This window comes from Diplotaxodon limnothrissa, linkage group LG15, assembly GCF_057381915.1.
Source record: "Diplotaxodon limnothrissa isolate DT_005_m linkage group LG15, D_limnothrissa_male_GT1.1, whole genome shotgun sequence".
NCBI lineage: Eukaryota > Metazoa > Chordata > Actinopteri > Cichliformes > Cichlidae > Diplotaxodon > Diplotaxodon limnothrissa.
Genome location: NC_140610.1, coordinates 23,955,197 through 24,016,144, shown reverse-complemented (window position 1 = coordinate 24,016,144; position 60,948 = coordinate 23,955,197). Strand labels below are relative to the sequence as shown.

At 39.9% G+C, this 60,948-nt stretch overlaps 2 protein-coding genes across 2 annotated transcripts in view; both read left to right on the top strand.

The window, feature by feature from the left end:
• Positions 1-1,737: 1,737 nt before the first annotated feature.
• LOC146617575 (connector enhancer of kinase suppressor of ras 3-like) lies at positions 1,738-43,118 on the top strand. Its single transcript, XM_085373008.1, has 13 exons — positions 1,738-1,969; positions 22,622-22,785; positions 28,827-29,029; positions 29,928-30,015; positions 32,632-32,673; positions 34,764-34,883; positions 35,231-35,290; positions 35,449-35,517; positions 36,404-36,553; positions 39,610-39,740; positions 39,836-40,020; positions 41,705-41,791; positions 42,635-43,118. Exons 1-13 carry the CDS (start codon positions 1,918-1,920, stop codon positions 42,937-42,939), a joined length of 1,656 nt encoding a protein of 551 aa, XP_085229134.1. The 5' UTR covers positions 1,738-1,917; the 3' UTR covers positions 42,940-43,118.
• Positions 43,119-55,948: 12,830 nt separating this feature from the next.
• Positions 55,949-60,948, top strand: part of LOC146617574 (interactor protein for cytohesin exchange factors 1-like) — a 7,607-nt gene continuing 2,607 nt past the window's right edge. The window contains exons 1-5 of the mRNA XM_085373010.1: positions 55,949-56,107; positions 57,203-57,276; positions 57,472-57,543; positions 58,232-58,287; positions 59,708-59,796. Of these exons, the coding sequence (XP_085229136.1) occupies positions 55,949-56,107; positions 57,203-57,276; positions 57,472-57,543; positions 58,232-58,287; positions 59,708-59,796 (450 nt within the window). The remainder of the gene's footprint in view (positions 56,108-57,202; positions 57,277-57,471; positions 57,544-58,231; positions 58,288-59,707; positions 59,797-60,948) is intronic.

Sequence of the window (60,948 nt, the reverse complement as noted above, 5' to 3'; positions counted from 1 at the left end):
AATTTCAGGTTCTTCTGGGATTATTCCGGAAAATGGGGGCAGCGTTTTTAAAAGCTTGTTTTCCGAGTTGTGTCCGTAAATGCTGGAAACACTAATAATAATATGTTGAGAAAGTAAAGGCCACACTGATTATGGTTATTACACATGTGTACAGTACATGTACACAGATAACAGGGAAGTCGTCCATGGTGACATTTAATATAAAAACAAACCAATGGCAAACATACAGAGACGGACATTTAGCAGCAGCAGCGTAGAGAACAGTGATGTACATGATTTAGACTAATAATAATAAACGTAAAGCACAGTGGCACACACTATCTAAGTTCCTTACTGATACCGAGCAACTGCATTTACAAACAAATGACCCTGATCCAGTAAAGACAGAAGTTATATCTACCTAATTTACTTTCTTACTTATTTTCTCATCCCATAAACAAATCATAGTCACATTTTCCAGGTCATACTTTAGGAAAATGTTTACAAATGTCAAATTCAGGCATTTTTTCTTTATATGACATAAAGAGAAAATGCCTGAATTTGACATTTGTAAACATTTTCCTAAAGTATGACCTGGAAAATGTGACTATGATTATGTTATGTTATGATGGGGAAAGCACTTTTTAAAAAACTGCAGAGAAAATTCGAAATGTAAGTCTGAGGTCTGTAAAATGACATTTAAAGGAATAAAAGGGCATAATTATATTTTGGAATATGCTTGGGACATTTTCAGTGAAGGTGAAAACTGGGATTAAAAGTGGAAATTGACAAAACCAGCAAATATGATTAGTCTCTTTTTTTCCTGTTAATCTCTGTTTTGTATTGATGAAAATGAAGCCCCTGATAGGGTGCTAAGAACTGCTAAGAATATATGTTTAACTATTTTTTTAGACCACCTGCCATAAAAACAAGAAACAAATAATTTTGAAATCTGTACAAAAAATATGTTTAACACTAAAAACTATATTGTTATTTAGATGCCAAATAAACAGAATTTAAGTTTTTATACTCTGAGAAGTCAGAAAATAATTAAGCATAAAATTAATCCACTAAAACTAATTTTGTATTCAAGCACGCAAGTAACTAAGTGGAATGTAGCATCTTAATAAAAATAATAATAATGATGCGCTTCACGAGCAATTTGGAAATTTAAGGATAACAGCAAAAATTATACTGAAGCATTATAATATAGGAAAGTGTTTGTGGTGGATTAGGCAGTACAGAACATTAAAAATATAAATTGGAAATGGCTAATATTTAGGGCAGCTGTGGCATATACATAACACTAGGGTGGTGGTCTAATAAATTTGTTAAGTACTGTACACATTACAATAAAGCTTGATTATTTTAATTTTTTATCAGCTTTTTGTAATCCTGTTGTTGCTTTGTTGCTTAATTGTACATTTGATATATGTATTTAAACAGAAAAGAAAAGCAAACAAACACAAGAAATAAAAGAATAAAAAATTAGTTTCTTTCAAATGCTGTTAAATGCTTTAACCTTTGAGTATTCAAAAACATTCACATATATATATATATATATATATATATATATAATCTGATCGTTTAATGTTGACATAAATGGCATTCCATACAACACTCCCCCCTTCCCCACAAACGTTAACTACGGCCTCGCATATACTCATGCGATTGGAGGTAAAGGAATAACGGGGCGTGGTCAAAGCAATGGTAACCTGACACCTGCTCCACGCGCTGCTAACCAGCCACCACAGAGCAGCAGGCAGGCAGTCCGTCAGTGAGTGGCGGACTGTTGGGTCGTTGTTTCACTGTGTGTCTCTGTGCTGTAACGGACCTCTTGTGTTCTTTTCTGTGATAAAATCATGTCCCATTAACGGATTCGTCTCGCTGGTTCTGGAGTTAAATTAAACCCTGGTGCTCCCAGCGCTTTGGAGAAAAATGGAAGCAGTGAGCAAGTGGAACCCGCAACAAGTGGTGGAGTGGATGAGAGGTAAGGCTGCTGAAGAGTAGGAACAAACTACATCCAGTGGGTGGGAGTGGTAGTGGGGTGGGGGCACTTTTCGGAGGGAATTAGCGGTTCTTTGGGGGGCAGAGAGGAGAGTTAATGGCTAACTGTAAAGTTCTGCTTTTCCCGGCCTTAACCTACTTGTCATGCAGGAGTTTTCTTGATCTTTATGGATCAGTGTCGGTCCCATAAACTGCAAACAGTAAAATCTACTACTTTTATGTGTGTTTTTTTCTTTTTAAAAATTAATATTTTTAAAGACGTTTCTAGTTTATAGCTAATTGGGAAGCTTGTGTCTTGGAGGAATGTTTGCTTTTAGATTTAAGGAGTTTACAGCATGTATATATTTAGTCAGAGCTAAATTCACATACAACAGGTAAATATAATTTTTCTTAAAATATCTGAAATTGTTTGAATATTTTACTATAATCTAATAATAGGTTTTCTACTATTTCTTCCTTTTATTGATATGTTTTACTTCTGTTTGTGTTGTGTATGATGTAGTAGACCTGTACTACTGGAAGCTTGCAGTCCTGTTTGCAAAGTACCCTTAAATAACAAAAATGGGGAAAAAACTTGATTTTTACACCATGAGCTGATAAAAGTATATGTTACCTTTAAAAAAGCAAAAGTATTGTAGTAGTCAGGTAAACCTAGCTACATGGTTGAATAGTTTATAATGCATGGCTCTCATGTTTGTAGATTTGCCAATATGTAGATGATAGTGGATTGTATATTAATGTATTTCTAATTACATTTTGTTTATATTTATGAAAATAATCATTTTGTAGTATTAAAAGTTGTCTAAGTGCAGCCACAAAGGTGTTCTTAACAACACCCTCATTTACTAAGGGAAGTAGCATTAGCCCCGACAGTGGCGAACAGTGTTAGAAAGTAATATATAGTTGGCTAGATAGCAATAACTTGCCTATGCTGTGTAAATCTGGTGACGTTTAGAGACCATAAGAGAGAAAGACATGGTGCTAAAATAATCCTGAATTGATTGGATATTTGGATTTAGGCTATGGTTACCATGTAAGCCCCTGAGATTGGATATAGAAGCCAACCATATCTGCTCATATTTTACTACATGGCCACATGGCTGGGTTTTCATTTGATACCAAAAAACTAAACACCCTATATAAATAAAATGCACGGTTTATGTAGACGATGGCTTTTTGATATTAACTTATTCTCTTTCTTGTTCTCTAACATTGAAACTTTTAAAAGCCAGTGTGAAGCCAAATCAGTTTTTTTCTCTTTTTGTGGCGTTCATGTTGTTGTTTGAAGTTACTATTTAGTGGGCTACATTTCTAAGCAAAGAGAGGTACCTAAGATTCTCAGGAAGGTCTAACATTTTAATTTATTTAATTTAGTTACTCGTCATATAAACACTGGCAATAAGAAACATTTATTATGTGAAAAGCATTTCTAAAGCACATTTAAGTAAGAATGCAGAAATTCTACTTGAGAATATACTTGAAAACTTGATTATTGTTATTTTGCAATATAATTTTAGTTTGTATTTAAGAATGTGACTGAAAAATGAACACAGTCGAAACACAAATTAAAACAAACAAAAAAATCCCTTAAATCCCAAGTATAGTGCAGGTTAATTTAACTTGAACATTGTTGGCTGACAGACTGTCTGATAAGGAAACACTCTGTGGTGGTTACAGTGTTGTTTACTGACTGTGGGATTTGCACTCCCACATTCACTGAGCCAAGTATTCATATTCATCACTAACAGTGTTGTTAAGCAATAAACAGGCATGACCTGTTAGCACATCTGCCATAAAACGACACTCACACTGTTTTAACCTACCGGGACGTGACTCTTAGCAGATGACTATCATTTTATTGTTTTTATTATTAATTTTATTATATTATTCAATTTTCATCATAAATGCATAAAGTACTTTATTGAAAAGCAGTTTATCGCCATGGTTTTAAAAGGCCAGTATGTAGCTTTCCTGGAAAAAACAGAAAATTCCTGTGTAAAATGACCCATTATAGGAAAATTTAGGAACAAGTTCAGGGAAACTATTTTAATTGTATTTTCGACCTTTTAACCCCTCTGAAGTTGATAAGTTTGATAACCTGGGAGTTATTAATGTATTAATAGTCTGATATCTGAGGTAAACTAAGCAGACTGGGATAATTAGCCAAGTCAGTGAGCCTCTGTTGCCTTACTGTGCATTTTCCTGTATTCCAATCCTACTCTGAAAAACTGTTTATTTAAAAACAAAACAAAAGAAACAACGCAGGACATTTTCCTGCCAGAATGTCTTTATATTCATACCATAAGTGAAAAAAGACTTGCATACCAAGGTGTAATGACATTCTTATCAAACTCTTTAAACCAATATCAAATCTCTGTAAAAGTTGTCCTATGTTTTTATTTTTAATAATAATAATAATAATAATAATAATAATAATAATAATAATAAGAAGAAGATTTGTAATTTTACCTCCCTGGGTCATTGTGGAGCATCTCAGCCTGTGTTTGTATGCGTTTATTACACTGCTGAGAGAAAACCATTCAGTCTAGCTTTGCTTCAGTATGCACACATACAGTCATTCACATGCGCACTGGCCATTTAGCAGTAAAGACAGTGCAGAGCTAAATGCAGTAAAGTGGTGGGCCTCCTGTCATGTGCTGGGTGAAAAGGTCAACGTGATGCTGGAGGTGCTATTAAACCAAATCTGACTATGTGACTTTGTTCTGCGTGAAAATGAATGACAGACACGTGAGCGTCAGTCCCATGGTTTGATGGCAAATGACAGTGAAAAACCTCAGATTTTACATTTGAAAGGCTTCAAAGTGTTTTGTTTTGTTTTGTTTTCTTAGAAAATAATGGAGTTGTTTACTTAACTGTCAAAGTGGTTATCAGGATAATTTTCCTTTATTTTCCAAAGTTAAAAAGACATGAGTTTGTAAAGTGGCAAACAGAAGCTTAGAAATGAGATGTGTTGTTGGCTCTGATCCTGCTGTAGTATTGACAGAGTGGATTGCTGCCGCTGGGTGAAGGCAGTCGGGGTGTGTATTAGGTATCTTTGCTCGACTCATGCGATCCAAGCTAGAGGTTCTTTTCATGGAAAGTACGTTCAGTCATCTTGACTGTAAAATCACAAGCAGGCTTCCAATGAATTTCTCCACCTGACCTCCAACTCAAGCCATTTTTTCAGTCACTCTGGTTTCTTATTCCTCTGCTCTTAGTTTTGCTGTCTTTTTACATAGACTGTATAGAAAAAAGGACAGCTTCCAGGCCTAAAAAGTCAAGTCATTGAGGAAGTCTCTTAAACATGGATCCCTTTCAGTGGCCACCAGGGGGCACATCCAGTTTTTTTTTTTATCAGTGTTTCCCACAGGATTTCATTGCCTTTGTGACTGTAGTAAGGCATGTGTAGACTTGTGTCTAGGTGAATAAATGATACCATATGCATTCTCTGAAAACAAATAACAACCCAATAATCAGTCTAGAGCAGGGCAATATGACCAAAAATATTTATCACGATATACATTTGAAGATTTGTGATAACTGACGATATAATTGACACTAGACAAAATACTTTACAACTCCACAACTTTATTAGTGCAAAAAAAAAAAAACCCATCAATGTATTTTCACTTAAACAAGCAGCTGTTTTTTTTATGTGCATTAAAGTTATATAAAAATGTAACAGTGCAAATTCCTTGCTGACAGTTTAACCAAAAAGGCATTTCCGGTGGAAATTGGCCGACATATCCTCAGCATAACCATGTATAATATCCACAAAACTTAAAAAGAGGTTATACACACACAATACGGTAATATTATGTTGAAGCACAGTACGTATCACTCCGCGAGGCTCCTGCCTACAATAGCCGTAATGCTCTGACAATCCATCAAGCTGTGCGGGTTTGTAGTTTAGCAAAGTCGTACTAAAACATTTGACAGATTTTCGAGCACCATGTACCACATAAAATCGTTTTGAGGTCAGTAAACACAACCAGAATTCATACATAAGGCACACGGGATTATAAGGGGCGCTGACGATTTTCAGAAAAATCAAAGGATTGATTTTAAGTGTGCCGTATTTTCCAAAAAAACACGGTAATAACGACGGCCGGCTAGCACGCTCTACCAAAAATAGTGCTTTGTTGTGTATCTGACGGACGAAAGCTAAACCAGTTCCACACCACTGAAGTTGCAGCATTTTTACAAACCAGTTCTGATTCATCCGTTTCAATCAACGATCTGCTTTCGACGCTATGCTTTTTCCGCCATGTGCATATGAAAACAAAGGCACTGCGCATGCGCGTTTTACCCACATTCTATCGCGATATTTCATTTTCCTATCGTTGCCCAACATTACACCGGTATTACCATGAATGTATGTTATGGCCCAGCCCTAAATCGGTCCATCCTCCTGTAAAATAAAAAAATCTATTACCTAACTTTCCATAGCTAGAAATGTTCCTAATGATTAAAGGTGGGTAAGAATTGTGTCATCAGGTCTCATTTATTTATTGATCATGTTGTCTCAGACAGACAGTTTAGTAGTGGGCAAACAACTTGCCCTTAATTTGAAAGTTGTGTTGCTAAGCAGGTTAAAGGGTCCTTCCCTTCTCGTGTTTCCCGACGAGGAGCCTGCTTGGATTGCTGTTACGGCGGTCCTTGATGTCAGTCCACTGTCTCGAGTATCTTGCTTGAGTGGTCAGTGGTCACAGACGCCATCTCCAACATCTTGGACCGCAGATGGTGGTTATAGTTCTTGTTCTACTCTGGAGATCGCACTCCAACTCCATCTTGTTCAGCAGTTTTCATGGTAGTCGCTGCTCGCCTCTGCAGCATTGAGCTCAGCATAGCGTCAGCAGTTCTCCACCTGCTACAGGTGGGAATGCAAGTGTGGCCCACCAGCTCGTAGTGGAGGTCAGGCACATTTAGGGAAAAAAAATTGGGCTTAAAGACACAATTTTTATCCATCTTTAACCATCAGGAATATTTCTAGTTATTAAATGTTGGGTAGTAGATTTATAGGCTGTGTTTTCATACATTTCATCTGAAATGCTTCTGTTTCATCTTCTAATCAAACCATTGCTTTCATGCTTTCTCTTCTATTTAAATCAACATTAAAATCTTGTAAAACTTGATGAACCTTGCAAGGACGAGAGTACTGCAAGTACAGCCTTAAAGCTCTTAGCTCATCAGTGTTTAGTCTCATGTAAATGTGAGCAGTCCTCCAACACCATGTTCCCTTGTTCTAACTGAAGAAATGTGTGACCTATAAATAAATGCTTACAATAAATACAGTGAGGGTACAATAAGAGTCTACCCCATGTTTCTGTGCAGGCTGATCAAACAGCTGTCACTCACTGGTAAACATACGTCTCAGGGAATTAACTGAACATGTTCAGACAGATCCACATACCGCCCTACTCCCGACAGGTGTAGTTACACATGACAACAGGCTGGTTAGATGGTTGGCACACTCTAAATATGAGGTCAATGACCTCTTTATGGAGAGGTGCGCGGGAAATAAAAGTCAATGAACAACAAGTAGACTGGAGGAAACTACATAGGGAATGGGTAACAGCAAGCTAACGTATTTAACGCAGTTACAGCGTTGTTTGTTTCTTGAATCACTTCTTCTCTTTTTTAAGTCAGTATTGGGCCTTGAATTCAGCATATGGTATTGATCCCCTCGCCCCCAACTGGTTGCAGCAGATGGCTGCTGGAAGTTTCTTCCTGTAAAAATTGACGTTTATTTTTTTTTCCTTCCTGCTCCCTTTGAACTTCATGCCTTGTTTTTTCTTCAGGGGGAATGGGTGGAATCAATATTTTTATTGCTTGTTCTTGAACAAAAACTCCATTATTCTGTTAAACTTCACCGCTCGCATGCTTTAACCAGGCACCAATAGTGCCTGATGAGTTTGGAAATGGAAACACAAGTCAGTATTATATACACTTATATCCTGATTTTGGCCCCAAGATATACTTCCCATCGTATAGTTAGTTGAGTGTAACTTTAAACTAAATAATTTTTCAAGCTAAAATGCCAAACATTGTCTTGTGTCCTTGCTTCTCACACATGATCGTTTCCTTCTTTTCTTTGCCTCCTTTGTTGCTGAATTGAATATATTTGAGTTTCAAGCTAATTTTTATGATTAAAGAAGACTTCTGTTGGTGTTTTCGTGGAATTGAGGAGAATTACCAGTTCATTAAAAAAATCAAAATGATAACATTTGTGTAGATTTCTTTTTTTTTTTGACAGGAGTCAAACATGCTTCACAGAAGTGTTCTTTGTTTGTTTTTTGTTCAACTAACAACCCCAAATACCGTAATTTAGTTTGTAATCCAAAAACACAATGGATCACTTCATGTTTTTGTTTTGGATGCTATAAAGTTACTGAGAGTTTTATTGTCAAAGTAGTTTCCAGCTGGTTATTTTACAAGCACCCAAACTTCTTTGACAAAATTAATGACGTCTTTATGAATGTATGTAACTGATAAGATTTTCCTGTTTGGGCTGTAAAACTGGTTGTAACAAACTCACTGACTTGAACAGTATTTAGTTTCAAGTTTTAAATCCGACTGGTTGGAAATGCAGAGTCTGTAAAATCAGATTGTTAACATGGACATTGACTCTTTGACCCTCCTCTTCCTCTCGATGCTTTTTGGCCAAAATAAACAATTTTATCTCTAAAAATGTCGATCAGCAGAAAGCTGCCAGAAATCAGCATCACTGTGGTTTCAGTTTGAGGAATTTTATCTAACAAAGAGCTTCCTCCCGACTCTTTAAAAAAGCAAAACCCCCAAAAACCATCTAGATTACAGCTGTCACTCGTGAAACCCATTTTAATCAGACTTTAAAAGTGTGGGCCATGAGCAGGAGCTGGAAACATCTGTTATCTGCAATCTGGTCAGATTACATTGATCATTTTCACCACCACATGTCTTTGGTGACTCGGGGAAACTTCTTTGTTGTATTCTTGGATTCAGTTTAAAGAGAGTCGTTTTAAATGGGTCACATGACTTCCAAAGAGCATAATTATTGGTAGTTAGTACAGGAACAGACAGACCAGTGTTGGCCAATGATCATTGAGAAACCAATGCTTTAGTTGAAGGCTAAACTTAAACAGTCTATCGGAATAATAATATTATAAAATAATCAAGAACATTAAAAATGAGACATTAAAGGGGCTCTATGGAGTGTTTCCTAATTAAGGTGATCAGTGTGTTACCTTACTGTGCTGGTGCCTGTTTAGAAAAGCTGGTGATGATTTGACTTTCAGTGAAGGTCACTGTTTCTGAATAGTTATTTGAGTGGACGCTTCAGTCATGTGACCTGAGATATTAATTCATATTTGGATTAATTTATATCATGTTTCTGGACTGCTGATGTTGAGCTACATTAGTAACAGAGGCACTGACACAGCATTTAAAGCTGAAGTGTAACGGGCCAGGGAATGAACTTGATCAAAAACAAATGAAGGGGATTATGTGGCAGAAGACAAGGGACACTGCAGGTTTGTTCCACAAGCTTTGTTGTGTTTACCTGAGCTTCTGTTTGTGCAAACAGCATGTGTCTAAATAAAGATTCAGAAGTGCATAATGATCCAGTATTGTACATCATGATATGGTTAATGCCTGGAAAAAACTTGAAATAAATTGATAATTTCTACTTCACGACCAAATAAAGATTTTTGTTTGAACCTAAATGAGGATTTTGATAATTTTCCCCAATATTGTATTAATGATGTAAGTCAAAGAACAGCATACCTGTCCTAACAATATGTCAGGCAGTTTGAATGGCTACCTGCCTGTCAGTTATGAGCGCACCTGTAAATCAAACAGACTCAAGTGAATTCCCGTTACTGGATTTATAAACCAAAGAACAGTGAGGAGGTTGCTGTTGAGGTTTGTGGTGGCGCTTCAGTCTCTCACACAGCGAGTAGCAGAGAGGCTCTTGAAACCCAAACCAATTCTTCAAGCTTAAATGCAACGCAGTGTCTTTTTAGCTTCTTGTATCCACCCCTGATTTGTTTTATGCAGAGACAAAGCTACAGATTGAGGAACAAGTTGAAACGGAAGCAGACAAAGACAGACTGTAATTTAGTTTCCCACAGACTCTGAATTTGGCAGGTTGCTCACTGAGCTGTGGTAGGTCTAGTTCACTCACAGTTTAATCAATTTTAAAAGTTAACTTCACAGTTTTTGCAACGTCTGCAAGATTGTGATTTGTGACACAAGTAAACTGCTTTAATCACAAATAAATGGATTTTGCATTGACGGGTACTTTTTTAGGATGGCCATTTATCAAATGGCATGTGAAATAAATCCAGGATTACATGGCTGAAAATGAGCTTCTGTAACGTAATCCAGTCGAAAGTGTTTTTGAGGAGCCTGTCACTGACTTTCAACACATCATCAAATTAAAAGAAAACGATCGTCTTCTTGTGTATCCAGACTCACACGAGTGAAGTTTGGCAGGTTTTCACTGTTTAAACTCAGCTGGAATGAATCCAAATAAACAACGTCTCATCCAGTAAGACGAGATAACCGAAACTTTTGTTTTCGATAAGGAGGACGCGACATCCACATCATCATGTTTGTTTAGCGGGGACGACGACCTTTAATCAGTGTAGTCCCGCGTAAAGAGCATAAGACAGTCTGGGCTGGGGGTAAAATTCTTATCAAAGATGCACTTCATTGACAAAATGAAATCTTTAATCTGCTGCGTTTGCTCTGCTTGTGTCTGGCTTTCCATCATATGGTCAGTGTAAAAATCTAATCTGCCTAAGATGTTCACATCTTAGACATTCAAAGTAAGGGTCTCTGATTTTTATTTTATTTTTTTGTTCTTTCCTTTTCCCTGACTTAGCAGTTGAAGTTTCAAAATGTGTTGAACTGGATGCTCATACCATCCATGCTGCTAGCAGAAAGCGGCACTTCAAGGCACTTTGTGTTTTGGTTACAGTGTTTTTCTCACACTTCCGATGAAGCTGATTTGATAAATCAACTTGCATGAAGTAGCTTGTTGTGAATATTGAGAAGGACATGTTGGGTTACGACCTATGATAATTCATCATATCAACCGAAATTCATGGGGAGAATAAAGAAAGAACGACAGCAAAACAGCATCAGTAACCTTTAGAAATTACTTTTAGGATCGGGTGTTCAAAGTTTGAGTGTTCTGCCTGAGAATTTATCTCGTTTATTCAACAGTTTGTCACAATTTTCTTCAGAGTATCATTAAGTCTTAAATTTATCTTACTTTAATCAATCAATTTGATTAAAGTAAGATAAATGAGCAAAAAAGAAAACTGATTGTTCTGCTATCAACAAGTGATTGATGATTCACGTAGCCAAAGATATTGATAACTCTTTTCATTCTTAGGCTACGTCCACACTAATGCGTTTTCGTTTGAAAACGCATCGTTTTCTCTCCGTTTTGACCTCCCGTCCACACTGAGGCTACGTCCACACGTACACGGGTATTTTTGAGAACGGAGATTTTCCGTTTTCGTTTTAAAAAATAATCCCATCCACACGTAAACGCAGAAATGAAGGAAAACGCTGCTAAGAACATGCCAAAGCAACAGGTGGCGATATATTCCTAACAGTGTAGAAATGTTGGCCAATCAAAAGTCTAGAAGCCTCGGTGGGAAATAGTAAACAAGGATGGGGCATAGAAGCAGAACCGAGTCATATGTGTGGAGGCACAGTAACTGTGTGTGTATATGTAAGCATTTAAACACTACAGAGAGTACAAGTAACAGTAACAGTATTGTTGTTGTAGAAATTCACAGTGCGCACAGTGTGCCGCACACCTTTGACGCACACCTTTGACGCTGCATTTTCTCTGTTTACCTCGTCCACATGTAAATGCAAAAACGGAGTTTTCGAAAATATCCACCCTGGCAGGCGTTTTTAGAAATCTCCGTTTTCAGTGACTGAAAACGCCGTTTACGTGTGGATGAAAGGTGCAAACGCATAGAAAAATCTGCGTTTTCAAAAATACCCGGGTACGTGTGGACGTAGCCTGAGACGGCGTTTTCCTCAAGGAAAAATGCAGCATTTTGAAAACGCTCCCGAAAACGCATACATTTCAAAACGCAGATGTCCTGTCGCAGTTTGGACACACGAAAATGCAGACTTTCTAAAACGATGATGTATTTTAGTCATGTGATGCAGTCATGTGACCAAATAAACAAAGGTAGGGGAGGGCATTGCAGCGGTTGCTTGGATTGCTCTCAATTTTGACAGCCCTAAAAAAAGATGAATATCAGTCTGTACATGCTCCAGATAGCTTTTCTTCAAATTCTTTAATTCTCACTTGCTTTTGCGCAGGACTGGAACGTAAGCGTTTTCATCTGTTTCAGTGTGGATGCACGACTCTGAAAAGACTGAAAACGCTAGTGTGGATGCGGAGCGTTTTCAGTTGAAAATGTCATTTTCAAATCTATCCGGGCTAGTGTGGACGGATAGATTGTAGTTTGTGGTGTTATTGGATGTTTGCAGAGAGTGCTGTTCGGTCATGAATAAATGTTACCTTGGTAATAGCACCAGCTCTAACCAGATGGATTTAAATGAGAAGTGCTGATTGTCGAGGAGTGTGATTTTGATCAAAGACTGAACCAGCTGGTGGATGTTTCTTTTTCTTTTTTTCTTCTTTTTTTTCCTCTTAGTTTCTTATCAGTGAAGTTGAGTTCACCCAGGGAAGAGCGGTGAATCACAGGAAGCAGCCGGAATATCTCCATTGAGGCCCTCTTCCTGCCTTTTGTCCATCTGTGAGCAACTTTTGGGTCGCTCAGTAGAGAGAGTGTCTCGAGTCACGTTAGCTATATCAGCAGGTCCAGATATCCAAATACACCGATCACGCAGCGTACTGTTTACTAGACAGGCTGCAAAACCAGAAACTGACCCCCGTAAACTTTACTTACTTTTACTTCAATTCAGCTGTTTAGCTGATATCTCTCACTAATTAAACTGAATTATTGACATTTGTCTGATTGGTTCAAAAACAGTGATACACCACTGGCAGCAGCCCTTTAGAAATTCACCCGTGAACACATTATGTTTTTAAGTGTTTTGAGATGGATTTTGCTCTATTATGAGAGGTCTCAAGTTTTCCACCTTATGTCAGGGTCAGTTGACTAATTCGAAAACTTCGAAGTGCGTTTTCCATGTGGAGTAGTTGGATGGTCAAAACAATTTATCGTATATGAAATGTCTCCTTTTTATGCATTTCACCTTTGATACCAGGCTCACCTTGTAGGTGTGATTCCTTGTTTTTCAGAATCGGTGCACAGAAGTGAGTTTTAACCCTAAATTCTTTATGTGGTTATCTCTGGGACTTCTGAAGCTTTTGACCAACATGTGTGTGTTCTATGAAGTAAAAGTATACATGTATAAAGGTAATGATTTCATTAAATATAATAAATATACTAAAGTTAAAGAGTCTAGGGTGGGGTCAAGTGTAGACTTTTTCTGGATGTGATTGAAATAAGTGCTAAATATAACATAACTATGCCTCATACTCCTGAATGGTTACTGTTAAAACACAATAACTTTACACCACTACTTGTAAATAATAAGATAAATATTAAAGTTTGATATAAATCACTGATACAGTAGGCCTGCTCTGCTTTTCACTCAGTCAACTGCCACAGTTCCCATTTGTTTAGTTTTTGAGGACAGATCTACACGGTGCTCAAGGAAATCCTTTTTCCTCTTGAATGGTGTTTGTTCGACAGAAGGCTGCCTCACACCCCTCAGATGAAGTGTGTGTGTGTGTGTGTGTGTGTGTGTGTGTGTGTGAGTGTGATATAGTGCAGGGTTTGACAGAGGCCTAGTCAAGCTATGAATAGCCTCATTGCTCTTTTACCACTTTTCCTTGCAGCCCTCCACCCTCGTCCTGTTGTTTTTGGGTGGTGGTGTAAAGATTCCTTTTGTTTCACCCAGTTGGGGAGTGTCGGGTCCGGACTCCATCTTTGCGCTTCAACGACTCAACACGTGTCATTTGTTGTAATGAAGAGGTGACTGAGACCTCGACAGGGATAAACCTTCAGTACAGAAAGTTTCTGAGGAGATATCTGACCTTTATCACCCGAGTATCACACAAGCCAACTGGACTTGTGATTTTTGACTGCAAAATTATAAAGTAATTCTCATCTTTCAGGAATCATTTCAGTTTTCTCTCTAGCCCAGAATGGTAGAGCGCATACTAAAATCTAGACACAGTGGAGTTTTTGGTCTATATAGCAGTAGCAGTGACACTCTTAAAACCTTTATTCTCTTCTTTCTGAAACTGTTTGAATTTTGCCTCTAGGACAAATTATAACAGAGTTAGGATTATTTAAAGACTGCTTGTAAAATTGGCTCACCCTGAGACAATGGTTTAAAAAAAAAAATAAGGGCTGAGGGTATTTTCACGTTTAACTGCCCAGTAGGTTGTTTTTACATGTATATTAAAAATGCAAACTGTAAGCCATGAAAACTACTGTTAAATCTACACATTTAACAAATTCAACATGTTATTTGTTCCATTTAAGACCTCAAACGAGACAAATGCTCAATACAGAAAGTTTTGAAAGGGTATAAACTGCATCTATAAGTAGATATTTAAACTTGTTTTAGTAGTTTAAATGGATTTTAATGGAGTTTGTTGTATTAAACATTCCAGTAATCATAATTCAACAACCCAAATTCCCAAATAGATCTTTAGTATTATATAAAAATGCAAAAATTTACCAAGCAACAGTTCTTTTCATTTCTGCTTGAATAAACATAATGGATGTCTTTAGGTTTTCGCTTCAGCGTGTTTTCTTTAAAGGTGGGAGGTATCATGGTGCTCCTCGTTTTGTTTGTTTTCATCTTTTTGATAAATGATTAACTCGGCTGTTGATGAGCAGCTGGAGTTTAACCTGCAGCTTTTTTGATATTCTCTCCCGTGCTTGAGATGGCTAGAATAACCAACTTTATTATGACCAAGTCTTATAAATACTCCTTAACAGTCAAAATTGAGTCATGTCTGACAGAGGATGTTAATCATTGGCCATATAAATCCTGCTTGTGTATTTAAGACCCTTTATTTTTTTTCTTTCATTAACATTTCATTGATTTTAAATGTCACTGAATATTTGGCACTATGGCCACTCGGCGCTACCAAGTTTACCTGATGTTAGCAGCACAACAGCTTTCTTTTCCTGCAGGTTAACGTGCATTTTGTGCTACGGCTGACTGGTTTGCCCTGAGACAGTTTACATAAAGCCACTTGTTTACTCAGTTATGGCGTCATGGGACTGAGGCTGTGTTCTGTCTAACCTTGCTTATTTACAACGCTATGCAGCTACGTACGATCCACACATAGGCACTGCTTTAACGCTTGCTAGCCATGCCTGAGAATTCTGTGTGGAGCATCTTCTCTGTTGTCATAGCAACAACCAGTCTTACAAGACAAGCTGGCCAAACTGCGAGGAGGAGTAGTAGTAGTAGTAGTAGTTTACCTCTGTAAACACCCACAGTTGTTATTTTATCCACAGTCACTTTGTTCATACTCAATCTGCACTGCAGCTAAGGAAGTACAGCAAGAAAGAATCTTTTTAAAAATATATTTAATGATACACATATTGATACTGTAGGAGAATTGATGTGATAATACATCCAAAAATCTCAATACATCTGAACATTACTCGTGAACAAATTACAGTCTGTGCTTTGTAAGGCTTTTTTTTTTTTTTTTTTTTTTTTTTTTTTTTTTTCAGGATGTGGAATCTGGCTGCTAAAGGTTGCTTCAGCCATAAAAATGTTTATTTGTGAGTTTGATTAATAATGAGTGTGTTAATTCCTCAAAGAAGGGAAAATGGATGTAGATGTGTTTTCACCCCTGCATGGCTGGTCAGGCCTGGTGTGAAGTAGGTGTGAACATTGCGTCATCGGGTTTTGGAGAGCTGTGGAAGCAGACACCTCCTGTCAGATGTCAGGATGCTGTGGAGGGGGGTTGAGGTCAGAAGTCTTTCACACTGAACTGTTTAAACAGTTTCTTCATAAATGTAGCCGTCTGCCAATCCAAAATGGCCTCCACAAAGTTGGGGGGGGGGGGGCTTAAAAACATGGCTGTCTTATCCTTCTATTAAACTTAACATGTCTGGAGAGGGTGACAAGGATAGTCAAAGTTTGTTGGATTATTTTGTTTTCATAATCTTGGAGAGCAAAATTAGTCACAAAGCCCTTAGCACTGCTGCCATCTTTTGATTGATAACAGATAAAATTGATTAAGACACATGAAGTAATGACCCATCAAATATTAACCTCCTAGTTTTCATGGATTTGAGGCTATCGTGCAGCTTTGTCATTATGGTAACAATTAAAACTTTCCCACCCTGAGCTGCTGCTTCCTGTTGGCACACAGTTTCCCGGCAGCAGCTGAGAGACAGATATATATACCCATTTCAATTATTTATTTTTACCAGTGAAACCAATATAACATCTCCACATTCACAAATATACATTTCTGACATTCAAAAACAAAACAAAAACAAATCAGCAACCAATATAGCCACCTTTCTTTGCAAGGACACTCAAAAGCCTGCCATCCATGGATTCTGTCAGTGTTTTGATCTGTTCACCATCAACATTGCGTGCAGCAGCAACCACAGCCTCCCAGACACTGTTCAGAGAGGTGTACTGTTTTCCCTCCTTGTAAATCTCACATTTGATGATGGACCACAGGTTCTCAATGGGGTTCAGATCAGGTGAACAAGGCGGCCATGTCATTAGTTTTTCTTCTTTTATACCCTTTCTTGCCAGCCACGCTGTGGAGTACTTGGACGCGTGTGATGGAGCATTGTCCTGCATGAAAATCATGTTTTTCTTGAAGGATGCAGACTTCTTCCTGTACCACTGCTTGAAGAAGGTGTCTTCCAGAAACTGGCAGTAGGACTGGGAGTTGAGCTTGACTCCATCCTCAACCCGAAAAGGCCCCACAAGCTCATCTTTGATGATACCAGCCCAAACCAGTACTCCACCTCCACCTTGCTGGCGTCTGAGTCGGACTGGAGCTCTCTGCCCTTTACCAATCCAGCCACGGGCCCATCCATCTGGCCCATCAAGACTCACTCTCATTTCATCAGTCCATAAAACCTTAGAAAAATCAGTCTTGCGATATTTCTTGGCCCAGTCTTGACGTTTCAGCTTGTGTGTCTTGTTCAGTGGTGGTCGTCTTTCAGCCTTTCTTACCTTGGCCATGTCTCTGAGTATTGCACACCTTGTGCTTTTGGGCACTCCAGTGATGTTGCAGCTCTGAAATATGGCCAAACTGGTGGCAAGTGGCATCTTGGCAGCTGCACGCTTGACTTTTCTCAGTTCATGGGCAGTTATTTTGCGCCTTGGTTTTTCCACACGCTTCTTGCGACCCTGTTGACTATTTTGAATGAAACGCTTGATTGTTCGATGATCACGCTTCAGAAGCTTTGCAATTTTGAGACTGCTGCATCCCTCTGCAAGATATCTCACTATTTTTGACTTTTCTAAGCCTCTCAAGTCCTTCTTTTGACCCATTTTGCCAAAGGAAAGGACGTTGCCTAATAATTATGCACACCTGATATAGGGTGTTGATGTCATTAGACCACACCCCTTCTCATTACAGAGATGCACATCACCTAATATGCTTAATTGGTAGTAGGCTTTCGAGCCTATACAGCTTGGAGTAAGACAACATGCATGAAGAGGATGATGTGGACAAAATACTCATTTGCCTAATAATTCTGCACTCCCTGTATGGTCATCAAAAGAGCAAAATACACTAAACAAAGTGAATGTAGGAATTCAGGAATCATGTCAGAGTTCAGAGTGTCTGTGCACTTTGCTCTCTAGTGGCCTTTCATGTCAAGCCGAATTTATTCTGTCAACAAACACGAAAGTTTCAACGGAAATACTGAGATGGTTCTCTCATTTTAACTGTGCTGTGATGGCAGTGAACTCGGAGCAGGTAAGTTTAAAATCAGAGGTTAAAAACTGAAAGTTAAAAACAGTTTTCTTTTGTTGACAGTATATTTAAAGAACACTTGCAATAACAGCATTTCTGATGATACAGACAAAAATACTAAACACTCAGTAAAACTGTGTTCATTGTATGCAGTATTTATGTCTTATCTTTTTCCGATGAAAAAGGTGAAATAAGACTGCATGGGTAAGCACAAAAGTAGCGTGGACAGTATTTTCCCTGGAAATGTTAAGTACAACATAACTGGCTTCACACTTGTTTTACAATGACTAAAATAACTTGACCTTGAAAATATTTTCTTCCTGGGATGTTCTGCAGTCGATTCTGCAGCATTAAACAAATACTGGAGGCTTCCTCTCAGACATGCCTGGGCTCTTTTTATTGTTGTGTGCACAGGGAACACAAGCTCATGGAGTTGCTATAGCAATCATACCACAATATGATATTTTATATCATTTAAAAATGAATACCGGCATTATCTCAGACGATATGATGCGACACAGGTCTAGCTGACACTGGACGTATCGATGGGCATCGAGGAAATGCCCTTCGATACGTGCACTGTTTCTTCACGTCTTTTGAAAAGGTGTTCCATGGCCTCGGATGGGCTTGGAACTGTGAGTCACTGGCAGTTTGTCTATAAATGTCGGTGAATGAAGCAGCTGATCTGCTCCCAGCGTTGTTGTCCCTCCTCCTTCCTCTCACCTGTTTGGAAATCAATCCTCTGAAACAGGCTATGAATATTTCATCAGTCTGAACCTGAGCTCAGAGTACACTGTGAAACATTCACATTACAAGTCTGTACAAATTAGATGAACTAAAAACATAAGTGCAGATACAGTTGCTTTTTCCCCACCTATGCAGCTGATCATGTTAAAGCAATAATTATCAAACATTTTGTACCAAAGGGGACAACCAAGATGATCTGAATGGACCTCTGTGGTTCAGTTTTATCCCAAGAGATAACCCTACTGTTTCAGACCATATTTGCTCAATAAATGAGGGCTTCTCTCCAGCTCTTCCTAAAGTAAGTGTTTCTTGTGGTGCTATGGACAGAAAAGGTTCACACAGATACCATCTGCTGTGTTTAATTATTCGTGCTGCTTGAGAAGCATCTCACAAACCAAACAACTAAACCGCCAACACAAGGCTCTCAGCAGTGTTACAGTGTGGTAATCCAGCTCGATCCTCGGCGCCTGTCAGAGGTTTGAAACGGCTTTCCGAGAGTTTGGGCCGAGCGCCAAACCCGACAGAGCAATCATCGAGATGAGGAATGATAAAAATGACTCAGCAGCTACAGAAATTAATGAGGTTTTATGTATTGCTGGAACATTGGATCCAGACCTGAATGTTGGACTTGAGTTTTTATTCTTTTATCTACTTTATTTAACTTGTTAATCTCCCATAATTTGAGCAAACTGTCTAAGCCATTGGTTTTCAGACCTGAATCTATCGAACGTTTCCCATCTGAGCAGGATGTTTCTGCATCACAGGAAGAATCAAGTGTAGAAGCTTAGCAGAAACTCCTGTTTGCTTATGTTATGATGGTAGTTGTCTCTGCTTTTCAGGGAGACTCAGTCTTTTGTTATCATGCTTTCATTAGCAGGCGATTTGGCTCCCGTGTGACGTTTAGCCGACCCTGCTGTGCAGCTGAGAGATTATCGGCCTCCTCGGGTGACAGTAATGTGATCCAGGCTGTCACCAACACATTCCTGCTGAAAGCAAACTGCTGTCCAGCTCTGACCAACAGCAGAGGGAGTTTAGTTTGAAGTGTGGAGATGCGCTACAACCTAGAAGGAGTAGGAATTGTGGATATTTACCTGAGGAAGGTTTGGGAGTATGGTCACAGTTTCAATTTGGGTGTATTGAGAAACTTTCAGGAGCAACTGAACTGGAGCAGAAACCAAAATGAATGTGTGAAGATATAGGAGTTCAAGGCTTTCACAGTAGTATCTCATTTTCTTTTAGTTTGATGAATGGAGAATTTTTAATTAAAGTTTAATTTACATGCTTTAATGGAGGGATCTCAAACTTGTTCTTGTTTATCATGAACTGATCCATTGCTAATTACCACCTCAAATTAAACTAAATATATTTTGTGACAATAAAGAAGCAGTATCAGTATCACTGTCTTTCAGTGACTTTCTCATCCCATCCACAATCTGAAGCTGCTGTTTGGGACTCATTCAGCTCTCCACCTGCAGCAGGTTCTGGAAGCAGATCTTCAAATCAGATGCAGGACTGCTGGGTGCAGTCCAAGAAGCTGGAGTTGGAGTCTGTCATTCTGCAGGATGAGAGTGGTGACCAGATCACTCTATGAGGAAAGCTCAGTACTAAGTGCTTAACTTTCAAAATGATAGGAAGGGGATCAAAAGACAATGCATGTTTAAATCCGTTGTTTAAAGTCTGGCCCTCTGAGAATGTCCTGAAGTGTTGCCCATCCCAGATGGTCTAAATTTTACCCTGTTGGGGGATGAGCAGACGACCCGTATCCTCCTGCTGGGGCCTGATTTGGAGTGCTTCCCAGACAATTTCACCCCCTCAAACTTTGCTGAAATCCTGTGAGTCTTTATTCTGGCCTTTTATAATAAAGACCAAAATTAATCGAATCTTACCGTTGTACTATCAGTAAGCAAACAAACACGCTTTGTATTCTCGGTGCAACTCTGTGTCAGAGGCTGCTGAACTCGGAGGTGTCCCGTCAGCAGTTAGTTAAGAGGAATGTTCCTCCCTGCTGTCAGAGAGAAAGCGTGGGCCATCTGTCGTCCCGAACACAAACAGGAGTCGCAGCTTCTTTAATGACCACATGCTGGGGCAGTTGTTTTCTTCTCACCCTCCCAGACATTTTGTTGGCCAGTTGCTGCTCGGCTTCTGCATAACATCATCATCATCTGCCATTTGTTGAAAGCTTGTGTGCTAAAACTCTAACATTTATTTTTAGTATGATGCAGGATTCAAGTCTGAACTTAAATCAAGAAAAAGAACTTGTTGAAATGTTTTGAACAAAAACAATGCTGTGGAGTGAACTTTGAGATGGAGGATTTCACGCTGGCAGAACGGAGAGTTGTAGAGGCTGTTGAACTGTTAAATTGCTGTAGACAGTTCTTCTCTTTAGCGTACAATGTGTGCACGTATGCTTAATATATTTTTTTGAGTTTTTCATATTCTTCCCAACCAAACACATCCAAAAACCCTGCAGCGAACCTTGTCTGTGCTCATGTGTGTCAGACAGTAACTGGTGCGTGATTGCTCATTTTATTGATCCAGCTAAGAGAACTCTTTGAACTCGTTCACAGAGGTCAGAGGTGAATGTTGGGTGCAAAGTGGCGCCGCTGAAACGGGCGCCATCTCCCTTGAGGTCTCATGAGGTCACGGGGCTGAAAGTGGGGTGCCCAGTATGACCATACCGGGCCACCAGAGAAAGATGTCATTAAGCATGCAAACCTGCGCATTAACCACTACTGGCAGAGCTATTAAATGTTAAATGAACCAACACTTTATGGATTGATGATTTGAGTATTTCTGGCATTTTAAGTGACAGTAGCCGTAGATTTGTGATGATGGTACAGAGGATTAGTGCTACGAGTTCAATACACGTGAGCTCCCCGACGATGTTCACATGCACGCGTGTGGTTGAGTTGGCTGTCAAGGATTGATTCATGCCAGAAATTCAATTTGTTCTACACATGTGGGGGGGAAAAGGTCTCATCCTGTTCCCTCCTTTCACAGTAAAGCTCTCTTCTCGCATATTCTCTGTTGTGATAGAGTAAGTCATGCATTAATAACTACTGCTTAAATTGTCAAATGTATTTCTTCAAATCAAATTAGTTTGAGTGTTGTTCCTGCAAATGTTTCACAATAAAAGCCTCATTAAGATGTGAAGGGTTTCTGTACAGTTACAAGTGCTATAGGACTTTCAATTTGAAATATACAGGAAGTGTTGAGATTGTAAGAAACAACAAAATGAGGCGACTGTAACAGAGAGACTGAGATTTTAAAAAACTAAATGGGGCTAATTAAAATTGTCCTAGCTATCTTTAGCTACTCAGGTAAAGTTAGATAAATAAAATCAGAAAAACATTATACTTGAAACAAAGTCTAGGACTAACAAACAGACAGTAAGTTATTGAAAGAAACGTATTCCTTTATACAGGAATGTGTTTCTTGGTCTGTTATTAGGTGACGAAAATAGTTTGCTTGTTGGTTGGTTGACGGAGGTGATGGATTTAAGAAAAGGTGTGGTTTGGTGAGCTGGCAGGACGCTGCCAGGCTGTTGGCTGTCACAGTGACTGATTGAGTCAATAAGGCGATGTTGACTCAGCAGCTGTTTGCTGTAAGACCTGAATGGATCATTGAGAGATGACTTTCACTGAAACTCAGATGCTGAAGTCATGCTCTGGTTTACTTGCATGTGTGTGCCTTAAGAACTCCAGGCTGATTGGTGATCCATGATATACAACCTAGAAATGTGAGCGATCAAAAGCACTTCTGTTATAAAACACTAATTGTGTTGCATCCCTGATGAATTTGTCAGTTTACTCAAATAAATTTCAAACCTGAGTTTTGCTGAATTAAAATGGTGAATTTCATCAATAACCTGTTCTGTGAACATTAAATGTGCTTCATTGTCGTTGTCTCTCTCAGGTCTGGATGACAGCCTGCAGCAGTACATCCCATCCTTCCAACAGCTGCAGGTGGATGGGGAGAAGCTGCTCAGGATGTCCCACCAGGAGCTGCTGTCTCTGGGCGTGGCGAGGGTTGGACACCAGGAGCTGATCCTGGAGGCGGTGGATCTGCTCTGCGCTCTGGTCAGTTAGAAATCAGAAAATCCCACATTCTCTTTTTACTTCTGATAACGTTCCTGTTTAGAAATGTTCCTCTACTATATAACTGTGGATTTCAGTGTCCGCTGTCATCACTCATGAGTCAGCATGTTAAATATACCTGTTTCAAGTCCTTTGAGATATGTCTTTAGCAGTGTTGACCTCCAATTCTTGTTCAATCAAACAATTTCTAATGATGCTGATGAGAAACTGCCAAAGCTTCTCTCCGTGTGAGACTCTGCTGAGATGGTGTCTGGACCACACAAACACCTGGCTTGTGTTACAAACCATAAAAATGTTGTAGGCGAATGCATGCACTGGAGTTAACTGAGTTAGCAGTTAGTAAAGGGGATATCTCAATTTGAGCTTCCATCCATTTTTGGCCACTTGTCATGTTTTTCTGGCTTGTCCAGGGAGTCCACTCCAGGGGAGGCTCAGGACTGGAAATGCCTTGGAAAGTCTGGAGAGTCCAGGAAGGAGGGAGGTTTGGGAATCTTTGCTTAGACTCATTGGCTGATACTTATAAGTTCAGCAGCAGAGCAGAAGATGATCCTTTTCTGTCCATCACTGATGGCAGTGCTGTAAACCTTGTGTAAAAGTTTCTAGAGCAAAGATTTGTTTCTTTTAAATAAATGTTTCAGTTGCATTTAAAAACAGCACCACAGCTACCACCATGCACATTACACGCTGCCTGAGGGGGCATTAAAACAGCTCAGTGTTCATCATAACAATCATAAGACCAGTGCTGTGATCAGAATCCTACTGCGTCTGATATATTTGGACAGTTTTTCTCAGAAAGTCTGAAAACTGAGCAAGAGAGGGATTTTCTAGGAAACTACAGAGTTTATCTTCGGTTTTTTAGGTTTAATGCCACAAATGAATGAAAGTTGAGCAGTAGTTTGTGTTGTGATTCTCCTGTTGTGCCCTTTAGTGGAACTGAGTTTTGGTTTAGTCGGTCGTGGCTAAAAAGTTCAGTATTCCTGTTTTCACTCAAACAAATCAACGGCAAACATTTATATGATTTCTAAAAAAATTGTTTCGCTGTGAAACACAGAGCTGTGTGATATGTTTTTAATGCCCAGAAGGTGTCAAACGGGAGCAGAAATCTTTGTTTAAAAGCACGTCAGTTATGCATGAAAATCAGTAATGAATGAGAAATAACCAGTGACTTAAGCCGATGACACGTGGACATTGAAACAAAGAGACGACAGAAGGGTAAATGATCCGGTGACTCAGCATGGAGAACGTCATAAGAGGAAACTTCATCTATCATAGAGTTAATATTGGAAGGAAAACAGAAAGGGTAGTAGTGATGTTGAAATTAAATTATCCTGAAAGTCACTCCAGCTTAGGCTGGTTAACCATATCCAGACACAAAGGTGGAGTTAACTAGCAGGTAGGTTGGTTTGCAAAAGGCAGACTGGATGTGCGAATCACCTGACCCTGAAAAACTAACATTGAGGCTTCATAATAGCTGTGTAGTGGCTGCAGACTTTGGTGTGACCCGTTTAAAGTTTTGAAGCACACACAGAGCCCCTCAGTCAGCTGTTTATGGGCTCTAACGTCTGTGTGGTGGTGAAAAGGGGGATTTACAGGCTGTGCTGAGGTTTAATGTTGTGACTGGCCTGAATAGGATTCAGTGGCTTTTTTTAAATGGAGACTGACACTCTGCTGTACCCGCCAACAAATGGTGACGATAAAAGAACAAGTGACCACAACAGACACTTATCAACCGCACTAACTACAAATTACTGTGTCCACCATATCAACTTTTCTCCAGTATAGTTGTTCAGATTGTCTGACTGCTATCTGATAATATGACATTTACACGCAGACATCTGTAACTGAACTTTTCAATGTTTGTTTAAATGTGAAAAGCATTAAAACACAGAATACTTCATTGGCTGAAGAGAAGATTCCTAAAACTCCCAACATTTCAGGGAAAAGTCTTTTTTTATATATATTTTTATATATATGGCTTTTCCTCATAACAGCTGGGGCTGTGCGATATGACCAAAATCTCATATCCCGATATAAGAATTCTATCATCCGATAACGATATAAATCACAAAAATGCAACATTTTCTGTAAATTCTGTGAATCTCGGGCAGCTCGACTTGCGGGAAGTGTTTCCAGCTGCGCGTCATGTAGCTGGAGTCGAGTGTTTTAACCGATGCATGAAACTATACATTTTTAGACATAAGTTGTAACGGCCGCCGTTTTCTTTGAGTATTTATTACACGGCGTGCTGCAGGGAAAAGCCTGTTCTAACGTTTGAGTCTAAGGTTTATTTTTTAGCACCTGATGGCTCTTTTTTACTTCTCATCCGTAAATAATCTGCTCTTTCACGTGATTTAGTTTATTTAGAAAAGTCTCAACTGGATCTTGAGCTTTATTGTGAAAGCTTTATGTGGACGCCCTCAGACATCGGTGCGTTGGTGGTTCTTTGTGTCTGGGGGTGGGCGTCCAGGTACACACCGGCTCACTCCTTGGCGGCCGCTTATCGGGGCCTGGAGCCTGGGGCTCGCTCGGGCCCCTTCGGGGGTGGGGTGCCCCCGGCCTCTCGGCCTGGGGCTCGGTCACTCAGGCACAGCTGGCGGCCGGCGGAGCTCACGGGCGCGTCACTGCAACTCCCCCTGGCTTCTGCTCCGCGGCTGCTGAGTGAACCCTCATCTGGGACTCTCCTCAGCTCTTACTGGAACAGTGGCGCGGCTGCCCCTCTGTTGGTCTTCCATGGTTTCTTGTGTTCTGGGGGCCTCTGGATGTCTGGAGTTTTGATCTCCTCCATACCTGCTTCACACCCTGGAGGACGGGGCTGTGGCCCCCCCACACTCCCTAGCAGATCGTTACATGGAGAAACCTTTGGAATACAAGCGCGCTGATCCACACAGGTATGCACACAGGTGTTCACTGCTCGTAGACCCAAATTACACCTTTCTTGGCTGCTACTTCGAAGCACATCTGTCCTGCGTGCTGCACAACAACATTGAATATTTAGTATTTACTGCTGTTTACACTTAGCTAGATTAATGCGATGGTGTTGTGTTTAGTATGTTGCTTTGTTTTTTGGTTTTTTTTTTGTCTTTTTTTGCTTGTTTTCTATTCTTCTCTCAACAGGTGATCCAGGAGATTTTTTATTTTTTTTCTCCCCCCCTTTCTCACTGTCCCTCTCCCCTTCTGTTTTTCCTTTCCTTCCTCTTTCTTTCTCCCTTTCCTATCTCTCACTCATGTCTGTCCCGTCTGTAACATCTGAAAATAAAATATAATAAATAATAAAAACAAAGATCGACCAAATGGACCAATACGGCAATGCCACGATGATCCATTTGGCAAAGTAAATCCATTGGGTATCCTTGTTGGTCTTCAGACAACAATTCTGATGGCTAAAGAACCAAATGGGACAGGCGGAGAAAAAAAAGAAAAAAAAAGAAAAGAAGAAAGCTTTATGTGGAACATAAACAAGCGGACATGTGATGGCGTTACCGTCGCTGTTCCTAACCACAACGCATAAAAAAACAGGCGCTTGTCCGTCCGTAGTGTGGTTATATAAAATATAGGAGAAAGAGAAAAATTTATGAAATTAATATAGCCACTACAGTGACCATCAAAACGGTGAAAAAATATTGCCGTAAACAGTTTATTTTGCGACACCACGAAACAAACGATAGCATAAAATGAAACAATAGATGTTTTTATATCGTCATCCGATATATATCTGATCCCTCAAGCCATCCCTCAAGATTTTGTACATTAAAAGCAATGCATTGTCCGGGATTGTAACATTTAGTCCTTTACTGAATCAGTGGAATCGTTAGTACAGTCAGTGGGGGATTTGCCCAAATAAATGACAATTTATTTGCTTCTGGTTCATAACGGCTTTGTCTGTCATATGATTCAGTCTTTAGGAATGTCATAAGGAAAGGCAACTTAAAGAGTGCTAGTCAGACCCCTCCTCATACTGTATTTGTGTTTGCAATTAGCTGATCTTTATTAGATTCCTGACCCCAGGCAAGGCTGAACAACCTGACAGTAGCGTATTTCAGAGCTTTAGTCTGTATCCCACATCCTCCCTCAGCCATGTGACGGGCACAAGCGACGTGTCATTTCCTGAAATGCTTTCACTTACCTCTGGAAAAATACAGTTATGACATCACACTGAAACTAACCAATCAATGCTGCGATCAGAGCACACACAGCTCCAAAGTTTCAGGGAGCGTTTTCCTGCAGCATTCAAGCAAGGTCAAATGATGTGTTGTGGATATTTTTTGCAGCATGAGGCAGAGTTTGCTGCATTTTGGGGTGGAGCAGGAAACAGATGTGACCCTCCCACCTGTCAGAGACCCCCCCCCCCCCCCCCCCCCCCCTTCCCCTGACACACACACACACACACACATTCAAACAGTTTTCAGCATGTAGAGGAAGAGTTTTGTTCCAGCGTCTTGTCACATGATCAGTTTTCAACTGAGGCTCATTTAACAGAACAAGAGAGGCCTTTTCTCTCCCGACTTTAACCCTCAGTACATACCACAGACTTATTCTGATAATTGGAGTGACATTAGGCAGCCACAGGCTCTTAATGACCCAGATTTTGTGTAACAATCATGATGCACTCAATGATCAGGGAGGCCTGCAGTTGGGTTCACCGCTGTTGAGGGAAAAAGATGTTTTTGTTTCAGCTCAGGTCTCCTGATTGACTGGAGGCAGCTGTCTCTGTTCCACAACAGACGTAAAAAGAAATTACAGAGATGATGCTCTGGGGATAATAATGTGGAAGAAAAGAGGAAACGAGCATTGTTTTATACTGACAGTTACAGTAAACATTTTCTATAGATTTCGATGTGTTTGGCATATTAATTTATCCAGATGTTGGCAAGATTTCTGGTTAATGTTGCATTTTATAAATGATTTTGTGTGCAGATTGTGTGAGATAGTTGTTCTCTCTCTTCTTTATGATTTTTGGCAGTTTTGCCTCTCCATATGAAAAGAGTGGAGCTGACACAATTAATCTGCTACCAGAGAAGCTTCTATTTATGTGAGATGATGAAAATTTGTTGGTTCAGTTTGTTCAAATGTGCAGATTGGGTACTTTCTCTGTTTTTGAAGACCTTATAAATTTTGTTTGATCTGTAATACTTCTAGAGATCTTTCACTTCAGTGCCGACATTTTCTGAAAGTTTTAAAATACTTGAACCTCCTAAAAACCTTCTGATAGTTATGCTCCTTGTTTCACTCAATCACAGCCCAGCATCATCCTGAGCTCTTTTCTGATTGACACCTAGGGATCACATCCTTTCTAACACGATTTGAAAGTTCTGCCTGAAACATGAGGTCAGGTGTCATGTTGTGTTATGAAGGATGTGTTTTCTGCGTTCAGTCAAGGTGGAACGTCGATTTGGCTCCAGATGTTTTGTTTGCATGACGCCTCAAACATCTGAATCGCTGCAGGCGACAAAGCGAATCAAAGGTCGTGTTCAGACCTGCAGATGTAATAACACATAAACGTAACACATCTGCACTTATTCATGAAAATAAACAAAAAGGTATCAGATTCATTAAACTGATTAATTAAACACGTGGCATTGATGAGTCATTTAGTTTGACGTTGATGTGGTGGGGAATTTTTTTTTTTTTTTTTAAGTCGCATAATCGCTATGGCGACTGGTTTGCAGGAATGTGTGTGGGGTTTTTGTGTGTGTGTGTGTTTTCATTAGGGAGACAGGGTGTGTTTGTGGTCAAGGGTCGTGGGAATCTCTAAATTCCCTCCAATCATTCCTGAACATTGTTGTGTGTTCTCAAACAAAAAGTACTTTGAGGTGCAAAATACAATGTGGACTACTCAAACTGCAGCTTCGTGCAGTGTAACGTTTCCGCAGTGCCTCTTTCAGAGTTTCCTGTGGCAGCATACTTGTGCTAAGGTTAGTGAGCCAGGAAATAGTGACAGTGCTGATGGGAAGTGTAGTCTTTATGTTTAATAATTGAGTAAGAAGCAGGTTTGTTTCACTGAATCTTTCATCTTTCTTTAACAGAACTATGGCGTGGAGTCGGACAACCTGAAGACTTTGGTGGGGAAGATGAGAACAGCGCACCACAACCTGAGCAGCGCCGTGACGCAGCGCAGGAAGAACCCCGCCTACCACAGCAAAAATTCCAATCAGCCCACCAATGAATTCCTCACCGCCGTGGTCGAACTGATCGGCACCGCCAAGAATCTGCTGGCCTGGCTGGACAGGTAACCACGACGGCATTCAGAGTATCCTGGTATTAAAAACGAAACATTATTTGCTCATTAAAACAACCGCGATCTCGTAAAAAGCATAAAAATAAAACTGGATACCATGATGTCACAGTTGATGTTTTCATCCAGGCTTTCTTTTGAATTTGTAAATTTAACTGTACTTGCATAATTGCTCACACAACACTTTCACTAACATGGCATTTGTTTTTATTAACGTGTCAGTCAGAAGTTCACTCATAACGTGCAGCTCAGTGCACAACTTTGTTCCTTCTAAGATAGCGGTTGTACTCTCCCCTCCGTTCTGATTATTTTAGTATCGTGTTTCCTCGCAGCGCTGCTCCAGTTTACTGCATCGCCGCTTTGACTGCTTCAGCTTTTTTGCAGCTTGTATCAGCTTGAAACACATTCCAGCTTGGCTGCAGCAGCTGGAAACAAACATGGATGCCCCATAATGCACCTGACATCTGAAGTGTGTCAGCTCGCTCACCCAGAAACACCTGGGGCCACTTTTTATTCAGTCTCCATCCAGTTATCTCATCCAAAAAATTTTCATACTCGATATGTTTGGGTTGGAACAGCTATTATGATCTGAAGTTAATGAAAACTTACAGAAAGTCAAATTTTCATTAATTTCTTTGATGTTCTGTCCTTTTTTAAAATGTGTTTTAAAGTGTTCAGCATTGCATGCTGGTTTTTTTTCACTGTTTTTCACTTGCTTACCATTGGCTGTTCATGGCCGATCAGTGTGAAGCAGTAAAAGATCAGAGGTAGTGTATAAAGAGACCGAATAGTCTGTGGCCCTGCTCGTATTTTGAATCCGTTTTAAAACACAGCCCTGTTGTCTGCCAGCACTGACATGATTCTATAATTTTAGTTTCTCTCTTCTTGCTAGGACTCCTCTGTCGAGTGCCAATGACTTCACCTCAACCAAAGGCAAGATCATCCAGCTGTGTTTGGAGCTCACCTCCACCGTCCAGAAGGTCAGTGACGCTCAGACGCCGCTCTGTGTTTTCTTCAGTGTTTCTGTGCTTTCCTGAGTGATTAACAGATCCACTCTTGGAAATACAATCTCCACATGAGACCTTAAAAGAGAAACAGATCTCTGATGTTTTCTGTGTGCAGCAGCTTGTCATAAAGACACATCAGAGAGGAAGGAGGTCATGAACTAAAATGTTTATTTTCTGGATCTGTTGTTGTTGGTGGTGATGATCATGAAGAAGCTCCAGATAACTACTGTATACATGAGCACAGTCATTTTGATGGCATATCTCCTTCCGATAGCTGAGATCCTTACATGTTTCATACTTTAGAAACTTTGAGATTATTACCAAAATGTAAATGAAAGCACAAGATGTGGAACTTCAACAAAACCAGTTCATGGAGAGTGGGAAATGTCAAGTACGTGTCCTGAATACATTTTAAAAGTTTTACATTTATAATTAAGAAGCATCCCAATTCTGTGAAGACGTATATTCATGCACCATCCTAAAATGCTGCTGCCCAAAGAACATGTCATCTAAGCAGTTTTACGCTCCTTAAGCTATAGACTGTATTTAAAAGATGGACATACCCCTGATGTCAGCTTTTGAACACATTTTGAAGCCTCAGTTTTCATATTTTGGTAGTCCACTTTACTGGAGCCAGAAGTGACCATTTGGTTGAGGTAGTGGAGCTAAGTTATCAGCTAATGCTAGCTGGCTTGATTATAAAACCTGCGAATTTCTCTTAATTTCATTGTCTTTACCACACAGAGGAATAATATTTGTCAGAAAGTTGCATTAAAATGCTCTAAAAGCACTGACAGCAAAAACATAGTTGGGAAGTTTAGCTGAGGTGAAGCCTAACAAACGGAGACTGGCTACAACCACTCACGTGCTTTTCACCCGTCATTTAAAGTGACAGGCCCCTAATTATACACAAGCATAAACTATTAAGAGACTTTTTAAAAAATTCCCTCACTGTACAGTTACCATGAGGAGGGGAATTAGCGTCACAGAACAGTTTGTTTCACATCTCCTTCTCAGCTATCAGTTATCCCATAAAGAAAAGTGAAAAAAATCAGGTTTTCTCAGCTCTGTTAATGCTAAATCCACAGCTTAAGGATCTATTCTATACAAAGTCTTGTGCAACCAAGCATAAAGTCATGAATCAGTGATGAATTGTATGTAACCCTTTACATCGTTGCAGAGTCTACCTGAGGCAGTCGTGCTGTCACACGACAAAATATGAGGGAACTAATTGTGTGAGAAGTTCAAACATGATGCATATTAATGCAGCTGAGGCGTACAGACATGTTTTATGCAACGGCAGAATACTTCAGCTGCAAATCAGCCAGACGTTTCATTAGTTTAGAACTTTATAATTTCCTTTAGGGACGGCAAAAGTTTGTTTCAGAGCTTCACATTTTGCAATAAGCTGGATTTCTCTTCATTTATTGAAGTATTCAGAAGCGGATGTGCACTTGGAAGTTTTCTGCAGCGTGCCACCTCCCTGCATGTGTCTGCAGAGCCTTCTGAGGCGTCGCCCTGCTGCGCTGTCATGCAATCATCCTGTCAGCGTGTTTACGGGGAACTGTTATTTCTCCGACCGCAGCAGGAATCCTCTCGGTGTCTCTGGGAGGCGTTCACCGTCCCTGCCTCCTGGTTTCACTCTCCTGTAGGCTGTCATTTCTCAAATATTTGTTTTGCCGCTGATTCCCTTTCTCCTTTCCCGTGTTTGTTTGCCACACTCACAGTTCTGGCTTCTGAATGGAAAACCTGCCAAATTTGATATGAGCAAGTTCTCCTTTTCCCCAGATGTGAAAATGCTCCACTGCATCTGTTTTCTGAAACAAAAAACTTCTTTAACCATCAAGATGAAAATATTCTGTCTGCTGTACAGTAACACGATATTAGCCTGAAAGTTCTTTCCAAATACAGAACAACATAAAAATAAATTTACTGTCGTCATGACTTTTAATTCTCTTCCATAACTAACTGTAAAGGTATGACTGTCAAGGCGAGACCCCATACAAAACACAGCTGTAGTTGTTTGGCACCAGAATGTTGTGTGGAAAAAGTCTTATTTAGCAAATGATTAAAAAATTACAATATTAGAAAATTGATCAGAAAACAGTAAGAATAGGAGTTAAAGAAGAGGAGGTGAAGCATTGATTGATTGCCATCACTGAATGACATTGTATGGAGATTTTGTTTGATATCAGATTTTACAAATTCAGTCTTCTAACGTGAAATATTACCAAGGACATCCAGACTTCAGATCTGTGTTCATGAACTTCTCGTCCATCCTGACACCTAATTCAATTTAGTGTGAACAGTATTTGCTTTTGAAGCAATACTAAATTGGGTCACATAGTTTAATCATGTGACTCTGTTTTCCTTACCAGCATGGGTAATTTCCCAACTCTTATCAGTTGTTTTTGTGTCATACGCCACTTCAAAATAAAAGCATACAATTAAAAAAACCAAAGGCAGGGGCTGCCTTGTTTCTCTGATATTTTTTTGTTTTTTGTTTTCTCTCACAGTGATGATAATAAAGCAGATGTTGGACAGATGTTTGTGAGATCTTAGTCTCTGTGTTTATGTCTGTAATTCCAGGACTGCACAGTTTATGAGATGGAGGAAAAGATTCTGGAAGTGGTGAGTGCTGCTTTTGCTTTTCTTTCCTCTGTTCGAACATAGGTGTGTGTGTGTGTGTGTGTGTGTGTGTGTGTGTGTGTTCGGCTCAGGCACATCCACTTCCTGTCTTAGATAAGACTTCCTGTTGTTTCAGGATTCACACTTGGATGAAGTTCAGTCACTTTCCTTCTCATAGCCAGTTTGTCATGTGACCTCTTTTTATACAGTAGCACTGCTGTACTGTTACAGCGGTGGATGTTCATTTTACACATGCACGTTGTTTAAATTCATGTGGTCAGAGGATATTTGATATGTAAGTAATCAGAGTTTTCTTACACAGGAAAAGCGCTTTGAGTCTACTTTTTCTGTACTCGTCACATCTATAAGACGTTAACTTGGGCAAACTTGGCTTATAGTGACAAGTGGACAGAAAAGCTTCAGCTTACAGTAAACAGAACGTGGCTGGAAATGGACCTGATGTTTAATGTACACACTGTTTTAATCCTCATGGAGACAGATGGGCGAGTATAATGTGAATAAAAGTGTCTTTCATGAACTAAAGATTTAGTCCTAAAAACTGCTGAAGTATAACATTGGTTTTGCATTATTTTTTTAGTAATATTTCCAGTACTTTATGGGATAAATATCTATGAAGCAAATTTACTTTGTCTTTGTAAGGGGAGCAATAAAGTCACCATATTTGAAAAAAACAAACAGCAGGAAGCTGACCAGCTATATCCCCAGAGGAGCATGTTTTCCTGGTTTACTTGTAATTTCCTGCTGGTTTGTGTTTTCCTGGTCAGCTCTCTGCTTCCCATGAGCTCGGGCTCGGTGCTGCGCTCCAGGCCTGGGTGTCTGGTCATTTGTGATGATAATATGAGGCTGTTCTCGTTCTGCAGAGGCATCAAGCTCTTCTCCCGTACAACAAAACCAAGCACCGTCCCCACGTCCGTATTTGGAGCTTTTATTTGATGCTTTTCCAACTCCTGTTGCATCTGTTGTTTTCTTTCCCTTTTCCACTGAAAGGTCAGAGGTTTGGATCAGGCAGATTTGGTGCAGGAGGCGATTCAGCATTTCAGACTAAATTTAGAGCACTTTATAGTCATCATGAGAGATGTAAGCTAAGACCACCATGCTGCCAATGGCTTTCTGTCTTGAATCATGTTTTATTCTTTATTCGAGAGAAAACGCACGACAAAAAGTACCTGGTTTCGTTTTCAGTCCAACGATATTACACAAGCTATAAAACACTAAAATGTAACCACAAGACAAGTCATAAAATCAAATATGCAGTTGATGTCGTTTAAAATGTAACCGTGAAACTCAAGCAGTGTACAAGCTGGTGTGTAGAGTTTGATTCCAGAAGGTTAGCAGTCAGAAATGTATTATTTTATTATTTATATAATTAGACATTGTTGCATATGGTCAAAACAGTATTTGCAGTTCAAGGATCAGAAATGCCACTTAAAAAATGGTAACCAATAATTTTCTCGATTAGATCATGGAAACAAGATAATTATTGTCAAGTCTTTCAACTGTGAAATCCAAACCAGCACATTTATTCTTACATGTGCATGTTTGTTCTACAGCAGGGTAGGGTTTAACCAACAACAACAATATGAAAAACTAGTGTTAAATAAGGCAACACAGACTTTAACTCATATTTACACAAACCAGTCAGGTGCATAGTCACCACCTCGGGCCCATTTTGAGGATGGAAAGGCCCAGGTGTATAAATCGCAAACCTACATAGATACGCACCTACATAATGAATGACACCTTTACAAAATCAATGTAAACCACGTATATGCATAATTATAAACCGCTAATTATACAAAATAACAATGTTTTCCCTGGCATTTTTTAATAACTACCAGGTGGGTGACACCTGTGGTTTCAAAAAGGCTTCCAGTTTTATAAAAGTGTATAAAATCTGAATCAGACTCTTATATCTTTTGAAATAATTTTTGGGGTTACAGTATGGGACAGAAGAGTGAGCAGTGTAATAACACACTGTAATACAATTGTTGCCTGATAACTGGGTGAACACTTGCATGTATCCATCCATTGGACAAGCTGAACCTATTTGTATATATTTTCTTGTTTTTCAGTCCCGAGCGCTCAACAGCATCTGTGAGAAAACTGTCCAAGCGACTTCTGACCCCGCAAAAAGGGAAATGTCCTGTTTGGAGGAGGTTCACATCACCAATGTCAAGCCTGGGGAGGGACTGGTGAGGATTTTCTTTTAAAGGGCATAGAATAAAAAAATAAAATACACAAATGGGACAGAAATGATCATTTCCCTGTTGGGCTATGTCAGCGGGACGCCGCTGTCCGATAAGTACTGACTGCTGTAAAAAGAAAAACCCACAATATGACCCCACTTCCCCTCAGAATCATTAACAGGTATTTTAGTGCTATGCCATGAACCACAACCAGCGTTGAATCAAAAACAGAAACAGATGTAGGTCCAGAAAGGAAAACCCCATCGCCACCGCTGCAGCGAGGAATTACAGAGGAACTGTGGGAGGTGTATTTATGCAGAAGATCCATGTTTAAGTTCTGTTTTATCTTTCAGGGGATTTACATCAAATCCACCTACGACGGGCTTCACGTCATCACGGGAACAACAGAGAACGTGAGTGAGCCTCTGGGTCTTCTTCGCCGCTCATGTGCCATTTATAGACTTAAAAAATCTCTCCTGAAAGTCTTCATCACTACCAGAGATCATGGAAACATGCAGTCAATGAAATGTTAGTCTGTTAAACTCTGCGCTTCTCTTTGTGTGCTGTTCAGTCTCCGGCAGATAAAACCCAGAGGATTCACGCTGGAGATGAAGTCATTCAGGTCAACAAACAGACAGTGGTGAGTCGAATAGCCACAAGTTTCTCATCATTTTGGGAAATGGCCTTAGTCATTTTCTTAGATGGAGAGATCCCACACACGTCTGCGAGGCAGGACGTAGCTTCAACACTTGACTGTAGTGTCAAGTACCTGAGGATTCTCAGGTATTAGTTGTATAACAATCTTCTTGGATGACACGTGAAACATGTTCACAAACTTCACAAAGTCCAGCTGTCTCTTTTTTTTTTTTTTTTTCAAGCGACAAGTTGTATCTTCTTTATTTTGTCTTATGTATAAACTGAAGTGTTGCGACTTTTCAGTATGCAGGACTTTTTCCTTTCTGTCATATATTTAGTGCTACAACAGTGAACACTAATGTTAAACGTGGCCTTGTGAAATAAAAGGTCAGACTTCAGACTGCTCTGAACCATTTCAGATAGGCGAAGAAAACACAAGCTCCACCCACCTACAGTTCAGATATGCTTATTTTTAGCAGGAGCAGCCAATCAGAAGGAAGTTGGCTTTAACATGTTTTTCACTAATGAAGATATCACAATATTTATTAAATGTACATACTCCAAATAATTATTAGTGAGATTTATAGATTTTACAATCATGCAAATGCATTGATCTTAATAAAATATTTATTATCATGTAAGTGTAAATGTGATGTGAATTACATGAAACTGACTGTAAGCCAATAAACAGCTTGTTTCAGACAGTACTAAACCAAGGCCAAGTATAAGAGTTGGATCCGTTTCCGCAGGTTTCATAACAGTTCACAGCTCACAGTACGTGAAATGCTTCATTAAACGCTGACGTTCAGGGTCGTGAAGTTTAAGGTCTTTCCTCATGCTAGCGCTCTCTAGAGGCTGCAATTCTCTGACTTTTGCTCTGGTTGGTCCAGGTGGGCTGGCAGCTAAAGCACCTGGTGGGGAAGTTGAGGGCGGAGTCTGGAGGTGTTGTCTTGATGCTGAAGAAGAGGCCCTCTGGACCATCTGCCAGCTTCGCACCGGCTCCACTGAAAAACCTGCGCTGGAGGCCGCCGCTTGTGCAGGTGAGCCGCCGCTTGTATTGTGCTGAAGTGCTTCTCAGCAAAATAAACGACTAACACCAGGGACTGTCTCCTCCTTTTCATCCTTCCTGATGGAGGCCCTCTGTGGTGGCAGATTGTTCTCCTGTCGTGGAGAGGTCAAATGATGTGGGAAATCCCAAGCTGGAGTAGAAATGGACAAGTACTTGTGTTGCAGTTTTTCTACCTTTTTTATCCACAAGTTCCACATAATTTGATGAAACCAAAAACATGATGACTGCACAATAAAAATGAGGAATTCAGGCCTAAAGTTCTGTGTAAAATGCAATGCTTGAACATGATCTGGAGTCTTTTTGTTTTCTAATGTATTCTCGCTTCTCTTTTTCGCTGTAACATGAGCTCAGTATTCGGACTTCCCAAAATGAATCTGAAATGCAGATTAACAGTCCTAACAGCCCCCGTCTCAGGAGCGTTTATTTGTGTGCTTGTATGGACGAAAAGAGAATTTTCATCAGTGAAAAACTTCGCAGCAGAATTGAGCAGGTAGTCTGTATATCCTGAAATCTCAAATTCGCTACATTACCTGTGTTTTTTCTTACACACAAACATTTTTGTGAACTCAGTCACTGAGAAACTGAAGGTTTTATTTCCCCATCCACAGATAAATCAGTGTTTGGCGTAACACGTACTCAAACCTGTTTGCTTCTCTCTTGCTTTCCTGATGCACAACAGAATTTTAAAACATCAAAATTCACAATGAAGCTTTTATGATTCACTTTCCTGTTTTTGTCGTCAGGATTGAAACAGTGACACAAATTGTCATGTTCTTGTAAACCTCTAAAATTAAACAATGAGCTTGTAAAGGGCAAATCTTAAAGATACAACATTTTCTGAACATTTGACCTTGAAGAAGAGCTCAACATAACATGATATTTAGAATCACCATATCATTTCTTACATCTTTATATGTTGACAATACAAACAATGGCATTAAGAAACATAGTTTGAAATAGCTCTACATAACTTTATTGACACTTTGGCCTTCAGATTCATCTACTGGCCCTGAAAAAGAAGTGAGGAGAGGTTCTTTTTCCTGGTTCAAACTGGACATTTGGGAGTGATTGTGTTTTCGATTTTAGAGAAGTCAAAGTTTTTCCTGTGGGGGGAAAAAAGAAAGAAAGAAAAAGCACGAGTGTACAAAGTTCTGGTTAATAACGGTAAATGTGGAAGGATAATGGATTCTTTCTGCAGAATTTCCAGGTGAGGCGTAGTTGACGCAGGTCCTGAACCTGCAGCAGCTGTAGTGTTGTGACAGACGTCACTGCATGAAAGTGAAGCAGACTGTATCGGTAAGAAAATCAAGCTGCACGTGGTGGTTTTCAGTCTTTGTCGTAGCTTTGAGGTTTTGATTCGAGCAGAAAACGCAGCAGCCGCTCAGTCTACAGCTCCTCTGAGATGAGCGGGTGAAACAATGGAGCCCTTCTTCCCTTTTCCTGAAAAAAAGGAAGATAGGAAAAACTCTGCGTTGATGTCAGATCTGCGGTGGCTGACTCACACTTTAGTTCACAATGTGACAATCCTGCATTCACCAAACCACCTTCAGGGGTTTTGTGCTGACAGGGGTCCAGGATGTGTGTGTTTAGGGGAGATAGGAATCCAGAAAGGCGCTGGGTAGCTCAGCTGATGAGCTCAGGCTCTAATCTCAGTCTTTCAAAACAGATCTGAGATCTCTTATCTCATCGTCACTCCCACCATTCACTTCAAAGGTTACGCCACCTGCACTTACATTTGTTTATCTTTTGTTTTGTGAAGTGGGAACAATGACAAGCCTGAAACTATTAGAATGAGTAATAATAAGTTAGCTCAGTCAGCTTGGTGTTAAAAACAGATGACTGAATCAAGTAGCAAAGACCGGGGTCACTAATGGAACCTCTTATTCTTATTTCGTGAGACAAGAGCTCCACCACTGGAGCCACACCCACCCAGGTGAACTCATCTGTCAGTGTTGGGGAATTAAGGTCATAAACTGAGTTGACATGACAAACAAGTTGTCCCAAAAACTGCATTGCTGTGTTTTAAACGTCCGTGTTTTATGCAAGAAAGTGAGAAACTGCAGCAGGACGTCAGCTGTTTGCTTGTTTATGAAACAACTTTGTCTGTTTTATTTTTTTCTTTGTGTCTTAATGACTTTAAACACTGAATTAATAAATCTGCTGTTTAAATAAGGAAAAAAGTAAACTTTTGCTAGTTTTAGCTGTACATGAGTTCTAGGGTTAAACGGCATCATAAACACTTTGTGTTTATGATGCTGTTTTTTGTTTGATCAAAGGGCTTTAGAAAAATGTCTTGCTCCTTATTTAAACACTCCTAGGCATTTAAATGTTGGCAGTTATATTGAAGCATCTTACTGGGTCTTTACATATTTCAAAACTGATTCGTAAACATCAGGTATACTGCAGCAATCCTGAGGTTGACTGAATAAGATAAGACAAGATAAAGATAAGACTTTATTGATCCCACAACGGGGAAATTTTTGCATCACCTCAGCTCAGGTACAGATATCAGAAGGAAATACAAATAGTACAATCAATGAAATGAACTTAACGATGAAATGAGCCCTTTTAAGGGAAGTGTATGTGTGTGTAAATGGGTGTAAAAGTGGTAATGAAACCACTCAGTTTCTGCTTGTTTTGGTCTTTCGTTGGATTTTTCACAATTGGGAGCATTCACAGTATCGCCAGACTGGATTAAGTCTGGCATGGTTAAAAGTGGCTGCATTGAAACGTCCTTTAAACGTGTTTTTCAAAGTGCAGGTGAAACAGAAAACGAGCTGAATGAAGTTCCTGTGTTTGTGAGAACTTGAAAGTGAGGAAGGAAACAGAAAAGCCTCCTCTGAGCTGGAACGACTTTCGCTTTTGTTTGACGATAAACGCAGTTCACAAAGTCATCGTCTGTTGTGTGCTGAGACACAGAAGCAACCAAAAACACAGATTAGAAGAGACAAACCAAACGTGTTAGTTACATGTGATTCTTTTGTTTCCTTTATTAAAGGGCTTAAATTTGTCTTTTTTCTTTATTAGACCTCTCAGGGAGCGCCAAGTCTCTATAAATCACGAGAGTCAGAAACCTCAGATGCTCCTGGAAAGAGAGGGAAGACGACCATCTTGGATTTGTATATCCCTCCTCCCCCAGAAGCGCCATATGTCCCGCTGTAAGTACCTCACTCAAGCTTCAGTATTTCAGAATCATCTTTATTTATTTTCTTTTTTATGCCTGTAATGCTGAGTTTCCTGCTCCTTGTGGCAGAGATGGGAACACAAGCGTATTTGCAGGTGTGAAAATGCGTCCCAAGTCTCCAAACTCGCATCTGGATGCAGACGTGCGGCAGCGGCGCTACACTGTAGCAGAGGAAAACCGGACGTCTGTCGTCCCTCCACCTGAATCCAGTCATCCTATCCCAGTTCGCCTCAGGCAGCGCTCCTCCTCACGCTGTAAGGACACAAAGGCTCTTAACCTTACTCTAGAGCAGGGGTGGGCAACTCCAGGCCTCGAGGGCCGGTGTCCTGCAGGTTTTGTATAATGTGTATGTGTTAGTCCCCATAGGGAAATAGTTCCTCTGCATTTAACCCATTCACCCAGTGAAGCAGTGCAGCGCCCGGGGAGCAGTGTGTGGGGACGGTACCTTGCTCAGGGGTACCTCAGGGTAGCCGTTCAGTGGAGTCGAACCCCCGACCTTCCGATCATGGGGCCACCACTCTACCTACTGAGCTATCCCTGCCCTTTTAGATCTCACCCTGGGTAAACACACCTGAATCAAATGATTAGTTAATTACCAGGCCTCCAGAGAACTACGAGACATGTTGTAGAGGTAATTTAGCCATTTGAATAAGCTGTGTTGGATCAAGGACACATCTAAAACCTGCAGGACACCAGCCCTCAAGGCCTTGAGTTGCCCACCACTGCTCTAGAGCTTAGTCTAACAATGAAAACAAAGCTCAAACTATACTTTGAATAAGAAGGAAAAAGTTTAGTCCTGTCCCAGTGTTTTATATCCAGACTAAGTTTATAGGCTGAGTGATTCCATGCCCAAGGGTCAAAATATGAAGCGACAGCCAGCAGCCAGTCATCACAGCACAAAGACAAAATAAGAGCACCACAATGAGGGGAAAAACATGTGGGTTATGATGAGTTATACAACACTTACAGTACCACAGGAAATGAAAGCACATAAAACCACAATCAACTGTTTTTTTTAGTTGTTGTTTTTGTTTTTTTTGCTTGATGCATAGACTGTTCTCACACATGCACAGCAGCCCTGAACTTTTGTCAGAGGCTCACTTTAACCTCACAATCCTTTAACCTCCTGAGACCCAAACTCTTTCATGGCATGCGTTTTTAATTTGTCTTTGCTATTTGGGCTGATTGGGACCTGACGAACGTAAAAACAAAGAATTCCCTAAAAAGTTTTTTTTTTTTTTTTTTTTTACCTGATTTTTGTTTCTGAGAAAATGAGATCCACATAAGAGGACAATCATTTTACATTTCGATAGAACAGTGGCAGTATAAGAGACTAGACTAAAATATAATGTCCACACATGAGGTTAACCTGACAGTTCTGTAGTTCAGTCCCTGTGATTTCATGTGAGAGAATAGCAGATCAGATGATGTCATGTGTCTGGACCAATCTAGCCCCATCAAACCAAACAAAGCGTTTCTACTAATAAGACTGTGTATCCTCAGAGAGCTTCTGTTGACTTTAAGGCTTGATTTCATGAACAGTAATTCCTCCCTGCTGAGTTTGGAGCCGTTTTGTTCTGGTTTTGGTTGGAAACACTGGGATATAGTGCCACCTTTGTCTCTGGAGTCACCACAAAGCAACCTGAATGCATTGTATTATATTTTGAAGCTTTACTGGGTCATAGTAATCAAGGACACCTTAAGCCAGGAGTGGTTCTTTGGGGATTTAAAGATGAATCATTGATTTAGAAAACAGCCTGATTCTCCCAAGAAGAAAAAACCCCAAAAACATTTCTGTTAGACTGACTGCAGCTAGCTGTTTATGGGCCATATTGGTTTGTGCTCTAATATCTGGCTAAGTGTCAGCCTGAGGTGGAAGTAGAGGAGTAGTGTCTCTGAGATGGAGCTGATGTTTTGCTCTTTCTGGACTCTTCGCAGGTAAACCCAGACCCATCTCCATGCCTGTGGAGGCATTTTCAGGCGTGTCTGACCGGCTCTCCAGGCCCAGTACTCAGGGAAGGAAAGGTAAGTCCCACCTGTCCAGCTGGACCAGACGCAGTGAGCGCCAGTAATCTGACAGTTATCAGTAATAGCCATCTGTCCAACTCATTAAAAGGCAAGGACAGACTGTAGCAGGGATGGGCTGCGTGCTTTGAATTTTTACCTGGTTAATCATTAACCCCGAAAGCTGCCACTGCATCTGCGCGACTCATTTCATACTCTGCTCAGTCTGAGCGTTAGAGCACTTCACCTTGACGAGCACGGTGCATGTTGGCAGTTTGTCCAAGATAACAGGCAGTTAATGAACGGTTAAATAAAGACACGTGAAGAAGTGGACTGTTTTCCACTGACGGCAAACACGAGGCCGACAAAAGAGCGAAGTTTACACACTGCTGCATGAACCTGTGAGGTTTAAAGTGGAGTCATCCTTAGAAGTTCAGCGTCGAATTTATTTCTAAAAATATTCTTTTTTTTTTTTTTTCTTTTTTTGCTTTGTTTGCATTATTACTTTTCTTTTAAATGAACAATTGAAACATGAAACGTCAGTTATGTCCAGATTTATCTCAACTGTTTCTTTAAAAAGACTTGCTTACTTGCTTTGACCTGCAACTTAACAAGTCAACTGTTACTTTTAGCTGTTTTGTACGATTCAACAGGGAGGATGGAAGGATAGAAGCTCGTTTAGGGAGGAGGACTTGCTTATTATGTCTTTTCACTCACATGTAAATCCAGTATGTAGGACTACCTCCTTTCTTCTTCGGTACAAGGTTGTCGTAATTAGGAACATGAAAGCCGTCATTTAAAGGTCTCGCAGCTAAAATGAAACAAGCCGAATAATTAAATAATTAACCTGTTGTCTTCTAACAGGTAAGGACGTCCTGCACATGTATCGGAGTAATGAGGGCATTAGCACTATCACGGAGGAGGAGCCGTGTTTCCCTCTGCCGTACCGAGGTCACCCATCTGTACGTGGCGTCGACCATATCAGGGGCAGCCAGTGCTACATTAACGCCAACCTGCACGACACAGCCACCATACCTTACCAGGAAGTGGGGTCCAAAAAGGCTTCTGCCTCCACTTCTGCCGCTGTCTCTCCCACTAAGGGTGTAAACAAACAGTCCACGTCGCTGCTCGGCGGCTGGCTGGCTCGACTCAAACTGCTCAGTCACTGAGGAGGAAAAGCTCAGTTTGAATTTTATTAGATGAGACAATTATTCTCACCTGGTTTCTGGAAGAGTTTTTAATATTCTGCTTTTAAATATCCATTTAAGTTTCACGGTCCTGATAAAAGGCAATGCAGTACATCATTTTATAGTTCTGGATAAAAACAGCAGATCGTGGACTGTTGGAGTTAACCGAACATGTTAAGCTGGTGAGGAATTCATCTCAAAATCTAGCACCACAGCAAGGAAAAAAACTAATCCGGCATAGTGCTTTCCACTTAATGAACCTGATACTGGAATCTACTGATCGCTCATTTTCTGTTTGATTTATCAGTCATGGAAAATTTGAAGATTTTAAAGTCGTCAAGGAACCTTTGACAACACCAAGCTGAAAACAAGCCCCACCCGGGGGGAAAAAAACACTGCAACTGTTACAGTTTTTATATATATATTTTTAATCATAAAGGAAAGTTACATCTCAGAGTTAGTTTTAAAATTGCTGCTATCATTTAGCAGAATTATCTGCAGATGTATGGATGCTTGAAGGATTGGTTTGCTGCAACATTCCAGCTTCCATGTTTTCCCTTTGGCCTGTAGTGCTGTAAATTCATCCAGATACCTATATTTTTTTTTTTGCCTTCTGGTCTATGTTACAGACCTAAATGTCACCTGTGTTGTGGCCCAGTTACTCTAAAAAGACCTCTGCAAACCTCGTTACGGAACTGTTTTCCTACCACTGTTTACACCTGACAGCTAAACGAAGAGCGCAGCAAGCTAAATGTAGCTCAGCCAAGGTGATTCAATTAATGTTTGATTCTGTTGTTCAACTTCATCACAGGTAGATGGAGCCTGTTTATTGCAGGGTGAAGAAAGAGTTGTGATACAGGGTGTAGTTTGGTAAAGAGAAAATTGTTATTTCTCAGAACTGCTTTTGGAATAACTATGTCAGGATTTCTGGAAATAGACTTGTCTGCTGTAGTTTTTGGCACTTTTAACAGCACAAAAAAAATCTCACTTGGACAACTCAAACCAAAGCAGTCTGTAGACGGATACAGAGGACTACATGCGAGAGGTCAAATATAGAGATTTGAATTTGTGGTGAACTGTCCCTTTAAAGTTTTAATTTTATAACCTGATCTTCCTCACCTACCCATATTGAATGTTTCACATGTAAGGAGGAAAGGGTTTTCTAAAGATTATTTAAAAAATGCTTCATGACAGAAACTTCAAATATAAAAAAATATTTTGAAGGCGTTCCTCAGGGAACCATCTCGGAGCTCTTCAAGTTTTTTTTACCCAGTTTCTAGGTCATGAATATTTGGTGCCTTTTTTACTAATGAAACATTATGCAAAAGCTCCTAAGCTGCTAGGGTGACTCTTACTACAGAAACTGGGCAATATGGCTACAAGTGTTGTTTTGTTTTCATTTTAATCTTCTTTTTCTTTGGATTTTTTTTAATCGTAATACTTTGGGTGGCAACAGCTAACAATGAAAATAGCTCAAATGTTACTCTGAGTTGACCAACAGAAGTCAGTTTCCATCTTCCAGTTAGTTTTATGTCAAAGTTGAAGCTGTGATTCTAATGTGGAAGATTTTATTTTCTGTCACAGTGTACAATAATAACCTCTTCAAGCTTTTAGGAGAAGATAATTTAGCCGCTCATATCATATATAATATACAGATTTTAAATACAGCTTAACTGTTATATTTAAAGAGGACCTTTTATTAATTTCCTGTCATATTTACTGTTTAAACAGTGGTTGCTCATAATTAAAAATGGCCAATTTGTGGGTTGATTTGGATGCTTTGACTTGTGGTTCTTCTACATATTCTACCCACTGAATTTGAAAAGAGGCAGGCTTTAAAGGGGGAGGAGCTTAAAAGGCTTGTTTTAGGAGGATGAATGAATTCATCAGTAAGGCCCAGGATCACATAAATAAGGATTCTTTTGAACTGCCAGTCATGGAAATGGACACTACTAGAGTCCAAGAATGAAATTATGATGGAAATAAATAGATCTGGTTTTTGATCTGTTTAGTGTTGAATTAAAACATTTCTCAGCATTGCTTCTTTTTTTTAACATTGAAAATAAAGGTTTCACGTGTTGACCATCCAGATTTAAGGCAAAACTTCTATTTTGGGGCTTTGATCTGAAATAACAGATTATAGCATGCTGAATCTGCTGAAGATGAAGCTGGTTTTTGTTTTCAGTAGACTTCTTGTTTTGTTTTATTTTTTTTTAATTTTCAAAACTTATCAGTGGATTATCAGAGCCTTAGCGTTTATGATTGTTGAAGTATTTTTCTAGTAAAAACACCATTTGTAATTAAGGAGCCATTAGTGCCTCTTTAGATATTTTGGTTTGTATGCATAATATGGTTTCTAAAAATGTTTTTATCTTTTGTTCTTTTCTCAAAGAACTTAAGATTTGTATACATTTCTAACGTTATCAGGGACATGAAAGTGTTAAAAAGAAGAAAAAAATGCACATTTCTTTTTAACAGAGGGAACACGGCAAATAAAAACAGTGAAATGATTAACCAGTGTTTTAGTACAAGGATTATGATTTTATGATTTCAGAAAGCAGTTCAAAAGCTACTCTACCTGAAAATATGCTGCATCCTTTTGTAATAGCTCAGAATGTAAACACTTTGATTTATTCTTTGTGCTAAAAACACAAAGTAAAGAGAAAAACTTGAACCCTGACGTGGAACAATTCTGAATCCGAAACTGAAATCGGGATAGAAGCATCCCCAGTATTGCATTATGGTTCCAACTTGTCGTACTGTGGAAGCTGTGATGTTTAAACATTGAGGTAATAAATGAACTGGAAGCATAGCACATTTAGTGTAATTCATTTCATCTCATGATCCAGTCATGATCGAGTGATCAGGCCACTGTAGCTAATTGTGGTTTCAGTCAAATCTATTTTACACCCCTAAAATAGATTTAGAATTAACTTTGATAACAGATTTAATGGATTTAAATACATTTGAAGTATCTAATATAAGGTTTAATTATCTTTGTCATTTGGCAGATTTGTCTGCAGGAAGCTGACAGAAATTTTAGGTATACTTAAAAAAATTTTTTTAAAAATGATTACGTTCTCATCTCAAGTATTTGTTTTTCTTTTTATTAATGGACTCAAGAAAATGTATATTCTCTTAAGAAATTCTTTGCAGGTTTAAGGTTTCTATAATGAAAAATTTCCTGAGGGCGTTCCTCAGGGAACCTTTCTGGATCCACTGATATTCAAGAACTGTGGACTTAAATGTTGTTTTTTGTTTTTGTTTTTTGTTAAGTCTTAACTTTTCTAAAGGGTTTTTCTAATTCACATTATTTGCTTTTATACAAACGAAACCTTATGCAAGCATTATAAAAGATTCTCAGCGTGTATAGAAAAATTTTAAATGTGTTTGTGAGAAAATCTGTCATTTTAAAAGTGAACATAAATCTCTTTACTTTAAAAAAAAAAAAAGTTTAAATGAACACACAATAGAAAACAAAGTTGCTTCATTGTGAATGCTTTTGGAGGGAGTTTGTGTTACAGCTTTACTTTTTTTGGTAAGTGGCCTGTATTTGTATAGTGCTTTACTAGTCCCTAAGGACCCCAAAGCGCTTTACACATCCAGTCATCCACCCATTCACACACAGGTGATGGCAAGCTACATTGTAGCCACAGCCACCCTGGGGCGCACTGACAGAGGCGAGGCTGCCGGACACTGGCGCCACCGGGCCCTCTGACCACCACCAGTAGGCAACGGGTGAAGTGTCTCGCCCAAGGACACAACGACAGAGACTGTCCAAGCCGGGGCTCGAACCGGCAACCTTCCGATTACAAGATGAAGTCCCAACTCTTGAGCCACGATTAAAGAAGACCCGCTTCTCTTTTCCTTTTCTTCCAAGTCTTCTGTTCCAATTGTGGATGTTTATATTATGTATACTGAGAGGTGATAACACGAACATGGTCATGTTAGGCTCAGAACCACACCCGCCACCATAAACTGAAACTCGGTGAATTAAATATAAACTCCAAATCAAATCACAAACACATAACAAAAACTAAGAACCCAGAAAATCCAGAAAAAATCTGATACATAAAGATTACAAAGATTACAAAACTCAACCAACACCATAACATCAGAATCCAAACTTGACTAGAAATGAACCAAAACTATAAAAAAGAAGAGTCCAAATATCAATACAAAGTAAAAGCTCAGGCACAAAACCCAGAGTCCATGACATAAGTAAAAAATGTAGGGCGTAGTTGAGTGAGGTAAATGAGTTTTGTAGAGAAAATAGAAGTTTGACACCATCCTTTATTTTTGCAGAAAAATTAATAGGATTTTTTTTCATGCTTCTGTAAATATATAAATAAGTTGTAGAGCACGTGAGGTGCCAACTGTAATGCTGTGTTTGAAGTGGGATGTTGCAGAATTGATCTAAATGTATAGTAGCCATAAAGACGGAGGAGTTAAAATGCCTTGTTTCAGAGGGAGGATGAGGTGCAGGAAGGCCCAGTGGTGAAGAATGAAAACCTGGAAGTGGAAATGGGCGGAACTGATCCCTTTTAAATCAGCTGAAGTGAATAAGGGGTATACATTTATTTATTTTCCTCTAATGGCCACTTTTGGCAACAGCTGTTTAGCAAAGTTAAAGTGTTGAAGTTCACTTGTTTCTTGATGATCTAAAGTGAAGCTGGTTTGTAAAGTTGTCCTTTTGTCAAACGTCATGCATCATAATCTGATTTTGCTCTGTCTGATTAAGCACAAACGGTCCCTCTTCAGAGCTCTGTGTTTTGTTGCCTCTGTAATGCTTTGGAAAAATAAAGTGCAATTTATTTTGAAACTTTGCGTTCAATATTTTTATTTTTTGGAAGTTATAGCAAAGCTTATAATTTATATATTTTTTAATGTTAAATTAGCAGCTGGATTATAATGATAAGTATTAAGCTACAAAAACATAAAAAAATGAATTTGAGTGCAGAGGGTCAGTAGGGTCCTTGGTTCTCAAAAATGTGAGGAGCACTGATATTCTATTAGTACCTGACAGTCATATGAGATAAAACATTTGAATATATATTTTAGAAGAAGCATTTTAATTTGGTGACTGCAGATAATTTAAATACTAACAAATGACAAAACCATTTAACCCATGCTGTTTATGTCCTGTCCTAGATTCTGTTTAATATTGATGATATAGAAGTTTCATAAACTCCCCAAACCTCATGTATCAGTTATGATACCCCTGCTGTTACAGGGTTAACCTGCATTTCTGCAGGCGTTCCTGAGCCCATGCACCAATTTCCATGACAGATTTGTATTTTTTTAATGCAGTGATGCCTGAGGGCATGAAGGTCACTGGCATCCAATAGTTACTTTCATCCTTGTTCTTTGCACACGGAAATTTCTCCAGATTCTCTGAATCTTTTCATGATATCATGTAGTGTAGATTATGAGAAGGTCAGTTTTTCATTGAGGAACCTTATTCTGAAATTAAAGATGCATCTTTTTTGCAGCTCGTAGTTTTCATGGAATATGATAATGTATTTGTCAGGCTCCGGGGGAGGCTGGAGCCTGTTCCAGCTACCAGTGAGCAAGAGGCGGGGCATACTCTGGACAGTTGCCAGTCTCTCACAGGGCTAACAGGATATTATTTAAATATTTGATAGATTTTTATGTTCCACTGGGAACAAAATATTGGCTCATGAGATTTGAAAAATCATTGCATTTTGTTTTTTATTTACATTTAACACAATGTTGTAGCTTTTTGGAGTTGTGTTATAGCTGCAGATAAACCTTCATAAGAAAAACTGAGATGACCATGTTAGGAATATCTCCTCCCACTGACTCAAGAAAAAACTGTCTGACACCCATCTGAGCTCACAGAAAACTTGCACATTCACTGATTTATTTATTTTGTCCGATTTTAATATGAACATCCACCATTTTAAGAGTAGATATATGACAGAAAACAAGAAAAGGCAATAACAGGTCCACTTTAATCTGTTTAAATGCTAAATCAAACTTTAGCTTTTCTGGTGTTTTTTATTTTATTTTTTATAAATAATTAGTGAATTCTGTTGTTTGAATCGGGCTTTGCTGTGTTACAAGATCAGTGTCAATGAAGCAAAGTGTAAGCTGTTCATTATCTGGTTCTAAATGAGCTAGTCCCTCAGGTAATAATCTTAAAGGGCACATATGAAGCTGTCAAAGACTAACAGCTCCATCTCGTGGACCCTGTGGTGAACTGCAGTTTGAACTTATGCCTACTATTAAACTCTCATTCAGCTCTGCAGCTGTGTAATAGACAGACTCAGGTGTATCTTTAGAATAGTCCACATTTTCTTCTGTAATATTTGAGTGGATGCTCAGGAAATTTGTAGCAAACAAATGTTTAGAGCTAAAATATGCAGACTGGTGCATGAACACATTTCACCCCACTATAGTTGGCAATAAGGCGGCCTTGAAGTTTTATTTTCTGCTACAAGAAGGCTGAATGTCAATGACATGTGTCTCTTTGATTTGACTGTAAGAGGGAAATGGTGTGAGATACTGAAGTCGGATGTCTCCACTGTAACTAAACAGCACTGCATAAATTTGCTTAATTTCCTGAAAATAAGTTTTATTTTCTACAGAGCAAACGGGAAGTTTCTGAGAAACAGACGAGGGCATAAAGATCACGAAGAGCACCGAAACAGGAAGGACGCTGTGGAGTCTGAGTGGTGCGTTTATGTAGAGCGTGAGTGTGATTTTGTGACTTTGTGGTCTGCTGATGTGTTAACATAACTTCTCACAAGCGGAGCACACTTCAGTTCCTCCTGTGCTGCGCGTCTGTCTGCAGGAAACGCATTACACTGCCGGACACCCAGACTGCAGGTAAGGGCGCTTGTTTCGGCAAAGTTTCTTGCTTCAGTCCCCCCTCTGTTTCATTTGGCGCGTGTACAGAAACCTTAGCTAGACAGAGACATGTAAAGTTAAGACTAACGAGACCACAAACATCTGCCCAGTCTCATACAATTAGCGGTGAGTCTGTAGAGGGTTTTTTGTTTTTTTTTGGTGACCGAGGTAAACTGGTTTTAGAGTACACAGGAAAAACAAAAAAAGGAACCGCTAACAGATGAAATATGCAGCATCATGCAATATCTCTAATACTGTAAACCTCTAAAGTGCAAGGTAAAGTGTTAAAAAAACAGACAAAGAAATCAAATTTCATTATATCATATATTATTTTTAGCTGTTTTGGACCTCACAATTACACCACGTGATCTTTACAGGTATGCGTTCATACATTTTCCTACCAGAAACTTGTGATTCAGTGCAGTTGCATTTATACAGCATCCCATGAAACTCTTTTATATTGTAAGGTAAAGTAAGGTAAGCACTTGGTGATGGTGGGGAAGAAGAGACCTCCAACAGAATTAGGCTCAGGAATGGGCGGCCATGCTGTGACTGGTTGCAAAACGATGGGAAAAAAGACCAAAAAACAGGATAAATAATTCAATGTAAATATTAATACATGTTCAGCTATAAATGCATGTGGAGTGGAAAAGAAGTGCACAGTGCATCATGGGAAGTCCCCCAGCAGCCTGAGCGTATAGCACACATGTATACCACCTACTAAACAGTGGAACATGACACCCACAGAGATGTTGTATACTCAACTTTGGTATCAACATATTCATGATCAGCATGTCCAGGATATCTTTGCCTTATCTTCACAGAGATGAAACGCAGTGTAAAGGCTGAGGACAAGTGAAGTTTAAATATCAAAACAGAACTCGGACCAGGAAGTCCGCTTAGCCTACTTGCAAGGTCAGCAATTATAAAATGTCTTGCTGTAGCAACCATGATTTAAGGCATGCTTAACACAAAAAATCTTTTTAATCTTACAGGAAACACACACACGCACACAGAAAATCAGTGTTTCCTGTAAATTATGCTTGCTAATTAAGGAAAGGCAAAGACTTCAAAGACATCAGACTGTCTCTAAAACCTACAGACTCTCCTATACCTGCACACTAACAACTGAATTTACATAATTTACACAGAAGTGACTGGACAGTACATGGAGACTTCTGCATACTACTATGACGCATAAATTACCACCCCTGTTAGAAGTGAAAGGTTAAACCTGAAGTTTCCCCAATAACTTATACAGAACAGTGCAGAACTGTGATGCCCCTCCCTGCCCTATCCTATTTGTGTGAATGTGTTAATATTCATTAAACCAACTTCCACACTGTGATATAAATGAATACATAACTTCATTTCCTCTTCCTTTCTGTTTGTGTGAGTGTATCTGACATCAGACAGCTGACATGAGAATGTTGTCAGCTGCTGCAGGTCTCTCTTCCATCCTGTCTGGCAGCAGTCTTCTTTGCTGTTTGTGTTTTGCTAGTTTTGGGTAAATACCTAATTTTGTACTTAAGCAAAGCTTCTTGCCACATACCGTGCGCACATTTAAGATGAATGGGGGATCATCCCGGATATTCACACCATGTTAGTGTTTGGGCCATTGTTGAAACCACCTTTCCTTGTCGTTGCTAAATGCTAAATTAGGTAGAATGGCTTTCTTGGGTCAGGCTTAACATTTTGTTTAGATGCGTTACTTGACTCTTGAGTTAAGCTGCTCTTTTACCACAACTTAACTTAAGTTCCTATTTTTGTTCCTATTTTTGTTTGGTACATATACTCATCTGTTCTCTTCTATAACCACATAAGTTCATGAGTCATGTATTCCTTTAGTAGGTTTACTTGAAGTGAGCTTTTAATGCTGGTAAAACTGGTGTGTAAATACCCGTCATGCATATCTGTCCGGAATCAAGGTTTGGGATTAGTGTGGGTGGATTACCTGGGACTTGTTGTTTTTGTTTGTTTGTTTGTTTTTCATTTTACATTGAATATATGGTTACCCTATTCAAGAAAAAAAAAACTATTTAATGCTCACGTTCATGGTCTTCATGCCTTTATTACTCCAGCATAGCTCTCCTCTCTTACCTGTCTCACCTACCTGTCACTTCCTCTGTAGCCTGGCTGTGGCTGTGTCCCAATTCAGGGTCTGCACGCTTGAAGTATGCACACTACACATACGTACGTACGGTGCGTACTATAAGTACGAGCAGTGCGGAAGTGAAGCAACCATGATACTAACTGCGAGAAACGTTACATACAGCTTTGTTTGACAGAAATGAAGGAGAAAAAATGTTTTGTTGGTCATTCATTTTTGTCATGACATCACTTTGATTAGTTGAGTATCTGAGGCTGAAACCACGGGACTATAAAACATGATTGTTGGGCTTCATTCCTGTACTGAACAGTCATTTCAAGATTACTTAGTAAATAACAATTAGCTAATGTTGTTCATGAGACTAAAGTCATCTCACTGTGGTAATGTAAATATATATATATATATATATATATATCCTTCAAGCTCGGGTCCTCTACCAGAGGCCTGGGAGCTTGAGGGTCCTGCGCAGTATCTTAGCTGTTCCCAGGACTGCGCTCTTCTGGACAGAGATCTCCGATGTTGTTCCCGGGATCTGCTGGAGCCACTCGCCTAGATTGGGAGTCACCGCACCTAGTGCTCCGATTACCACGGGGACCACTGTTACCTTCATCCTCCACATCCTCTCGAGCTCTTCTCTGAGCCCTTGGTATTTCTCCAGCTTCTCGTGTTCCTTCTTCCTGATATTGCTGTCATTCAGAACCGCTACATCGATCACTACGGCCGTCTTCTTCTGTTTATCTACCACCACTATGTCCGGTTGGTTAGCCACCACCATTTTGTCCGTCTGTATCTGGAAGTCCCACAGGATCTTAGCTCGGTCATTCTCCACCACCCTTGGGGGCATCTCCCATTTTGACCTCGGGACTTCCAGGTTATACTCGGCACAGATGTTCCTGTACACTATGCCGGCCACTTGGTTATGGCGTTCCATGTATGCCTTGCCTGCTAGCATCTTGCACCCTGCTGTTATGTGCTGGATTGTCTCTGGGGCATCTTTACACAGCCTGCACCTGGGGTCTTGCCTGGTGTGATAGACCCCAGCCTCTATGGACCTTGTGCTCAGAGCTTGTTCTTGTGCTGCCATGATTAGTGCCTCTGTGCTGTCTTTCAGTCCAGCTTTGTCCAGCCACTGGTAGGATTTCTGGATATCAGCCACCTCCTCTATCTGCCGGTGGTACATACCGTGCAGGGGCCTGTCCTTCCTCGTCTCCCTCCTCTTTCTTGGGTTTCTGCTGCCATGCCATGCATGGTAAGGAGCTTTCTTGTCTTTATGTCAGTAGCTTCTATCTCCTCCTTTGGCCAACTTATTATACCAGCTGGGTACCTGATCACGGGCAGGGCGTGGGTGTTGATAGCCTGGATCTTGTTCTTACTGTTCAGCTGACTCCTCAGGACTTGCCTGACCCTCTGCAGGTACTTGGTGGTTGCAGCTTTCCTAGCAGGCTCTTCATGGTTCCCATTCGCCTGCGGGATCTATGTCTGCAATGTTGCCTTCTGGTAGCTCGATCCCCTCAGTTCTGACTTCCCTCTCTTTGTTATCATCCGACTACACTTCTCCAGCCCGAATGTCATTGCTGTATATCCTGGTAGTGTGGATCAGTGAATCGATGTCTCGTTCACTTGCATAGATTCGCATACAGCTTGATGTCATCCATGTACAGGAGGTGGCTGACAACTGCTCCATTCCGTAGTCGGTATCTCACTGGTTCAGGCCTATGCAGAACAGCAGTGGGGACAGAGCATCTCCTTGGTAGATCCCGCACTTGATGGTGACTTATGCTATGGGCTTGGAGTTGGCCTCTAGTGTTGTACACCACATACCCATTGAGTTCCTGATGAAGGCTCTTAGGGTCCTGTTGATCTTGTACAATTCTAAGCATTCCTGTATCCATTAACATCATCTAGCAGACCTTCTGAGGGTACTTCACTTAATCTTGGTAACTGGCTACGGGGGATCCAGGTCTCAAGCTTGGCCAGTTCCTCTCGCACTCAACGATCCTTCTCCTATTGCACTTGGGGCTTACTTGCATAGTAGCATTCCAACAACGCCCTGTTTTCGTCTCTTGCCCACTGATGCCTTCTTGTTCCAGTAGCCCACTTCTCGTCAGGGTGCCCTGGTTCCTCAACACCTGACCTTGTTGAACCGGGCGACGTCCGAGCTTATCCCAGGGTTAGGGATAATACTGATGAAGACTTACACCTGGTAGTGACATAAATTTTGGATAGAAAAGAGAGAGAATTTATTCAAAACATAGACAAAATTGAAAACCTTTGCCCACTGGGGCAACAGGGGCCAAACTTCACTTTGAGTGAAGTTTGGCTCATGTGAGAAGAGAGCAGCATTAGTTCCTATTTTTGTTTGGTTCATATGTTTTTTTGTTCTCTATTGTAACCACATAAGCGTATGAGTCGTGCATTTCTTTGGTAGGTTGACTTTGGGTGTTAACTTTCTGTGCTGATAGAATTGCAGAGCATTAATGTTAGTAATATGAGAGTTAAGATTATATCACAGATGTTACAGAGTAAAATGTCGCAGTTGGGAAACTTGCCATGCAGATAATGCAGCATATGAAACACACTAAATACCCCACTCTGTCAGTATAAATATACAAAAAGGGTCAGACAAACACAGAAAAATGACTCTATTAGTGCCACCTTTGAGCGGGTTAAACAAGCAAACCCCAAGGATGGTAAGGGTCCACAATGGCACTCTGCACCTTTGAGATGGTCCAAATTTCAGATATACTGAAGGTTATCATGGTGGCACCTCTGATCGCATTGCACAGGTCGACTTTTTTTCTAGTTTGTTTTGAAACCAACAAATAAAAAAATGAAAGTTTACAAAAACAAAAAAGGAAGAAAACGTTGCTCTCATGGCTTTTGTGACAGATGCTCTTCAGTGGGGTGGGTAGAAGTCCAACAACAAAACCCAAACCTTGCAAGCATAACAGCTCAAGCATTGTGTCTACAGGTAAAACTATGTTTTGAGATGATTCTTCAAGCAGTTTGGCAGAAAACTATCAACATGCATCAATTCTAAGTCATCACTGATCCTAATAAAAGTAAAAAAAGTTTTATCTTATGACAGAGTGCCTTACTTGTTCTCTGTTGTTATTAGAATACCACAAATTATCTGTCAAGACTTCCTGAAACTTGTTTTTATAGAAAATGAAAGGGCAGACTCAACAAAGAAAGAATGAAACAGTCTCATCTGTATGAGTTGATCAAAAGAGACAGAAAAGCAGCTCAATGATGTTGTTTATTCTAAAATTAGTGCCAAAACCGAACATCAGAGTGTGCAGATAAACCGGTAAACAGTGGAATTAGGACAGCATGATTTAAAAACATTTGCACTACCCAGGCCTTTGTATTTTTAGGACACACTGAGGTCTACAGAGAAGATCAGGAGTCTGTTTGAAAACTCATAAATACCAAATCAGGAAACAAAAAGTGGCTGAACATAGGATGACCACTGCACCGAGGCTCTGTGGGTTTCAGCCTGCTGCTCACAGCTGCAGGCAGCGTGGGGCATTTGACAAACGTGACACAAATGTACAAATTTACTTAACTGCTTGTTAAGTAAAACTAAAATAAGTTTCAATCAATAAAATAATGTTAAAAGTAAATTAAAAATGGAAATACAGGAAGATAAACTGCAAGAAGAACAGACAATGAAAATCTGTCTAAAAAGATAAATGTATAATTTAATAAGGAGCTGAATAAATAAAAATGGATATACAATAAAATAAAAGTCAACAATAGAGGTAAAATAAATACAGGTGAATAAGTTAAATATTGTACATTAAAGTGTCTCAGGTCTTATAGCTGAAGAAATAACTCAATAAATCCAATAAAGTAAGCAGGTCTGAAATTAGTAAAAATAGTTGTCCAGTTGTCTGAGTACATGTGAGGCCCCTAAGGAGCATCATTGTTGGATGGCTCCTCCCTCTGATCTGAAGATCTGAACCTGTAACCTGCCTTCCTCCTTCTCCTGCAGAGTCTGCAGCCATGAGTCGGCGTCGGGTTTCGGTCAAAGACCTGGGAGCGGTGGACTGTCAGGGATGGCTGCACCGGAAGAAGGAGAGCCGTAGCTTCCTGGGAAGCAGATGGAAGAGATACTGGTTTGTCCTGCAGAGGAGCTCTCTGTACTGGTACAGTAACGAGATGGTGAGCCACAGTTATCTCACAGTTAAGCCCTACAGCTCAAACAACGTGCAGTAGAATTCAGGTCTGACATGTGCGATTAGCATCAGAAAATCTGTTCCCGGTTTGCGGAGACTTTGCAAAACTTGAATGAGCACTGTATTCTTAATCTTGGACTCTATTAGAGTGGCTTTGCATGATTCATAGTTCAAAATAATCCTTCTTTATCTTATACTCCTCATTTGATCCTCTATCCTTATTTGAGCTGCCCACCCTACCTTGAAGCTAGCTTGATTCTGATTGGTTGCCCCTCTTAAAAGTTTAAATAGAAGTTGGGTGGGGCTTTTGGTGTCTGAGTTGACCATATTATGGGTACCTAACTCTGTGACATCACGCAGAGATAAAAAGTAGACCTAAATATCTGAGTGCTGAAGCTCACAATGTTTACCTGTACACACAGTGACCTCGTGAAACTTTCGGATATGATGTGTCAGACAATTGCATGAAAGTTGCTCCTAAAGCCACGAACATGCCCAAGATATCTAGTTTAAAGTGGAGGGGAGCTCTAAATAGATTTTAAGTGGCTGAGTTATACATGAAAATAACCTTTGCAGTTGAAGTCCAAACTGTTGTTGAAGCAGGTTTTAACATGGGAGTCTGTGGGGCCTGACTCACTGTTGAAGTGAGCCTTAGAAGAAGTGCTGCCTGTGTGTGACACACATGACATCTTTTAGAAAAATAAATAACTAAATTACGTGGTTTTGAAATTTTTTAAGTTTCTACTTTGATACAAATACATTAATATTCCATATAAATGTGTTTAAATAGAAACATCTCTTATATGTTAAGAATCATATGTAAATCCCTTTATCTCTGTGAAGCTGTAAATTTAAATAAGCATATAGTCAAACCACACTAAGACACGAAGTAGGTCAAACTGCAACCAAACAGACAGATAGAGCACAGTCCACAGCGATGTGCATCCTCTGGCTCTGACCACTGACACTTTGCTGAGATCACACAGGAACCTGAGATACAGACACATTGTTTTCTGCAGACTTCACTGCATTAAAGTGTTTCTCATCAGGTTTTCTGAGCTCTTTTTGCTCCTCTCTGCAGGCTGAGAAAGCTGATGGATTCATCAACCTGTCAGGCTTTACCATCGAACAGGCCAAAACCTCCAGGAAGAAATAGTATGACATGTTTTGTTTTTTTAAATTTTCCCCTCTTAAACCACAAGACTTTTTGCTGTTTGTACACTCTCTGTTGCTAAAGCATCTTAAAAAAATGTCTCAGTGGTGAGAGATCCGCTGCAAGGCATTTGTTTTCCACATCTTCACCAACTGCTTTATATAGTGCATTGAATTTACCATTACTTTGTGTTTCAGTGTCATAACAGCCAGTCATCCTAATGTAGTGACTATTACTATTGGTGCTGAGAGCTACATAGAAATGAATAAGTGAGTACTTTTAACCCATTGTTATTATTTTATCATATGTCATTGAGTTGACTGATACTGCTTCTCTTTATTTCCTGTCATTGACTGCGTACACTTACAGGAATGAATTCTTCTATAAAATATGACTTTTGACAGTTTTTATACACTTGGTGCTGAATGATGTTATAGAGATTTGGATAGAGATGCCCCTCCCATCTACTGTTTAAACCTTACACATGGAGCAGCCAATCAGAGGTTGGCTTAAAGGGGGTCAGTTCAGTCTAGTAATGCATGTGATGCTGGAAATCAGCATCTTAGGCCCACTTTGAGGGTTTATACCAGCAGAAAAATGTCATTATAACTTTTCAAACTGATCCACATAAGGCAGAAACTGTTGAGATTTTGCAGACATGCTTGTCTCAGAATGTCCTCTCCTGACTTTAGTGGCTTAGTCTTATAGAAAAGAGTGAAGCCTAGAATTAGTGACATTTGCACTTCAGCCAGTGGTGGCTGAGAAACTTTGCTCTGAACTAATAAGTATCACTATTCTGTGTCAGAAAGTACAGTCATTTCCTCCTCCCATCCTTTTAATGTCATGTTTCTTTTTATTGATTCATTGCAGTACACCGTGTAGTATGTTGCATGTTGTGTGTCATTTGTAGAGTTTAATGCAGTGTGTGTGTGTGTGTGTGTGTGTGTGTGTGTCCAGGTGGATCAGTAAACTGACAGAAGCAGCTGAACTAGATGAGGCAATCAACAGTGAAGGTGAGAGGATTAAAAATAAGAATCTACCAAAATGATGATGGTGACACAGCTGCAGTCTGAAGTTTCACACACTCATGAGCATGACTGTCAGGGTAACTCTGGCTTTTAATAATTTCTTTGAACTCTTTAAATCAAACGTAACATTATGACCACTGACAGGCGACATGAATAACACTGATCATCATGGTGGCAACTGTTAGTGGGTGAGGCACATTAGGGTGAACATTTTGTTCTCAGAAACTGGCAAACATAAAGATTTGAACAACACGGGCCAAACTGTCATAGCCAGACGTCTGGGACAGAGCATCTACAAACCTGCAGCACTTGTGTGGTGCTTCTAGTCTGCAGGGGTCAGTATCTGTCAAAAGGGTTCCAAGGAGGGAACGGTGGTGGACCAGTGACAGGGTCACGGGGGGCCAAGGCTAACTGATGCACGTAGGCAGCAAAGGCTGGCCTGTGTGGCCAATCCAGCAAACAAGACGTTGTAGCTTAAATTCCTGAAAAAGTTTATGCTGGTTCTGATAGAAAGGTGTCAGAACACGCATGGTCTGCATAGTTACAGACCAGTCAGGGTGCCCATGCTGACCCCTGTCAACCACAAAAAGTAAAGAAGAAGGACTACCTGCAAATTCTTCAACATTGCCTCAACTCTACATTTGAAACTTGTTGAAACTGACACATTTGGGTTCTCCTGTGGGACAATGATCCCAAAAACATTAAAACTGATTAAATCAAATTAACATTAAGCTTTTAGAATGGCCTTCCCGAAGGCCTGACCTCAGCCCTAATGAAAATATGTGGATACACTCAAAAGCTCAAAAGTCCAGTTTTTTCAGAGTCATTAGAGATGTGTGCTGTGCAATCCTTCCACTGTGGATGAAGAACTGTGCAGAGAAATCATTAATGCCAAAAAATACCATGACATACTCACGATGAGTGTCTGTAAACGTCTGACCACAGTTACTTCCCACTAATGTATCTCTCTTACAACTAACATTTCACACACTGCACCCTCTTCTTTTCTTTGATTATCCCAGCTTTCCTTTCCATCTTCACAAATTTGGTTTTCTAAAATTTCTTTGCTCATTCCTGTCCCTTTAAAGGAAGGTGGTATTTTTCCCTTTTTCATATATTTTTTCCTTGACACACTTCCTCTCCCTTTCCCATTGCTACATCTTCCTTTCCAGTTTTCATTCCTTTTTTCCCATTTACCTTTTCTCAGTTTTTCCTTCTTTTTTGTTTTTTCTATCATTCTTTCACTCTGATTTTCATCACATCTTCACATGTGTCTTCCCATTTCTTGTCTCATGTTATCTCTTTCACTGATCTGTTGGTCCTCTAGTTTCCTTCACACATCATCTATTTATTTTCTGCTTTGCTGCTTTCTTTACATTGTCTCTATTTATGCATGTGTGTGCAGAGCGCTACAGTGAGGGGAGTGATCAGGATGAAGAAGACTTGTCGTTTTCTTCTCTTGACTCTCAGCTGGATTCAGTGGCCACCCAAAATGTAAGTAAATGCATGAAGTCCATAGAAGAGAGCTTAATGTAAAAGTAAAATAGGCACTAGCCATACTGTAGATGGGGTAATACATTTGGGAACAAATGGTCTTTGGGCTGCAGCATTTTTAGCTGCAGTACCACAAATGACCACTGACGAAAACTCTGGCAAAGTTTGTTCAGGCTGTTGTATTGATTTTGATTGATCGATTTGAAACCATAGTTGGTAACACCAGTTTCTGAAATACCTTGGCATTAGTTTGGGGTGTCATCACGATGCCCATCTTTATCTACACTGATCAATAACATTAATACAAGCTGCACTCTGTGCATGATGAGGCCAAAGAAGCTATAACCTGTGATGTCACGTCCGCCGGCACAAGCTGTTGTTTTGGTGTTGTTTCAGCCAGTGGTGCATTTCTCAATTTTGTGTGAGACTGTGTCGGTTTTCTAACCCCAACCCTTTCTGAAAACAAAAAACCTCAAACTCTGTGATTAGTTTGCGTTCAGTTTTTACTTCCTGTAACAGCGCTGATGTGAAACTTTTGACTGAATGGGAAAACCTATTGTTCAGAAAGACACTGTGGTGGGTACGCACGCTGTAAATGCTGGTTTAAATGGTACGTAGCTGTGGCTATAGCACCATCAGTATTTGAAGCAACCTGTGCTGGTGGGTGTATTGGGGCACTAAAAGCTGAGTACCCAGCTCCTAGGCCTTGTTCCAGATTCAGATCTTCATCTGGAATTCCCCCTCAATTTGGATTTCCTATTCACAAAGTTGGAGCAGCCCAATTAACTCAAAGTTAACAGTGGCAGCAGTGAATGATACATGATTGGCTCTACCTCTCTAATAACCAAAACAAGTCCTTCTTCACCAACCTTGCATTCATTGTAATTCTCTTCCTTTAATAATTCCTCCAACCCTCACAGAATCCCAGCTCGAACTTCACTTAATTATTCCAGCACACTAATTTCAGATAATCTCAGGATCTTGGCAAGAAAAGTGACTTCTTTGAGTTTTTTTAAGTCTTTACTGTACATCTTTGCTGATTTGATGAAAGCTGGCATAACCTTTACATTTGTGTGCTCCTTTTGTTTCCCTGATGCCTTGGAGGGAACAGTTTCTGCCCGCTGTTGGAGGGTCCTGATTACTCTAAGTTTC

Coding starts and splice junctions, on each gene's coding strand:
- LOC146617575 (XM_085373008.1), top strand. CDS start 1,918: ATGGAAGCAGTGAGCAAGTGGAACCCGCAACAAGTGGTGGAGTGGATG. Junction 32,674..34,763: donor AGGAAAAGATTCTGGAAGTG/GTGAGTGCTGCT, acceptor CTTGTTTTTCAG/TCCCGAGCGCTCAACAGCAT. Junction 36,554..39,609: donor GGAGGCCGCCGCTTGTGCAG/GTGAGCCGCCGC, acceptor TTTCTTTATTAG/ACCTCTCAGGGAGCGCCAAG.